This window comes from Mytilus galloprovincialis, chromosome 10, assembly GCF_965363235.1.
Source record: "Mytilus galloprovincialis chromosome 10, xbMytGall1.hap1.1, whole genome shotgun sequence".
In the NCBI taxonomy this organism is placed as follows: domain Eukaryota; kingdom Metazoa; phylum Mollusca; class Bivalvia; order Mytilida; family Mytilidae; genus Mytilus; species Mytilus galloprovincialis.
In genome coordinates, this window is record NC_134847.1 from 17050237 (window position 1) to 17122325 (window position 72089).

Below are 72089 nucleotides of genomic sequence, written 5' to 3' on the forward strand. Positions count from 1 at the left end.
ATTGTATACGAGTTTAAATGCATGCATGTGTATCGCACATGAATAGATCAATGAAGGTTATGAAAGAAGTTTCGGAAACATAATTTATCGAAGTGTAAACCTAGAGAAAAAAATCAAATTGACCAATCAAATTCGAATATATATAGAAATGCAAATCATATAAGAATTATAAAACAAATAAATTTGGGAGTAAAACCAATTGCAATAAGAATAGCACAACATGCTTTTCCATGGTAACCATATCTTGTCTGGTTAACACGCAATCAAAACACGTTTGAATGCAAATTTAGATTTGTTAAATACAATAGATGCGTTATGATTTACTTTATTTACAGTCTTTGATAAAAAGACACATATGTTTGATTTTGCAGGTTATTTTGTACGAACAATGGCTTCCAATATTCTTCTGTGTGATATTTGTAACCTTCGATCTCTTTCGAATCCATCTGTTCACTGGTGCCAAGACTGCGACGAAGCTCTTTGTTCTAATTGTGAAGAATACCATGCTTTATCAAAATCATCAAAGGGACATTCGATCATTCCAATAAATGATTATCAAAACTTACCCCCATTCGGAGCCAATATTAAACACCTTTGTGAAAAGCACAGTGAAAAATATCAAAACTATTGTCAAATACATAAGTGTCCGATATGTTACAAATGTATTCAAGAACATGCCGAATGTGGAAAAAGTATATTTCCACTTGAAGATGTTGTTAAATATCAAAATGCTTCACAGTCCTTCCATACTTTAACCAAGAATGTTGCAGATTTAGAAGTGAAGATTGGGCGAATGGAAAACGATCGTAAAAATAACCTTACTGAAGTAATCAATCGCTGCAAAGCAGGTCGGAAGAAAATTCATGATTTTCGGTTGAAAGTAAATAATCACCTGGATACAATTGAGCAGGGACTGATAAAAGAGCTCCAGGATGGGGAATTCAAATGTAATCAAAAGATAAAAGAAATCCTTAACAGACTGAGTGAATTAGAGCAGGAAGTTTCTAACTGTAAAAGTACACTGCAAAGCATGAAAATGCATGCGTCGGACCTCCAAGTCTTCTTTGCCATGCCACAAATTAAAAAACAATTGTCCGATAAAGAAAACGAATTAAATTATTTACATTCAGATGATTTCCTCGTTACTCTAGGAATAGATACAAAAATCGAAGCAATCCTAGTTGATGTGAAGAGATTTGGAGCCTTTTCGATAAAAGCAATTCCCTCCAGTAAAGAATTCACCGAAACACAATCGAGGCAAGTAAATAGTGAACCATTTTCTGAATTTTGTCAGTGTTTATATTTTTGTAGTGTCAGATGAATTAATGATGTAATAAATGTAGATTGAAGTGACGCAGAATTTTACAGAACAATGCATTTACACTGAATATTACATCAAACATGCATTAAAAGGACCATGAGCCTTAAAGTTCAAAACGAGATCGTTTTTATGTTTCAAACCTGCGAATTGACATAAACAGAAGTATTATTTAAAGCGACATTTAAATGTCGAATATATCATCCTGACAAATCATACAAAGTCGATTTCATGATGTCACATGAATTGCGATATCTATAATCTATTCTGAAGTGCGACAACACTGTTTCCCGTTAATACAATGATGTGTTGCTTTGTATCATATAAGCTGCCAACCTAGTTTTTCTTTCCTATTTGAGGTGTTACTTGAGTATTGAATAACTAATAAGAAGAAGCATTAGTAAGCATATAACTCATGCAAATATATGTATAGTTGATAATTGTAAGCTTTATTTCACAAGTTCATAGTTTTTTATTCCAAAATCAAGGTCACAAAAATATTTAGTTCATACTTTTTAAAATGCTTTACATTTTGTTTGAAACATAAGTTATGATTTTCTTCTACAGTTCAGACTTTGTGGACGAACACATGCCTAAACAAATTGATGAACAGAAACACGAAAGTAAGATGACTTGCATCATGCATAAATTAATTGGTCAACTAATAGCATCTCTCACAAGCCTAATGTATTGTATGTTAAATAATCTATCTTTGTATGCAACTTTCCCATTGAAGACCAATATACTATCAAAATATGTAAGATATTAATTGGTATAACATTTTGGTCTGATGATATCAAACTTATATTTCGAAGGGCAACAGATGACCACCCCAAGGTAAACTGTCATAATTAAAACCATCAAATATTGATTGATTAGAAGTTGCTTAACGTCAACTCGTCCAAGATATCTGACTTATAATATTATACGTCATACGCGCATTTCGTTTAGTTTCTTTATAATGTTATGATGACTGTTTTTGCATTTGTCTGTTCAGCTACCAGTATTTTCTGCTGGTCAATGCTGTTTTCTGATTTTCTACGACTGATTTTGGTTTCCCCTTATTACCTTCTTATATTTATTGTAATTGAAAATTATCGTTATTTTTACGTTTTAAGTTATATAAAGTTTGAAGAATACAGTGATTGGTATGGGTTCAGTAGTTAGAATAGGCTTCCTGCTACATTATTAACAAGTTTGTGATTGTATGTATGGAAATGAATCATAAGAAAACTTACATATATTTGTAGATATTTGTAAAATATCTGAATTTACATTATTTATTAATGTTTACTTATGTTATGTATAATGCCAGATTTTCTTGACAGATTTTACACAGCCTGATAGTTTTCCTGCTCATATGAAACAACATTTACAAAATACGACAGATAAAGAGGAGAATGAAAAAAGAAAACGAGAATTGGAGAAGTCAATATGCAAAGTATGAATAGCTTACAACTCAAAACTAGTTACTGTGGATTCATTATTATTCGTCGAATACCAATTTCCGTAGGTTTTGATGGGTACATGTAAACAACAAATTTAAATGTTCAGCAAAATACAAATTTTTATTTAGTAGTATGCAGTCTTTGGCAGAACGTTTCTTCTATTACAAAATTATAACGATCTCAATTTTGCCTATGCATTAATGGTGCATCTGTTTAATATTTTTAGATATCACTTGACCGTTAATGGAACAGATTTCTTAAACTGTTCTTTTTTTCCAGATTAAGCTTTTTTGTTATCACCCACTGAAGAAAAGACAAATAGAACAGAAGCTAGAAATACACAAAGATAAAACGTTAACAGAAAGTACAGAAATAGCCTATAAAGTAAGGAAAAGGAATGACAATGATAAAGAATAGGAACCTTTTGGGGGGAAATTTGGAAATACTATAAATTATGGAAGTCTTTGGTTGAGGGAGATTTTACCATTGGTAAGTCATATTTTCATGAATATACTATTTTTAACATTAAAACAGAAATATTGATGAAAATATAGGGCTAACTCATGAAAAATTTATAATGAACCACTAAATATTTAATAATTTTGATTCAAACTAGAAAATGAACCAAAACATTGCCGTAATACTTGTGTAATTGGACATTTATGACATTTTCAACATGGAACATACTACAAAGAATTTAGTTAATTTTTAAGCATGAATACGAAAATTGACCAATTAAAAAAGAGGTTTGTATGATTAAACAAATTGTAATATAAGAATCTGTAACTATTCAATGTCTTCTGTAAAAGAAATATATAATAGTAATATATATAATTTTTTAACATTCATGAGACAATTAGTAATAGATTCACACTTTATTAACTTAAAATATAAAATATTTTAGTTATTAGAGGAAGCATTGAAAGACGAAGATGACTTAAAAGACATCATGGTTATATGTATATGAGAAAATAAACCAAAACATTAAAGTTTTTACAAGAAAAGTTAGTAAACTTTTTATAAATGATTATGCATTTTTTTAATACACCCCTTCAATCAATTAGCATACATACACACGAAGACAAAATACTCTGTAAATTATATTGTTTGTTTCAGATGTTTGATTTAGAAGATGTCCTACCTTTGGACTGCTGTAGGATTGTTAAGTACGATGAGTATCATGATTCCTTAGAATGTTCCTACGAGGGTCAAGAGGAACACACCATGGGACAGATTCTAGGAGGGGTCAAACAAGCGTATAATTTTGACTTGTTATTGGAAACTAAACATTCATATCAAGAATTCCAGGAATACCGTCCAGGAGGTAAGTATATTGGACAATAGTTGATTTTTTTAATAATGAAATGTGCAATAGAATAACATTCAATATAGACACTGCTACACATGGGTTGTATTAGTAGTACTTTACATTTTGTATATGGTTTTTTTTAATTTGTTCATTTTCTAGATTTATTTTTTTTCAATTTGAAAGATAACTGTGTGTTTTGTTGGATATTTTCATACTAATATATATTGGTAATAGTTGATCTTTAAGGAATTTCTTATGTATATAATATTTATTAGTCTATTCATTAACACATTATTTATGATTTAAGGATTTTCTACTCTATTAGTGTTTTTGCAATGAGTCATTACTGAGGACAACAATCATTATTTATTTTCATGTTCTATGTTACAGGTGTAACAGTGAAAGTCTATGTTGCAGACATAGAAAATGATATTCTCTATGATCCCATCAGTGTACGAGCCTATCAGACTCAAACTGTTAATGAATTTAAGAAACTAGTCTCAAATGTAAGTCTTATAGTAATGTTTGTTTCAAAAAGATGAATAAACATATGAAGATAATGCACCATGTACAGTACTAACAATAGGAAAGTAGCAGAGTAAAATGATTTTGATATTAATCTATAAACAAGCAGAGCTACTCTGCATTTAAAAAAAATCGGTACCTACTCTACTGGAAGATCTAAATGCAATAAATCCAAGATCATTGGAATGATTGAATTAAAAGATCCTAGTGTTTTAGTAAAAATTATCGTCTGATGTGTTGAATTCATAATGAAATTTAAATAAAAGGAATAATAATAGTTATATTTCAGAAATTTATGTATGATTTATTTTTAGATACTGAAGTGTCCGGTAGACCAAATGAGATGTGTTTTAGAGAGATTCCATAGTGATTTGAGGTTTTTAGCTGTGCCAAATAAAACTCTTAAAGCGGAAGGATTCTTTAAAAGTAATAAGGTATGGAGATGCATATATATATTGTTTCAAAGGAATCTTGACATTAAAAAAGGTGCTACTTATGTCATTGTGAAATGAAAAAACAGGTATACACATAAATCAAATGAAAATTTTAAAAAATAGTTCCAAATAGACAGTTTTCCACAAATAACCTTTGAAGGTAAACATTCACAGATTCCTTCATAAATTTATCAAAATCCAAATTCAACTAGATTTGTATGTAAAATCAGTTATATATTAACAAGTAAAACTGGAAAATTAACCAAAATTTGTGCAAACTTTTAATTCGTGGAGTTTGCTATGGAACCTTTTAAAATTTTAAATCTATTGTGTGGAAATGAAATTTTCTAGACATGAATTAAAGAAAGTTTAAGTTAAATTTATCTGAATTATTTTAATCATTTCTTAAAGGCTTTTACCACTATCCAAATAAAATTGAACTCGTACAAGAAAAGGACACATAATAAGTTTTTTGTTCTTATCAATATAGATGTACCCGTAGAAATTAATACACATATATTTATTCGATATTTACAATTAACATTTTAGGTGTACATAGAATTCTCTGGTTTAGAGAGTGTAGAAAGTGGACAATTTCAGTGTAGCAGATTTTATAAACTTTTAGATCGACATCAAAATACAATACGTATATATGTTAATATACCGTCTGTAGGTAAGTTATCTTCCTGAAAATCGTTTCTTTATCCATCTCAGTGCTCTCCCCATACATTTCATTCAGCATCCTGATAAACAGTGAAATTTGAAATACCATCTTGTTTCTAAAAATTATAACATTACATCCATAAAATAATCCTTAAAAAAAAATAATTCAGATAGCATCACATTCAAGGGCTATAGCATCACATTACTATGATGAAAAAATGCCCTGGGGAGAACACTGTATTTCTTTTGAAACCTTACTAAGTTAATCACTTATATAAATCTTCAAAAAAAGCTTCAGTTTTTTGGTTGCACAAAGAATCTTAATCCTGTTTTTTCAATATTTTTGGTGTGAAAAAGTTTTGCATGTATTATCTGTCTTCTTTGCTAGAAACCCTTGTTGTCATTTCAAACTTTTAGTTTTTCAAGTTTTAGGTTTAGAGAGTTTTTATGATAGATTGTTCATGAAATTGAATGGACAAGATTCATTTACCCATCTGTTATGTTATGCATACCTTATAATACCTCGCCGCGATATAGCCTTTTTGTGCTAATGCGGCGTAAAGCAACCAACAATCAATCAATCAACCTTATAATACCTTACATAACTCATTAGCATATTTAAACACAAGTAAAAAATAGTGTGTGTCTAGTGGAGCCTGAACTGCTAACCCTATGAGAGCACCTAAGTTCACCCATTGTGTTTTAAGGAGTTCCTGTTGTTTAAGCTTTATTTTTTTCTGTGACGTGTTTTGTGGAGTTCTTTGTATTTGCATAATTTTTCCTTTTAACTACCCCACATTTATTCTACAAAAGAATCAGTGATTGAATACCGCTTTTAAAATGGTGCAGCTTTCAAATTTTATTTGTCTAAAACATTGTTTCAGTTAATATACGACTGAATAATTTTAAAGAATGATTAAAGTTTTAAAAAAAATCTCATGCCTTATTTAAGGTGCTCAAAGTTTCTTTTTAATTTGATTAGTTTTGAATTGAATTAACTTGTTTTGTTTTCCAGATAAAGTAAATGAATATATGAAATCTAGTTATCGTCACAATAAACTATTAGAAGATATGTGTTCTAGTGTAAAATCTACACAAGACAATAATTCATTAGACGTTGACGAGGGAATAAGTGATACGGGGAATGATAGTGAGTTAGACTCTAAATTAAAATCTGTCACGTTGAATAATTCACATAGTGATCCGTCTCTAGGACAGTGTACCAGTCCAACGGAGACTGGTTCCGAGGGACGGACAAGTAGCCCTGTTGGGCAAAGTTGTAGTAGTAGTCAGGAAACCAGTACTAGTGCTGAATTTAGTCGTAGTGCTGCTTCTCCTGGTACTAGGGGGATTAATAATATGGATACTCATTCAAGTAAAAAAAGTAGTGAAAATTTGGACACGGATTATAAGAATGAAAGTGAAAATTGGGACAATGACGAAGTAACGATTGTTCATGAAGAACCATTTAAACATTATTTTAACATGGTGGATAGAGATGAGGATATTGTATCAAAACAAAGATGTAAGTTTTATCTGTATTATTAAAAAAATGTATACATTTAGCATATTCCAGCCTTGAGCATATCGGTTGGTTTAATGCTTGCCATAAAAAGAGTAAAAGTTTGTATGAAAGGATGTGAAAAGGATATTTCACTACTTGAGACACTTTAATGTAAAAAAAAATGTGAAAAAAACTCAATACGCCATGAATATTAGGCAGATTAATGTGTTTCTCTATGGACAGTTGTCTCTTGAGCTTGAACAGTAGATATAGAACCACTAATTCGGGTCCTGTAGTATAGAATTTACAAGAAAGCAGTAGATATTAAATAGTTCCTATGCACAGCTGTATCTTTGTTAATCATGAAATATTTGGGTAGTTTTGGTATCAAACGAAAGCTTCGGGACATGACATACCCATAGAACCGTTATTGAAAGTTTATTTTGAATTATAAAAAAAGATATATAAATCTATAATAGAAGGGCACATTTGCCCTGTAGTTTAGATTAGAAGTACCTATGTTTTTACTATCAAACTTCCAGGAACCAGTACACTCTAATAAGAAATAATATAATATTTCGGCACAGTCAGGATAAGGTATAGTTTTGACACTAAACATGTTTGATGACTACCAATTTATTTGAACATAAGACAAAGTAGCAATTAATGCTTGAAATTTGACATTTAACATAGATACATGAGAAAGCAATATGAGCAGTTGGGGCTATGAGTTAGTTATTTTATATGTCAATAAAGATGTTCATGTTTGTCCTGGATGAAGCAATTTGTATGTCATATTTTAAAACATGTCCTGAATTAGCATGCAGTATTTCTATTCAATCTTCAGATTTATATTTTCAGCGTTAACAATATTAATAGATAAGAGGATAACACTTGGGGCTTTCAAGGCAGAGCTGGAGCCTTTTATTGGTACAGACTCTGAAAACTTTAAGGTAATTAATCATCTGAAGAATTAGAAGATTTAGCAATCTTTATTATGGCTGTTCACATTAATGTTTATTTTAATCTGTAACTCCTATAAAACAGCTTGATATAATGCAACCATACTCTTACTAAGGAGTCCTTATATTGAAATTATAAACCTGTTATATAATTATTAGTCTTTATAGAAAATTTGGGATTTCCCATTATACAATAACATGGACTTTGTCAATTGTGTGTATAGCAGTTTGTTTATCTGCTATCACTGGAAAATCTCTCAATGGAACTTAAAAAGATATTCTTATAGTGTGACGTCCATTTTCACTGAATTAGTACACATATTATGTTTAAGGGCCACCTAAAACCCGCCTTGTCGTGTGGGATTTTCTCACTAATGAAAACCCTTTGGTGGCCTTCGGCTGTTTTCTGTCCTTTGGTCAGGTTGTTGTCTCTTTGACAAATTCCTCATTTCCATTCTGCATTTTATTCTTCAGTATATGAATTTGTTCACTTGCTATTTTAATTTTTATATTTTATTGATCTTCAAGGTTCTTAAACCAAAACATGGACTTACTAATCTGTTTCTGCTTCTATTATTGAGAGACACAGCTTCATTTGAAGATACACACATTTTGTTTATGAATAAATAAACGGTGAAATAAATTAATATTTATATACATAGGTGATACCTATTTCAGTGCACTAATTAAGACAAATAGGAAAAGATTTATATTGCAGGTGGTAAATCCCTTTTAATCTTTATATGCATGTTTATTGTAGGTGTATAGAGTTTACACTAAAGATCAAGAATTTGAAAGTATCCGGCTCTCAGAAACCTTGTCTTTCTTTGATGATGGAAAAGTAAGTATATTGTAGTCGTCAAAGACACTTAAAAAATTACACAAGAAAATAACGCAATAAATAAAGCAACTTTCTGACCAACTGGTAGTAAAAGGTCTTCCATAAGATAAAATTAAGAACGGAATTTTGGAACGTGTCAATGACACAACTACCCCAACAAAGAGCAAAAAACAGCCCATTTCCACCAACGGGGCTTCAATTCAGCGAGAGAAAAAAACTGCACTAGGTGGCAGGTTTCATGCTTCCATGCATATCAGTAAAAACTAACACTGTCCCTGACTATTGAAATGACAATAATGGAAGACTATAGCAATAGTCCAGGAAAATTTATTACTGTAAATTTAGAAACTAATACGATGTTTTTATTATTGCAAAACATGCGACAAGTTTATAGTCTCAATAATTTAAACTCGCATTTTGATTTTTTTATATGAATTAAACAGGATATTCTCAATATCGCAAAAATTACAATCGCATATTAGTCTAAATAGACAAAATCGAAAAAATAAATGCAAACTATAATTTCTGAATTTATAGTATCGAAATGACAATAATGGGAGAATAGAGAAAGCAACATTTGATTATAGTCCAGGAAAATTGATCATAATGAATTGTCAAGATAACTGTAGATCCTAACAATTGGTCAGTGAGGGACATCTTACTGTCTGCTGAGACAGGTGGAAATTTTTGATTCTTAAATAAATCCTTGCTTCCATCAATGAGACTGATTGATTACTGCTTGCTTAGCATGTGACTGCAAATATTTCATTCATATTCAGGAAGATAAACATGAAGTAAAGAGTCACATGACAATTTAAAGTGTACATCTGATTGTATACTTATAAGTGCTCTTGAAATTATATGGTCTGAATGATATATTAATGTTTAATGTTAAGTCTCATGATAATTTGAATAACTTGGTAAGAGCATGTTAACGCGATTATATTACAAACCTTGGTTTATAGGATACTGATGCTTATTTTTAACATGCTAGTTCCCAAGGTTTACCAATCGACAAATTACTCTTGCAAGACATATTATGTTGAATTCAAGCCAAAACATAAATAAAAATATATAAATTCTAAAAGCCTCTTGCTTACGGTAGAAGCAATAAATACCAATTTTTGTTTTCTTTGGTTGTACCCAGCTCATGCTTATCCACAACTTCCCACGCTTGAGCGTTGAGGCGACCCCACTACCACAAGTACCTTGAGATCACCAAGGTGGTCTTGAAATGTTAAATACTAATAAATAATTGGTAAGGATGTTAATTATTGTCTAGACAAATAAAACTATAGGGCCTTGTTGAAAGTAGGTACTTCATGTATTTATGAAATACAATTGTTTTAACAAAACTTATATTTGTAAGAATTGAAGTAGTTATATAATTAAGTTTAATTAATGCTTATTGTTTTTAGCTAAATATTAAGTTAGGGAGAGCTTTAAAACAGGGAGAATATAGAGTCAAAGTGTTTCAGCTTGATATCAATGAAGCAGAGGTATGAACAATATTTAGTTATTTAAGTTAAATATTCTTGCCATATATAAATTGATTAATCCCTGCACACGCAGTACTTTTATTTTTGCTCTTTCTATATATCATCAGAACTTTTGTTTTTCAGAATTTTGTAAACAACATCTCAAAAGAGAATTAACCAAGACCACATGAGAACAGTTTAGAACCATTGTGTCATTCTTTTTTATTATTATGAAAATAAAAAAGAAATTCATGGATTTCAAAATAAGCATTGCACAATTTTGAGTTTGAATTATATGTATACCAATGGTTTACCTGACTTTGTACTGGCTTATGTCTTCAAGGTATATTTTAATTTTCAAAATCTCACTTCAAAACTTTATGAAAATCAAAATCAACACATAAAAATAATTTTCAGTTCAAAGCACCAATGGATTATTTAAATATAAAATAAGGAATATTTGATAGGTTACCAAATTTTAAATATTACAACTAACTGATCACTTTTTTCTTTACAGCCTAGCAAGTTTCTTATTGATACAATATTTGCCAAAGGAATGACAGTGTTAGAGTCAAAGAAACTGATAATTCCAGAGATTAAAGAACAATGTGGCCTTGACATTCCTGTACATAGGTATGGAGCATAAGGGAGCAAACTCTCTGAGATAAGAAAACTGACAAATTTTTTTTTATTTTTACAAACTTACGATTTCCGGATTTTGTTCATATCCGTTCAGGTAACCGTCAACATTTCGTTTCAATTTTAACTTTCTGTTTCAAATTTCGGTTTTCATATTTCTTCAAGTAACTTAAAATGATTCTGCAGCTCTATGATGACAAAATCATCTACCGAGAATAGAGATTGATTACGAGAAGGGCATGAAATACTAGGCTTTCAAGTTATACTCTGTGTCCAAGTCTGCAAATCAAGGAATGACACAAATTGTTGTGATAAAAAAACGGTTGATTTTTTCATTAATAAAAATGACTTTGTGTCAGGAATTTTGGACTGTGCACCCAAAGACCAAGAATCGTAGAACACATTTGTATAAAAACATAACTGATTAAACAAATTGACACAAGCAAGACCTTGTTAGATTTATGACAATATTGAGTTCAAAAAGTCGGCAAACATTCACTTAGAAAATTTTACCCTTGCCGATTTTGTTTTGTTGTTGTTGTTGTTGTTGACAAACAGCAAACACTATCAGTTCCAATACACTCAATAGAGTCATTAAGCAACTTCTTTTTTTTTAAGTTCATTTTTTACATTATAATTATATTTGCATCTTGAAGAATAAAAAAAAGCACCAACCCTATTATTTTCAAAACTGTTTCATTTTATTCTGCACTCATAATACTTGTGTTACATATAAATGAATATTTGCTTCATTTTATGGAGACAAAAAAAAAAGTTGCTTAGAAAGGCAAATAACTTCTGTGAAGGTAGTTCAACTGAAGAGAGCATTGCTTTATGTTTTTGCTGTTTACTAAAAATAGGTTTTTAAAGCAGCAATTACATGTGGAACAGTGGTTGCCAACTAGGGATTTGTATTTAAGATTTGAACAATTCTGTACAATTCCTTATACAGGCCGTATATTTACCTATAATAGTTTACTTTTATAAATTGTTATTTGGATAGAGAGTTGTCTCTTTGGCACTCTTACCACATCTTCCTAGTTCTATATATATGATTTAAGCTTATTATTATGCTTCCGCTTTTAAAAAGGGGTTTTACCTCTGTCTTTCCATCCGACAGTCCGTCAGTTGTTTTCAGGAACTACTTGACAAGGATTTCTGAAATTTGGTTTCAGGGTTATATAAGTCAGCATACCCTGTGATGGGTTTTCAGATTCATCACTAAACAACTTCCTGTTTACCAAAATATTGAGACAGAGATATTACTCAGTGAGAAGTAGCTCACAGTTTAACTTATTACACTTGCATGAATGAAGAACACGTCACCAGAGGGTTTCATAAGAAATAAAAATAAAAAAATAAAATCCTCCCACCCACCCCATTTTTTTCAAAATTTTGGATGAAAATCTACTAATTAATTTTACTTGGCCTAATGCGGGGTTCACACATTGCCGATTATTGCTCCCGTTTGAGATCAGACAGCAATACGACACGAAAAGTGAAAAAGTCAGATTAGTATCCTCAATTATCTGGAATGTCCTATCATTGTCTGAACACAGTCGTGTTAGTTCGTAACAGATTCTTACGGGTCGGGAAGGGTCCGAATAGTTCGGCAAAGCACCCCGACAGTTAGGTACGTCCCGTAACATTCGGGACAACTCAGCCGATTTTGTCTAGTCGGATTACAATCGTGGCTATGTCGTGACAGATTCTGCTGTATCGGATCGAATTCCGAACAATGTCTTGTGTATTCTGGACGGTGTCTTGTGGAACGGGAATGATCTGGAGTAATTTTTCATATTTGTTTTTCTGCCGATTGAGTCCAGATTGCATCCAGATCTTGTCGATTGCGAACCGTTTTTTGCCGAAACCGTTCCGAAACAGTCCCGTTATTAATACGAAATTAATCAATGATAGCCACGTCAGAGTCCCGATAATTACAGAACACAATACGACTGAGACCAGACAAAGCCGTTTGCAATGCGATAGAGCGGACCGTGATAGGATTACGTTCCGTCAGTACCTGATCATCCCGAATATGCCGAGAGTTTTCTAACGGATATCTTCCGTCAGCGTCGGTTCACTGTCTGGTCACTGTCTGATCTCTGTCGGATTACGTTCGGTAGAGTCGGGACGAAGTCGTGACATACTCGGTCGAATTTTACCTGGCGAAAAATACAAATCGGGTTAGAAGCGGATTCAGAACGGGATTGTCGGTACTAATTCGCTTAGAAACGGTTGAATATCGTCGCTTCCTGAACACTATCTGATTGTTGTCGCGATCAAATTATTCTTTTTTACAAATTTTGATTTAAGTTTGAATTTCCATCCACGATTCACAGGATCTTGATCAGACTTTTGATAAATTTTAATCGGGAATGGTCCTGTCGAGGACGGTAGTAAAAATCGTGAATGTGTGACCCCAGCTTAAGATAGATTAATTTTTTTTCAAATTTCAAATGTAATTTTGTTTTAACTCATTCGCCCCCAAGACATTTTTGGAAAATCAGGCATTTTCGAAAACTTGCAAACATATGCAAATTATATGCAAATGAGCAAATATTTTCTCGTGGGTTTGAACCCACCCCCAGTGAAAAATGGTGATTTTCCGTCTATTTTCAGATTTCAAAACGACCTTGAGAGGTGAACACTGACACGACTGTGTTTTTTTGTCATTCAAGTATTACCCTATAGTTACAGTAGTCCATTCATGCTAGCTGGGAGTATATTGGACTTCAGTGTCTTGCTTGGGAATTATTATTGTCAAGTCAGGTCTGCCTAAATGTCCGTTTTTATGGATTTTTGACAAAACGGTGACCTAGATTTTACAGACTAGACTCCTATTGGCCATAGTATACCTCGTCGTGTTCCTATACCACCTATGCATGCATATATGATAATAGTTTTTGCCAACAGTCACTTCCAGTTACGTAGTGGCCATCAAAAGATGCCCACCCCCACCGGATTTTGGCTACTTTTCATGTTTTTCCGATTTTGAACTCTTAAACGGCTTTCAAAGTGCCATATTTTCATGAACAGACATCTGAGAAGAGTTGATGGACCATGAACTACTTGGTTGAAGTCCCTGCTATCATGACAGTTCAGCTGGGGCAGTTCAAAAAAAGTATGGAGGGTCATACGGGCCATCAAAGAATGGTTGTCGCCATCACGCCTACAGGCGGGATTGGGGGTTAAAGGGTTAAATTGTGTAAAAAAAAGTTAAGTATGGATGAGGGTTAAATTGAAAACAAGAGGGATGAGGGATATGATTAAAGTTCTGTTCACATACTCAAAGATGTTAAAAAACACAAAAGAGTGGTTGAATTTACATTAAAATTTTCCATATTTTAATGTATTTTGTGCTCAAATTCAGAATAAAAATAGAGTGTATAACAAAGATAGGGAATTAATGTTCCTCCAAGATTAATTAACATGTTATTGTAGTTGATTTTCTGTATTGTGTAGATGCCGATTACGGAAGAAAACATGGAAGAATCCCGGTTCTATTTACCTTGACAACCAAGTGTATGAAGATGATGTACCTATATTTGCCAACTGGGAAATATTTTTACAGAAGCTTGATGGTAAAGAATTTAACAATATTTATTGATTTATATGCATACAAATAATATAATTATACCCCCTCTCTGAAGCTGGACAACATCTGTCTTTCAATCATCCTAAAAAAATTGGTAGTAAGCTTCATGTGAATATGCTTTACTGTGTTTAATCAATTATCATTCTTTCATATGAATACCATGTAAGAAATTTTCATTGTTTGCTTTTGTCAGGAACTACAAATTAGAGCTTTCTGAAATTTATAATAAAGCTTAATGTTATCTTGCCTAACTGTGTTATGCATATTCAGATTCATCACTCATTAACTCCTAATCACTGAATACATATATATATTCTTATACATAAAAGCCACATGTTTAGTTCTATTTGTACATGTTTTAGATGAAGAGCAGATGATATCATCATCCCAGTTAGCCATCTTTGTACGACAATGGCACCCAGCAACTGTAGAACTAGAAAATTTCAAGGAGATATTCTTAACCCAGCAAACAGTCGAGGAACTGAAGTCAAAGGTACATATAATATGATATAATAAATCATAAAAATCTGTTTTGGTGATACAGATTTATTTCATTTAATAGCAAAATGCTGAAGGAATTTTCAGTGTCTTGGGGTATAAAACCTTCCATAATTTTATTTTTATTTATCAAAATAAAATACTGTGAAAGTTCTTTAATTCGTGAGTATCAATTTTCATGGTTTGAGCAATATTTACATGTTCGTGGGGTTTTTTAATTCGTGGATTTTAGTCTTCTAAAAAAAAATTAGAAAAATTAAAGCCTTTAGAAACGAAGGTTACAAATAGTCTGGATTGAAGGAAATTGCAAAGTAAACATTGACCCGTGGAAATCGTAGCGATAACACTAATTAACCCATGATAAAGTGATCAACAGATTAAAGACCATCAAAGGTGTTAATAAGGACATAAACATGTCACCTAAAGAAAACAGTAACATAAACAAATGCTATAAACGTATCTTGAATTGTCAAATAATTCTGATCAAAATCAAGCCCAGCATGAAATTATTATTTCCAATATGTACGAGAACTATGAGGATTTAAAATGAACACTTTATCATACTAGCATATCAATACCAGAAATCTGACTTTCATCGATCAAAAATATTTTTTATGAGAATCAAAAAATCAAAAGTTGTACAGTTTAGGTTATAAAAGATTAAATGGGTATAATCCTGCATGCAGTTGTAGTTCTGTTACTGCTATTAAAGTATTCTCAGATTTGGCGTTATTCAATATATTCTCTAGATCATATCAGTAGTCAAACCTACCGATGGGGATCTTTCCAGGTCTTGATTTGGACAATGGTTGTTTTATTTCGTTGGACACTTAAATTAGTGGATAAAGTCATCCACGAAAACCACGAAAATTGGTACCCCACGAATAAAAGTACTTTCACAGTATTTAATTTAAAGAAAGGACAAAAATGTATGTAATGAATAGTGACTGTATGAATTTGATGAAAAATGAGAAAATTCCTTTTCTCAGGTACAATGATCAATAGGGTAACTATATATATTTGGGGTATGGAATAATTTCAAAGTGTAAATATCATCTATTGCCATTCAACTGACATCATTTTCATAGATTATTAATAATGGTAGTTTTATGTTTTTTACTTGTTGTAAAACGTTAATTTAAGACTTTCAACATACATGTAACTTCAACTATGGTCAGTAAATCAGGGAAGACATTTCAGTATGTGCAGATATTGAAATTGAACAGTCATTAGAATGGTGGCTTATTCAGCATAATAAGATTGCACTTCACTTGTTTTGCTTAAGTACATAATATAGATCCATTTATAAGCAATGAGAAGATTTCATTTTCTGGAGGATCATTTTGAACAATGTCTATAGATATAAATTACCATTTTTTTCTGTTTTAGATTTCAGAAGTTAGTGGAATTCTAGAAGACAATATTGACTATGCCAAGGTATGCTTTTAATATGTTTATCACATTATGATATGCTTATTACAAAACAAATTATTTACACAATTAGTTTAAAAAGAGGGCTGCATGATTACAGCTCTATACACATATTTGAAGATGATAAACATTAGAGGAAGATTTTACAACTTGATTTTGTTTATATTATCTTGGTCTTTAATTTTCTATCACATTTTCATGGAGTCTTACATATATATTATAAGTGTTACTATTAAAAATGTAAATCTAGAAATGTCAGAAAATGGGTCAATTAGCTTTGGATAAATACAAAGCAAGCCCATCTATTTTACAAAATGAATAATCTGTTTCCTGTCATTGTCACACAGAAGTGATCAATAATTTTGTCTATAGCTTAATGTTTTGTGTTTGAGTATTGCAGCAACTTTATCCATTATCTTGTCTAAAGCTTCACCAATTATGCTTTGTTCTTTAGGGTCGCAGCAACATGATTCATAATCTTGTATATAGCTTCACTAATTATGTTTTGTTCTTTAGGGTCGTGGCAACTTTCCCTGTGATGTTTCTCTACTGGAGATGAATACAGACTTAGACTGGAGTCCACATGCCACAACATTAAATACATGGCCTCTATATATCTGTGATGATGGAAGTGTTCTATTTTACAAGTAAGTTTTACCTTATTTTTATAGGTCAATTGGGTCTGGAAGGGGGGTGGAGATTTTAGCTTTTCTTTTTTTTTCAAATAAAATGCTATCATATGTCAATTTATAAGCAAGATGGAGGAGAATTTGTCAAAAAGATTAAATTGAAAAATCAGTTTCATCAAATTCCGACTTCTTGTATGATAGTTCTTTGGGTAACAAATGGAGAAATATACCCATTTTCACCAAATCACCCAAAACAGGCAAATTTATTTCTTATTTAAATCAAAAGTAAAAATGCTGCTATTATTTTTTTTCCTTTGCATTGTAATAGTCGAAATAAAAGGTACTAACTTTAAAAACCAACCCATTTTAACTAAAGTTATCATATTTCAGGGATAAAACAGAAAAGCCAATGGAATTATCAGAAGAACAGAAAAAAGAACTACAACAAAAAGAAAATACAAGGTAAATGTTGTTCAAGTAAAAAATTTTATTATAAAGAACCATATGTAAAAAGTGGCAGAGAAATGCAAATTTTCACTTTAAGGAGGCTCGAGGGTATAAAAATTTCAGAGAAAATTAAACATTTGTTTTTCACTACAAATTTTATTTATTACCTTTTGTAGTTGTTACTTTATCATATGGTACAAAAATCATTCCAAACAATCAATTCGTGTTGGCCCCAGATAACATTAAAAATGTGTACATCATTGAAAAAGTTCCAAATTATCTCCCTTTGGTAGAAAAATGCCCTTTTTTGGCTTTAAAATTGAAATATCTTTTTTAACTCATCGGTGACATATATTTTTTAATATAATTTCCATATAAGCTGTACTTAAACTAAATTATTGTAAAATTTGAGCTATTTCTGTAATAAATTTCTTTTTTTATTTCGATATTACCTATATTTCTCCTATTACTTCAACCACCTTTACAAAAATGTATGCTTCTTTCGAAGGCAGATTGTGAGCGCAAATGAACGGTGACCCCACTTTTTTATTTTAATTTTCTATTAACTATAAGATAAAGTTCATTTATAGAAAAATATAGAGAAATCCTATATAAATGATTTAGACCCGCGAACCCCCTTAAATTGCAATATTTTAAAATATTGTCCACTGAATTTTGTAAAGGAGTGAATATTTTTGTTTTAATGCAAAGAAAATATTAGTTATCAAATTTTTGTTTTAAATAGTAATAAACGAATCTTGATATATATGGGGTGAACAAAATACACATTAGAAAGGGATCTAGTCACCCCTAATATTTTCATTCAATAATCATATTCTGGTTCAAAAACAGGGAAAATTGATCCTCCCTCATTAATTTCTCAATTATAGATGATAGTGTATTTTATAGAAAAACTTGCATTACTAATTGGAGCCATTCTTCTTTGAAGGTTGAACAGAACTACTGCCAGGACGACATACTCACCTAGAAAAGAAAAGGCTTTGAAGATCTACACAGATGACCATCCCCCTAGCACCAATAAAACTTCCCCAGATCTGGACTGAAATGGTTAAAACCAATACATTTTGAACTTAATAAATTGTTTAATACACTTTCAGACTGGTTTAAATGAAAGAGTTTGAAACAGGTTTAATAGTCAGAATTTCAAACTGGTTTTATTAATAAAATTATTCTGATATTGAACAACACAAAATAAATAAGATAAAGTATTTACTGTGGTAAGGTTTCTCTTGGTTGGAAAAAAAATCTGTTTTTAGCTTCACAAACTTTCTTGGAGTTCAACTGTTAACTGTATTAAAATTGTAGTTGATTTTAAATTGTGATGACACAAGATTCCAGAAAACTGGAAAATTCACCAATTAATGTTACCAATAGAACATTTATTTCTATTTTAATAGCTAGATATATTTCATAAATAACAAAATGTTGAAACAAAAAATTGTTCATACAGAGTTAAGTTGAATGTAATGTCCAAGCACATGAATCAGTAGTACTGTAAATCCATAAATTATTGTGATGTTTTTATTATTGCGAAAAATGCAACAGGTTTAAAACGGCAATAATTTAAACTCGTATTTTGAATTTTTTTTATAGGAATTAAACAGGATTTTTCTAAATATCGCAAAAATTTTTAATTAAGTCTAAAATGACAAAATCGCAATTATGAATTCACACAATAATTCTGAATTTACAGTATTTAAAATCTTGATACCACTTATACTTCAAGATAGTTGTTGAACATATGTTTGATCAATTCTTTAAAATGAGTGGTCCATTTGAGGTCAGGTTAATATCTTGAAATTGACAAAAAAAGTAGTTCCACCCAAGAAATCATTCATAACCATGTCCTATGGGTATAAAGATTATTACAACTGTAAAAAGATCATGTATAAAGTTTTTAATTGTCAAAGAATTAAATGTAAAATATTTCTTTTGTTATTTTTATTTCACAGCTTTCCATACATACAATTTATTTATGTGATCAGCTGCAATATCTTTATTTTATCAAGAAGGTTTAAAGAACTATAAATGTTGCATAATTATGATAACAAAAAATGCAATTATGCAAATTATGTATGTCAATTAAAAAAAGTATTAAGTACTCCAAAATCAAGAAAATTTAAGAACTTTTGCAAACCTAAACTAAAAACATTCTGAATATAAAAGATATGCCCATCATCACATGTGCGTTCAACAGAAAAAAAGAATGAATCACTTTAAATTATTTAGTTTGAATTTATTAACACATATTCATGATTCCATTCTGATTTGCATATGAAATGTATCAACCAATAATGTAAAAGACACAGATGAAAGTGATTTTGAAAATTTATTCACCATGTTTAGAAATTTAATTGTCAAAAATAACGTTTCAAAAAAATCCACCTTAATTTGTAGTTAAAAAATAAATAATGTTTACAATTGTTAAAAATACACTACATGTATATACATTGTACAAGTTGCATTAAATATATTTAGGGTTACTGCAATGATGTCTTTATAGAACCTGCATTTTTTGTCCTTAAAAGTTTGTATTGTTTTTCTGCACTTCAATTAACACCATTTAGGCCTACTGGCTCGGAGCTTTCAAAACAAGAGCCTGAATCTCTCTGGCGGTATCAGAAAATATCTGAAATAATTTGTTTATTTCGTTAGTTGAGTTTTAAGTTGAATAATAAAGCTTGCAAATTTGTCATAAATATCTCTTTCTGCACTTAGAAAGATTGTCAATTGATATTATCTTAGTACTCTTGATCATTCTATAAAAATTTAATATCAATACTTTTTCAGATAATACATCTAAATGTCTCATTACTGTCAATTAGAGAATTGTTGTGTTTTTCTTTAGACCTTTTCAAGATATTCAGAAAAATATCAACCAAGATTGTCAATTGTTACATTATTAATTAATCTGTTTTGTTAAAGTAATTTTAATTTATAAGGTGCTGTGAGGAAAAATGTTTAAGAATACTGTTTAAGTATAAATTATTTCAGAATTGTAAAGAAGCCAAATATTACTACATGTTTTTGTTTTTTTCTTGGGATTGTATATATTACTACATGTCTACATCTTCCAGTGTATATCTACATTGGCTGTTCAGATTTCAATGATTTTGAATAAAACATATCTATAAAATGTACAGCGTTGTCATGGTTTCAATGGTAAGTGTAGATAAAGTACAAAGAACTGCAAACTGTAATTAGAAACTTTGATTATGACCAGAACAATATATTCCTTCATTGACACATACATTTTCAAATACACACTTGGTTAAAAAAAAGTGTTTTGGACCAATCTCAGCCCTTTATTTGATTATGTGTCTGTAAGAAAAATACAGATCCAGCAAGTAAAAAAAAACGTAAATGAAACACATATGAATAATTAAGAAACAATGAAATAAGGGGAATATATCTGCAAGTACATCATAAGTTGACAATGATAAGTGAATTGAAATTGAAAAGGACCATGCTTTTGTTTAAATGTATAAAAAAAAGGATACATGGTATGACTGTAAATGAGACTTTATGAAGAAGAAATCAGCAACTATAGGTCACCATTATTCCTTCAACAGTGAGCATAGTGTGTAGAAAGGCGTTAAAAGCCCCCCTTGTGTCAAAATATTAAACAGTTCGAACAAGAAAACCAACAGACTGAGTTATTATAAAACAATATACAAAAGACAAATATGACAAACATCAACTAACTTCTAGTGCTACCACCGCAATAAAGACTCATGATATGGGACAGACACATTTAGAATGTTGCAGGATAAACATATTTATCAAAAGTATAATCACAAAAATACTGAACTCAGAGGAAAAATCAAAAAAGGAAGTCCCTATTAAAATGGCAAAATCAAAAGCTCAAACACATCAAACAAATGGGATAACAACTGTCGTATTTCTGTTATGTGCAGGCAATTTCTTATATTGAAAATGGTGGATTAAACCTGGTTGACAGGAAAGCCCAAAAGTCGTCAAACAAAGACAACGGACATATCTAAGAGTGTGTGCATTTACTGACAGCTACTTCAAAACCAATCACAACTAATAAGTAATAAATGGATCATGTTTTCCACAGACAAAATATCAATTGATACACATCCAACAGGTTTATTTTGAAAACATCATAAAAAGTCCTAATAAGATAAATTATGAGATAAGGATAATTATATTGGGCTCTGTGTAAAATATTACATTGCCGTCAATGGTTCACCTGACCTCGACCTCATTTCGATAAGCGACTTTCCATTTTGAATTTTCCTTGGAGTTAGACGGTTCTTTTGTCATTTTACTTTTCGGTCTGTTTCTCGGATACCTTTAAGCGATTGTGCGTATATTCGGTATATGGAACGATTTCAAAGTGTACATGTCTGTCTGTTATGGTACCTACGACCTTGACCTTATTTTGATGGATCATTGATAAAGTTATATATGTCATACTTGTAGTAACACCTTCATATTAGCACATACCTTCAATTTAAAATCATGATAAGTTAAGCTGGCGAAACATTCCAACATGTGCTCTCTACTGGTAACCAAACTTATACTGATAAAGATAATGTTAAAGGATCTTATATTCAATATAACAATTCATATTGCTACTAATTTGCATCCATGAAGGTGGCACGGTAGTATTTTCATTCCAGAATTTAGGTTGCTCTTTTGTGTACCCTACTTAGGTAAATGTATCTAAACAGTGTGATTGGACAAAAAATACAGTATCAACTGAACATACTTTCCCAAACTGAGAGATGAATCAGGTGTAGAAAAATATGAAATAATTTTACATACAGATGAAAATGAATTTTTGAGAATTTTTTTAAATTTTGTATTCACTGCACCATAAAAGACCTAAAATTACTAGTGGCCTTAGGTTTCTAAAAATAGCAAAAAAAGTAAACGGTCATGATACATATTCAAATTCATTTCTGAATAGTAAAATGAAAGTACTTCAGTTAAGTGTGAATGTAGATTTTTTTGCAGTGTTAGAAAGTGGTGAAAATTCTAAAAAGGCTATCATTATCCCTATGGGCCAGGAAATACTACCGTGCCACCTGAAGGTTGAATCTAAAGATTCAACTTTTTTTTTACTATATACAAGATAGCTTGGGTAAAGTTATGCAAGTTTGTATATTGAATATAGATATATTGCATAATATACTTTGTGACCATACCATGCCTAAAAGCATGACTGCAAATTATTTGAGAGTTATAGCTGTGAAGGTAGTAAAATAGACTTAGCTTCAATTACAGACCATACACATCGCAAGTTATATTCTCTCTCACTACGTTTGTCCGAATATAAAGTAATTATATTCTATGGCCTTAACAAAGAACAAACGACATAATGTAGGTGTGCTACTCGCTATTACCTTTAATTCTATATAATACATCAATGTATGTATCAAATACAAACAGAATAACAATAATATCATAATTCCAATTACAAATTCACATTTAATCATCCGTGAATACTCGTGTCTTCTTTAGGCTATAGCGAGAGTCGATGGTCAGAAAGGTGACCGCACGGGTTTTAAGTGCGGACAAATGGTCACATGTCATGAATATTCATGAACGTACGACGAACTAAATTTTATCAAATCAATCCCTTATATATACTTTTTTGTCGCCTCATTCTTGTAGTTATCTTAATTATTTGTATTCCGTTTGGGAGAATTTATAGACCTTTAAAGTCGAAATATTAGAGTATCTTATCTTTTAAAGCGCTTTGTTTTGTGTCTTCTTTAAACTTTAAGTGTATAGGTATAACCCTTTTTATATTTGTACCTTACTGCTTTTTACGAATGACTACTTAAAGTAAATTAAATATATAGACATTTGACAATTCTATGAGCTAAATGTCTATTTGTATGTTTGTTTGTCCCGCTTAAAGTTGCAGATTGCCAGACATAAGGATTACTATCAGGTCGTAAACTATTTGTATATGAAGCTTTATATTTTAGAAGATAAAAGACCTGGAATGCTCAATACCTTGAACATACTGTATGCAGATACCTCATGTAACTAAGTTTCTGTCTGGCATTTGTATATTGTTCGATAATCCACTGGTATCAATGTAAGAATCTATATATATTACAAATCAGACATTCTAACTGTTTTTAGCTTTGCTACATATTCATGATATTATTATTATTAAATTGATTTCTTGACATTTTCAATTAAGAATAGTAAGATGTGTAGTTGGAATTTTATACAGCCATGACAAGAAACCTAGTCGAACAATGCTCAAAAACATTGAAAAGTATTGAAATGTTTACATCTTAACGGATAATTTGTACAGTAATAGCAAAAATTTAAGAATTATTTATTCAGAGTTAAAAAGTAAAAAGCAATAGATTTTGGGATTGTACTCCAAATAAAAAGTTGGTTTCTTTTAGTTTGATTTTTCGTTTATTTATGCGAACCAAGCCATGTGATCTAGATTTCTATTTTCGGTGAAATTGTGTTGTGTTTAAGTAACAGAACAACGGTTATCGTTACTGATAGCTCACCATACTTAACTTTATCACATGACCATTTTACTTCCTCGTTCTTGTTTACACTTGTTATACACGGGTTGAATTGGCCATAACAAGGTGAGTTGTTAATGTGTATAATCTTTAGATAATATAGGAGCAGTATCCGTGTAGGCAACACTTCTTTTATAAATCAAGTTACGTCTATTTCGGATCATATCACTTTGCGTCCGGCGTCCGTCGTCCGTCGTCCGTCGTCCGTCGTCGTTAACTTTTACAAAAATCTTCTCCTCTGAAACTACTGGGCCAAATTAAACCAAACTTAGCCACAATCATCATTGGGATATTTAGTTTAAAAATTGTGTCCGGTGACCCGGTCAACCAACCAAGATGGCCGCCATGGCTAAAAATAGAACATAGGGGTAAAATGCAGTTTTTGGCTTATAACTCAGAAACCAAAGCATTTAAAGCAAATCTGACATGAGGTTAAATTGTTTGTCAGGTCAAGATATATCTGCCCTGAAAATTTCAGATGAATCGGTCAACCCATTGTTGGGTTGCTGCCCCTGAATTGGTAATTTTAAGGAAATTTTGCTGTTTTTGGTTATTATCTTGAATAATATTATAGATAGAGATAAACTGTAAACAGCAATAATGTTCAGCAAAATAAGATTTACAAATAAGTCTATCTATCGAAATGGTCAGTTGATCCCTTTAGGAGTTATTGCCCTTTATAGTCAATTTTTAACCATTTTTTGTAAATCTGAGTAATCCTTTACAAAAATCGTCTTCTCTGAAACTACTGGGCCAAATTAAACCAAACTTGGCCACAATCATCATTGGGGTATTTAGTTTAAAAATTGTGTCCGGTGATCCGGTCAACCAATAAAGATGGCCGCCATGGCTAAAAATAGATAATAGGGGTAAATTGCAGTTTTTGGCTTATAGAGTTAAAAATTAAAGCATTTAGAGAAAATCTGAAATAGGGTTCGATTGTTTATCAGGTCAAGATCTATCTGCCCTGAAAATTTGAGATGAATCGAACAACCAGTTGTTGGGTTGCTGCCTCTGAATTGGTAATTTTAAGGAAATTTTGCTGTTTTTGGTTATAATCTTGAATAATATTATAGATAGAGATAAACAGTGAACAGCAATAATGTTCAGCAAAGTAAGATTTACAAATAAGTCAACACGACCGATATGGTCAGTTGACCCCTTTAGGAGTTATTGCCCTTTATAGTAAATTTTTTACATTTTTCATAAATTTTTGTAGATTTTTAGAAAATATTTTCCACTGTAATTACGCGGCCAAGTTCATTATAGATAGAGATAATTGTAGCAACAAGAATGTTCGGTAAAGTAAGATCTATAAACACATCACCATCATCAAAACACAATTTTGTGATGAATTTATCTGTGTCCATTGTTTAATATGCACATAGACCAAGGTGAGCGACACAGGATCTTGAGAGCCTCTAGTTTATTTTGTTATTATTATCTAATAAAATATCGTATACTAAGTATAAGTCGAATTGGAGGGTAATCCATGTATACATTCAAAAATTGATGCAGGTTGCAAGTGTGATATTGCATACAATCAAAGTTTTAACTAAACATGCTAAAGTGAATGCTATAAAGTTTTAAAAAAGCTTGTCATCTGTTCTGATACAATTTTGTGTTTTAAGAGAAGCAATAAGATGTTTGAACCTCTACAAATAAAAGGTACGTTTAATACTTTGTCATCTCAAAGGGAAATTTATTTATTTTCATGGCTCAAGTTAAAAACTCACATAATCAGGATAATGATATAAAACATTTATATGTGTCAAACATGACTATACAAATCGCCCCTATTTGTAATAAAATAATATTTGATGTAAGGTTTAATTTTGAATTTCAAAACTGACTTTGCAATGAATTGACACTTCTTGGATAATCAACATCATAAACAAGGTTAGGAGAAAATCGGTTATTATTTAACAGTAAAACTATGGTTCCTAAATCAACTGTACTTTCTGTCTGCTAGAAACGATTTCTATGAATGAACATAAATGCTATGTATTTATTTATTTTTTTTGGGGGGAGAGAGCTGAGTGGTCATAAAACAAAATGAATAATTTGAGAGTAAACGTATTGGTTATATCGAATTAAAATATTTTCACAGGGTATTGCACACAAAAAATGGCTTCCAATATTTCCATTTGTGGCATCTGTGACCTCCGACATCTTTCGAATCCATCCACACACTGGTGCCAAGACTGTGACGAAGCTCTTTGTTCAGAATGCAAAGAACACCACACTTTATTAAAAGCAACACGTGGACATACAACTATTCCAATAAATGATTATCAAAACTTACCTGCCTTCGTAACTAATATTAAACAGTACTGTGACATACATTATGAAAAATATCAAAATTATTGTCAGAAGCATGAATGTCCGATTTGCTACAAGTGTATTCAAGACCATGTCAAATGTACAGAAAGTATTTTACCCCTCGAGACGGTTATAAAGCACGCAAAGACGTCTGAGATTTTCGAGGATTTGAATCAGAGTGTTTCAGATTTACATTCAAACATCACGCAGATGACGAAAGCCCGCGAAAATAATTTGGCTAAACTAGCAGATCAATGCAAATCAGCAGTCAAGAAAATTCGAGAGTTTAGAGTTAAAGTGAACCAACATCTGGATGCTGTTGAGAATGATCTGATTACAAAGCTTCAGGAGGCTGAAAACAAATGCAGTCAACAAATTAAAGAAGTCATTAAAAGCCTTAATGAAGTAGAATCAGATATTACAAATTGTGATGATATATTACAAGGTATAAAGCAACATGCTTTAGAACTCCAAGTTTATCTAGCTACCAGGGAAATCGAAAAGCAAGTCTCAGAAAAAGAAAAACGATTGACCTCAATGATGGAAAACAAACATTTTGATGATTTTACAGTCAGTTTAGAGATAGACACAAAGATAAGAAATATTTTATCCGATGTGAAGGTGTTTGGAACAGTATCTATGGAAACAGTACCAACCAATGAAAAACTAATTAACAGGAAATCAAGACAAGCTCAAATAGTGACAAACGTTCAATCTACCGACACCATAAATTTGATGCAGATTAGAAAGTTTGATTCTGGTAGTAAAAACCTAACTGGATGTACCATTCTCCCTGACGGACGAACGGCATTCACTGAATACAATCAAAAGCGGTTGTTCATCAGGAAGGCAGACGGAACTCCTGATTTCCAGATTCCATTAAAAAAAAGCACCGTATTTGATCTAACGTTAGTCAAGGATGCGACTGTTGCTGTCAGTTGTGGGTATTGTTCAGGCGATAAAACATGCATTCAGATAATTGACCTAAATTCACGAGAAATAACCAAATTCCTAAATACAGCTAACAGGTCCTATGGGATAGTGTGTCTTGATGGATTGTTGGTATTCTGTGGGTATAATCCGAACGGAATTTATGCTTTTGATGTGAAGACTGAACAACAGAGCAAGATAAGCAGCACCATTAATGTAGGTATGTGGTCATATATAACTTACTTTAAAAACAAGTTCTACACGACGAATGAAAATAATCACACTGTTACTAGCTTTGATAACAAAGGCAACGTTATTTGGGCTTACAAGGACAATGTAAATATGAAGTACCCAAGAGGTATTACTGTTGATAACAGTGGAAATGTGTTTGTTGCATCTACAGGATCCAACAATGTGACCATCATTTCACCTGACGGAAGCCGCGCAAAGCAAATACTCGACAATAACAATGGATTAGATGAACCTTGTGCACTGCATTATGATCGTTCTACAAATCAACTCCTCGTAGCGAATCTCCATGGTATGGTAAAGTTGTTTAACGTAGAGTAGGGTGCACCTGTTTTGTGAATAAGTACTGTAATACTAGATTTTCCATTTCATTCATATTTTTATTGTAAGTTAGAGGAGGCATATATGAATCTTATCTTGTAAATTCATAAAATAGAAGACTGTTTATTCTAAACTCAAAAGACCTTTCGGTCTAGTGTGAATTTTGTTTTTTTCGATTTATCATTAAAAGATTTATTATATGCAAATGTAGAAAAATGTTCTACAACAAAATATGCTTATAATAAAAACTGTGTAAAGTAATATTGTAGGATAAGTGAAAATTGTCGTTCCTTACATGGAACAATATTAGACATACTTTTTCTGGTGTGTCAGTTACTTCCGTATCAGTTGCAGTTTCAAAACTTCTTATGTGTGGCTGATTTGTCACTGTTTTGAACATGCAATCAAAAAAATGCAAATCAGTGCAAAATTGCATTTTAGTATCTCTACGATTTTCAAGTATATTTCTGCATGAAGCATTGTTTTATTCAAAATTATTACAAGTTTCTGTTACCTGTCTGTTATAACATATATGTTTTCTCTCAGTTATATATGGATTGATAGCTATCCTTTCAGCCAACATTTTAATAAAAATATCAAACTTTACAGTTGTTGTCAACATCAAAACAAAGAAAGGAATAATAAGATCTGTTCCTTCAAAATAGTTTGATTTTAAATTTAATATGCTTATTTTCCCTGTTTTTTTCTTCTTCTCAAACATGAATAAAATGTGGAGGATTTTGTATCTCCTCACAACGCCAAAAAAATATTAGAGTGATATAATGTGATTATTTGTGCGCAGCATATACACTATATGTGTAAACCAATGTTTCTATCAATTATATATTTAGAGATATAAAAAATTAGACATATAAAAAATTATGCAATGTTGATATCAAACTTTTTCAGTTAAACCTACGGTAAATTCATTTATTTAAGCTGCCTTTTTTGGTATTTTGATCTTGAAAAAAAAAAAAATAAGTCTCATGAAAAAAGGCAAATACAGGAATGTGTATCATGTTAAATAAAAATAATTGTTCATCTATTAATCATTTAGTGAATAAATAATGAGAAAAAGTGGTATGATTGCCAACAACATTAAGCATAATTCAATCTATATTTAAGTAAGCTTTACAAGACATCTGGAAACAAAAAGGGTTAGTCAATGCAATATCAAAATTGAGCTGGCTGGTTTGTCCCATTTCAATTCAAAACAATTATGACTGACAACCAACGACATCCACAAGAAGTATAACACATAATGATAACAATGAATGAGAGTATAGTAGTTCTATAGATTCAATAAAACACAACCATTCACCTTGGTTTAGATTATGACAGTAGTTATAGAATCATGGGTAAAGATGGACAATGGAGAATGAAACACAATACCATTATTTTTTAATCATCTAAATTCACTTCTTTACATATAAATATTTGTTGAAGATTTGTGCTTCAACAGTTTAATTTTATCAACTTTTATAAATGAATCTTAAATATGAGTTAATCTGAAAAACACATACCCCTCAAACTATTTTCTCCAAAACACATACACTAAAACTAATGCATTCATATGTGTTTAAGATGATTAGATGTTTTCCACTCCGTCGTTATAAGACTAATCCTCACTGTGAACCTTTTCATCCAAGCTTTATTTTTTAAATTAAAAAATCTGCGCTTTTCACTGCATATATACTTCTAGGACAATCGACATCGAAAGCTTTTTAAGGAGAACATCAGTTAATATGACACAGTAAAACAATAATCCTTTTTTGAAATCTAGATTCTGCTAGAAAAGATTGCTAGAAATGAACACAAATTCTTTTTTTATTGAGGATTTACGTATTGGTTAAGTTAAATAAAAAAATATTTTACAGATCTCTTTGTAAAATTAATGGCTTCTAATATTTCAATTGGTGGCATCTGTGACCTCTAGCATATTTCAAAGCCACCTAAACACTGGTACCAAGAATGTGACGAAGCTCTTTGTCCAGACTGCAAAGAACATCATATTGTAAAACGCCAAAAAATTTTAGAGTGATATAATGTGATTATTTTTGCGCAGCATATACACTATATGTTTAAACCAATGTTTCTATCAATTATATATTTAGAGATATAAAAAATTAGACATATAAAAAATTTTGCAATGTTGATATCAAACTTTTTCAGTTAAAGCTACGGTAAACTCATTTATTTAAGCTGCCTCAAACTTCTATTCTTTAATATTTGATCATTTTTGCAAGTAATTTTATCTTGATTTTTTTTTTAAATAAGTATCACCAAAATAGGCAAATGACGGAATGTGTATCATTTTAACAATAAGAATTGTTTATCTGTTGATCAGTAAACAAATAAATAATGAGAAAATGTGGTATGATTGCCAACAACATTTTTCATAATTTAATCTATAGAGTAAGTTATACAAGACATCCAGAAACAAAAAAAGGTTTAATCAATGCAATATTAAAAACTTACTGGCTTTTTTTTTATACCATAGCAATCGTGACAGACAGCCCATGACAACTACTTGACGTATATCTTATAATGATAACAATGAATGAATGTATGGAAGTTCCACCGATTAAATAGATATGTTACGAAAAGGTATATACTCGTCGCTGATGTTGACAATTAGCCTTTAAATGTAGGGACTGTGTCAAAACACTAATGATCGATTTAAACAGGTGAACATCAACTAGAGTAATGTTTACCAGGTACTTTACATAGTTCTTGGTTCATTAAACAAATATTTCTCTTAGAGAAATCATTTTCTGATATCATTGCTATAATTATAGGTCCACTGTCCATCTTTATTCATGATTCTTCTATGTTGTGTCATGTGTACTATTGTTGTCCGTTTGTCCTTTTCATTTTTAGCGATGGCATTGTCAGTTTACTTCCGATTTATGATTTTGACTGTCCCTCTGGCATCTTTCGTCCCTCTTTTATTGAAAGCAACACGTGGGCATTCAACAAATCAAGTTGATGATTAAAAATGTATTGCTGATATTAAAGAATAAGGTGACGTACACAATAAAAAATATCAAAATTATTGTCAAAATCGAGAATGTATTATTTGCTATAAGTGTATCCAAGACCACTTCAAATGTACAGAAAATATTCTATTCCTCGAGACAGTTATACTGCACTTAAAGACGTCTCAGAGTTTTCCGGATTTGAATCAGAGTGATTCAAATTAACAATCAACTATTTCGCAGATGACGACAGCTCGTGAAGATAATTTGGCTACACTAGCTGATCAATTCAAATCAGCAATTTTGAAAATTGGAGAGTTCAAAATAAAGGTGAACCATCATCTCGGTGTTTTTGGAAAGAACCCGATATACAAAGATTCAGGACGCCAAAAATATAGACAGTTAACAAATTAAATACTATAAATTTAGAAGTTATTGCGTGCATTTATGACTGCGACTTTGTCATTTGAGAGTTAAACATGTTAAATGCGATTTTGATTTTTAACGATTTTGAGAAAAATCTTGTTTAATTCATATACAATATTTCAAAATGCGAGTTTAAATTATTGCGTTTACAAATTAAATACTTGTAGTCATTACAAGCATTAATGAAAAACGGAAATTTCTACCACTTTTTCTCATTATTTTATGGTATAATCATAAAATTTTGATTAAATATTAAGGTGTAAAGCAACATGCTTCAGAACTTTAAGTTTTTCTGGTAAAGCAAGTCTCGAATAAGGACAAACGATTGATCTCCATGACGGAAAACAAACATTTCGATGATTTTACAGTCAGTTTAAAGATAGAAAAAATATTGAAAATAGTAAAGATACGATGTGAAGATGTTTGGGACAGTTACTGTAGATACAGATCCAACCAATACAAAATTAATCAACATGAAATCAAAACAAGCTCAAATAATTACAACCGTTGCCAAGTTAAAGCAAGTAAACAAGTTTGATTATGATGGTAAATAACTAACAGGATGTATCATACCCCAAAACGGATGAATCCCGTTTGTACGACTTTGCCCCCCGCAGAGCTATAGAAAAACAGTACATTAACGGGTGTTACACGGACTCTTTTTAGACGATACACGGAATCTTTTTAGTTGTTACACGGACACATTTTATGAATAGAATCACTCGTACATGAGCAATGAGTTCATGGGCACTTCAACTTTCAATTAGATTTGAACTTTTTGGTTCACCGACATATTTCCTGTCTTTTTTTAAATAAAATATTTACGTTATCATCAATATTTAAAAAAAAAACATTTCCAGTGAAATACTATTCATATCAGTATACTAAGAGATTCGTACATTTAACTTCAAAAGGGGGATGGGATGGGGGGGGGGGGGGGGTATGTTTTTCTCCTAATAAAAAAAGATATTTTGATCCCAAATTTTATGAGAAAATAATTACTATGGTCAATCAGATAACAAATTAATGATCTGCATGATTCCTGATTTTTTCGAATACCGTATATATAATAGTGCTGTCCCAGGTTAGGGGGAGGGTTGGGATCCCGCTAACATGTTTAACCCCGCCACATTATTTATGTCTGTGCCTGTCCCAAGTCAGGAACCTGTAATTCAGTGGTTGTCGTTTGGTTATGTGTTACATATTTGTTTTTCGATCATTTTTTTACATAAATAAGGCCGTTAGTTTTCTCGTTTGAATTGTTTTACATTGTCTTATCGGGCCTATTATAGCTGACTATGCGGTATGGGCTTTGCTCATTGTTGAAGGCCGTACGTTGACCTATAGTTGTTAATGTCTGTGTCATTTTGGTCTTTTGTGGATAGCTGTCTCATTGGCAATCATACCACATCTTCTTTTTTATACTAATTTAAAAAAACCAACATATACATTATTTATTGGATGATGGTGTTGTAAAGGTAACTAGTTAATATATTCAGAAAAGTACATAACCCTCCCCCTTTTTATGGAGCATGGACATGAATAGTAATTTTGGATAATGCTGAAAGTGAAGAAATGATGATACCGACGTTTATATTTCAATTAAAAAAATCCAGGAAATATGTAAATAAAAATCAAATCTCATTAAAAGATAAAATCCCTAACAACTCACCAATGCACGATTGATGCTATAAATAAAAAGTGTTCGTGTAATACATGTCCAAATAAGTAGCAACACCTGAAGAAAATCATTCAACTTATGTCAGGCCTCAATTTTTGACGGTTGGCTGCGATTGGTCATACAGTAACACGTGCTTAATTAATCGCGATCAACACTTGCAGAGACTGAGCATGATTTTTTTTTTTAAGTATTTGTCTTAATATATACAATAAAGGAACACAATCCTTTTTTTCATAACATTTCACTCGCTAATGAAGTAGAAAATTCATTCTTTTGATACCTTTATATTTTTATTAAATTTAATTATAAGTTGAATTCAAATATATCAGGGGCGGATCCAGTCATTTTAAGAAAGGGGCTCCCAGGAAAAAAGGGAGTTTCAACTATTTGTCCACATTCAAATGCATTGATCGTCCAAAACTGAATATTAAATTCATGTATTTGACAGCAAACGTGCGATTTTCGCGAAATGTTGAAAGGGGGAATGGGGAAATGAAATGGCACATCCTGAATTTTTTCATCAAAGTAAAGATCACAGTCTGTTTATTTCAAATAAATTAAGACCCACTCCCGCTTTCCGTTTCACCCATAAAATTAAACGTTAGCTTACCTACCACTAAAATATTTCTTTAATATATTACATTTCAACGAAGTTGCATTTTAAAAAAGTCTCAAATTTAATAACATTAATCTTATACTTGAAATGGTTCTTTTCTTTTTATCAAATTATTAGATTCCATATTTTTTTCTAGAAAAAAAAACTCCGTTGAAGGAAAATGAAAAAAAAACCAGTGTTTATTCTATAACTTACATTTATTGATTTGAGGCCATTTAAGTTTCTCAAATGTTCAGTCTTGCAAAATGTAATACTTCTTTCTTGAAACGTCGTACAAGTCAGATACAAAGCAAAAGTAACAAAAAAACAGGCCTGAAACAACCTTCCGTATAGTTTTTCTGCACTTGTAATGTAGTCAGGTCAATGTCCTTGGCTAGCGCCTCGGACCTTGACCCGACTACTCGTGCAGAAAAACTATCCGGCAACGGTTGTTACCGGTCTGTTTCTTTGTTACCTTTGTATTGTATCTAATACACATTAAATATGGTGACAAGCGATTGTTTTACAGAAAGGTGGACAGAAGTCCTGATTTCAAAATTGATATATAAAAAGCAATGTAATTGATTTAACTATAGTCGACATTCGGACTGTTGCTGTAAATTCTGGTTTGCAAAGTATTGTTACGGTTTAGGGAGTAAGCTGTAGGTTTGTACATATACAAATCTTTCGGGCTACTCAGTAAACACTTTATTCTATTTTCGCGATCGTCGTTTACTGTTAGCCAACGCGTATACATACATTAAATGAGCATTGTGTATACTTATATAATTATTGTTATTGTATGTACATATTGTTAGTAAGGTCTCTGGAATAATGATGTAGAGTTCGTCTTCAATGTTTGATCATGAGGGTCCCGTGACTGAACGATTGTTCCCACTTCTGTTTACCCTTATTTTACATGTTCCCGCTTTTTTACCTTGTTATTTCATAGGCGTAAGGCATGAATATTGTAACCGGGGCCCATACATGCTAAGAGTAAGCTTAGATAAGTCCCGTTTGTCAATTTCCAGACTAAACAGAATGTCAACATTCCGATCGCCGCCATTTGTATCGCTATGTTTATTGACGTGAGTGACCTAATGACCTGAGATCAGCATCAAATCAGCATAACGTAATTTGCCATACATCTCCATAGGGACACGAGATGTGGGTGGGACATATGTATAAAAGCGAATGCACAACAGTCTTCAAGGAGACTGCGGCCCGCTACCAGGGCAGTTACTCCTGATACCAAGGAAATTACCAGAGCAGACCAAATGCGCAGCAGTCGATGCAATACATGTACTTTTGCTATTGTATGCATCCCCGTTTAATAAATCGACCAAACCATGATTGACCTAGATTTTTTATTACGCTAACTTTTTGTTTTCAAACGATTAATGTATCAAAAAGAGGGGAGTCTGAATATTTTATACAAGTTCTCTGGGTTTTTTTAATGTGATTTATACTTTTTTCTTCTTTCTTTTGTTTTCCTCTTATACATGTTATAATTAATGTGCTTTCCTCGGTTTTGGTTTGTTACCTGATTTGTTTTTTCTCAATCGATTTATGACTTTTGAAATCCAGTATACTACTGTTGCATTTACAAATATTTTCCAAACATCGAACCAGAAGAACATTGTGTGTCAAATACAATTTCATTTAATTTGGTCGTAGCAATCAATTGTTCCAAAATTCTACAAACAAATGCTTTGTTACTATAATTGGTTTTGAATTAAACAGTCATAAGAAAATTGATGAACACACAATGTTTGTCCTCTATGATAAAGAGCTCTTTTGGTTGTAGGAACAGAAAGATACTAGCAAATTCAAACTTAACACACTCTAGTTTTCCGGATTTAGCTTTACTTGATATCCAGATTTGGGTATACTTTATATCCTTTTTAGTTTGATCAGCTCTTCACTGTTTGAATTCGTTTTGGAGTTTTTAAGTGTTCCGGTCGCGATCACCACGGAGAATCATAAATTGTCGAAATGAATATCTGGTGCATTATAATATGTACTGGATATTATAATAAGATAAATATCATATTAAAAATATTAAACGTTTAGCGGAAATGAATAAAATGTATAATTTTAGGTTTTTATTTTTTTATATTCGCAGCTTTACAAACTATTAATTCAAAATAGACAAAGGCTGTATCTGATACGAACCAAACTCAATTATGCAAATTTAACATTACAAACATTTCTAAAGGTACATCAAATCAACAGAATTACTTATTAAATTTTGCAAGTCCAAACTAAGTGTTTGCAGGAAAATCCACAGGCACAGTCTTCGTATCTTTAGAAGAATTTGTAAAGGTTTCGATTAATGTTTTACTGACTTAATAATTTACTGGTAATACATAGATTACGCTTATTGATATCCAAAACGTTACTGCAGACACGGGCATAGCAAAAACGTTGTGATATATAAACACCTTAAGACGGTGCAATAGGAACATGACCGTCTAAAAAAGAAAATAAACAATACTGAAAGAAAATTCATCCCTTTATTCGTTATTTTTTGTGTAGAGATTTTTTTTTGTAAAGTGGAATATCTAAATCTAGAAAAGGACAGTTATTACTATTAATATATATATATAAAGTTAGTTCCTTTGATAAATTTCTGATGTATATTTAGAGAAATTTGGATTATCAAACGAAACATACCATCAAGTGTAATTGTATTTGACAATTAAATAGAATTCAAGAGGGTCTTTGCTAAGATTTGTCATACAATTGGATTGATAAAAGTATAAGAACAAATCTACTGTGCTATTGAAGGGTGACCATAGGAATACATTCAACCTGTCGATAAACTTTATTGTCAAAATGTACATGAACGTCAACGAAATAATTACGGTTTTAATTTTCCAGAGGTATGTCAAAGATCGTCTTGTCCTTTTTCTAAAAAAATTCATCGGGAGGTACCAAGACCTTGTTGATAAATATTACGTATCAACTTCAAAAATAATCCATCATGGTCTTGATGTATAGATACTTCGTATTGACATTGTTTATCATCTTAATAACGTGTTATATAGTTTTTTTTTTTGTCTTTGTTTTATTTTTATTATCACTTTTACTGGTTGGTTTGTTTTTGGTGATATACATTTGACGTGGCTCGGTACTTATGCATGCCGTCAATGTGTTTTTTGTATTATTTTTCATTGTTGCTGGTGTGACTTTTTGTGTTTCTTTGTTACATATGACGTGGTTCTGTACTAAAGATCCCGCCATTATGTTATTGTTTTATTATAATGCCATTATGTTATTGTTCTATTATAATTTTGAAAATACTTTGAACGACAAAATTATTTTATATCTCTACCTGTGTGACGTTTACATGCTGACGTCAAACACGCGCAACTCTACACCAGAGATGATGTGAACCTAGCCATTCAGTCACATGACTTCAAATAATGCAATCCTTTAACGGTTGATTTAAGATAAGTAAGAAATGCACGTGGTTGTTAAATTTGATATATGCTTTTTTGTTTATCTTTGTTAAATATTGTTTGTTTTTGTTTCTGATTGAGATTGTGACTCGGTGATGACTGCTATACCCCTATTTAGAAAATTTTACCTGTTATGTCTGTTTTGTTCACGCATCATTGTAAATGTAATGGACTTTGATGCGACTCTCATACAAGTGAGAGGTTAAGCGCTATAAAACCAGATTTAATCCACCATTTTCTACATTTGAAAACGCCTGTACTAAGTTAAGAATGTGACAGTTGTTCTCCACTCGTTTGATGTGTTTTATCATTTGATTTTGTCATTTGATCAATGACTTCCTGTTTTAAATTTTCCTCGGAGTTCAGTATTTTTGTGTTTTACTTTTTTCTCATCATACTGGTCCCAAATTGTCATTTAATAATTTTACAAAGGGACTATGCAGAATGCTTTCACCCCGTATTACAAGAGCAATTCAAAAGTTAATGCACACTTACAAAATTCTGCATTAGATTACGGTGTATATGGGTTATGTTAATCAAAAAGACCGTTATCGTTATTGACAGTTCATCATACTTTAACTTTATCACATAACTAATTCTTGTTTACTCTTATTCTACATTGATTGTAACGATCATGCTTCTCAGATTAAGGTGAGTGTATTTGTCTTCAACTTTAATAGAAAATCGTGAATAAAATAAGTAGCAATATGCTTGTTTGAAGCATTCTTTTATAAATCGAGTAATTTAATTCTAATTTCAACTTTGATTTTTCATGAACGATACCATCATTCTTTTGGTTTTATTCTGTTCGAATTTCATTTTGGTTATTCGTATTATTACCTTATCTTTGATTATGTTCGTACACACACGGGTCAATATGAGCAAATAAGTTTAAGTCAAAATGTATGTAGATAAATAACATTATTTGAATTGAAACTATGATGAGATGTAGTTACAACAAATAAATGTAAGCTGGTAATCTGTCCTCGTGCAATTTGTGATCGCGTGATTTTTTTCTTCTAAAATCAAAGTTAAGTTATACTGTCATCTCAAAGAGAAATATATATATTTGTGTGTCCCAAGTTAAAATACATCTAACAAAAACACAGAGTAGACGTGACCGTGTACTCGTATACCCCAACAACACAATACACTTAGAACAGAGCTAAGAGTACTCACAGTTACTGACATCTAGTTCAAACCCACTTACAACTAATAAATAAAATCACATATCTAAAACAAAATTATCAATCCGTACACATCCTACATCTAATGGATTTAGTGTAAAGACGTCATAAACAGTCAAAGAAAAACATGACCTTGTGAAATGCCAAGATACAGGTATCGGCAGATTGTAAATCCATGGATGTGTATATGCATATAATATTAATATTTAGTTTGCTTTTAATTTACTGATAACAAAATCAATATTAATACCAATAAAAAATTGTTCATTTACACATTTTGAAATCATAAGAAACTAAAGTTTTCACTCCCTTAGGCAAAGTTGACCCTAGATGGATTTGGCTATTTTTTATGGACCTCCTTGGTCATATTGCCGTTCAAATATTTCGGTTCTGATACATCCTTGGGTTTCAAATATTTTGCTTTAAGCGTTCCTTGTGAAGGAAATACGTCTCAATGAACCATGACTAAACAATCTCAATGCTAATACAACTGCATACCAAATACCATTGACTAATCATTATTCGTTCCCTTTAAACAACCTAAACACAAACTTATATAAGTAAACTAAGCATAACTGAGGGGGCGGATTCAAAGAATCTCCATTGTAATGAGATATGCAAATGCTAATACAACTGCATAACAAATATTATGACCTACCACTTGTAATTCGCCAGAAACTGACCTCATCACAAACTATGACATGAAAAATACCATGACTGAGGGGAAGGGGCCAAATAATCTCCATGGCAATGAAATGTGTCAAGGCTTATTCAACAACATAGCAATTACTAATAACTTACCACTAGTGGTTTCCTTTAAACTGACCTAATCACAAATTAATACATGAAAACAAAGCATAGTTTTAGTCAGTAGACCATGACCGAGGAGGTGGGGCAAAATGATCTTCATAGAAACAATATATGCCAATGCTTATATATACAACTTCAAACTAGTTATCTTTAACTTGCCACTAGTGGTTCCCCATAAACTGACATAATCACAAACTAATACAAGAAAACTAAACAAAAGTTTCAAAGTCAATTGATCATAACTGAGGGGGCGGGGCCAAATAATCTCCATAGTAATGAGATGTGCCTATAAATATATACAACTGCATACGAAATATCTTTGACCTACCACTAGTGGTTCATCATTAACTAGCTAATACATTGTTGACGCCGCCTGACAACGTGAGGAACTGAGCAGTTATATGAAACTTAAATAAAATTATTGTTCCTGTTGAAGAGAATTGTTTGATATCTAAAATTATATTGTTGAAAAACCTCGTGTCATCGACTCAGGTTAAAAAGGACCAATATGTCAAACAATAAATTAAAATTTCATTTTGTATATAGGCCCGTTGTCATTATCATGTTTTTCATCTTACAGTTTTTCTTGGTCATACTTTTTAATGAATTATTTTTAAGTGACGAGCGTCAAAAATCTTGGATAAAAAATACCGACAGACTTGATTGGCATAAAATCTCGTCCTATTTTTCTTGTAACCAAATTTAGGACGGGATTTATCCAATCACAGTGCAGTTGTTTCTTCGACCAAGTTAAAGATGAACAGCACTGATAGTGGCATCAGATAATTTGCTCAAAGAATTTTGAACAAGTAAACTTTGATAGTGAAAACCGGGCTTAATGTGAGTTTATTGAAAAATGGTTGTTTTCTTTTATTAAAGTACTCGATTAACAGAATTAAAGATAAAGATAAGAATTTGTGTATTGGTTATATATTTTAACAGGGATTTTTGAACAAGACTTGGCTTCAAATATTTCACGGTGTGGCATCTGTGATCTCCGACATCTTTCAAATCCATCTACACACTGGTGCCAAGACTGTGACGAAACTCTCTGTTCTGAATGCAAAGAACATCATACTTTATTAAAAGCAACACGTGGACATACAACTATTCCAAATGATGATTATAAAAAATTATATGCCTTTGTAACCGATATTAAACAGCACTGTGACATACATAATGAAAAATATCAAAATCATTGTCAGAAACATGAATGTCCAATTTGCTGCAAGTGAATTCAAGACCATGCCAAATGTACAGAAAACATTGTACACATCGAGACAGTTATAAAGCAAGAAAAGACGTCCAAAACTTTCCAGGATTTGAACCAGTGTGTTTCAGATTTACAATCAAACATCACACGTATGAAGACAGCCCGTGAAGATAACTTGGCTAAAGTAGCAGATCAATGCAAATTAGCAGTCAAGAGAATTCGAGAGTTTAGAATAAAATAAAACCATCATCTCGATGTTGTTGAGAAGTATCTGATTATAAAGCTTCAAGACGCCGAGAGTAAATGCAGTCAACAAATTAAAAAAGTCATTAAAAGCCTTAATGAAGTAGAATCGAAAATTTCAAATTTTGATGATATATTACAAAGTATAAAGCAACATGCTTCAGAACTCCAAGTTTATCTGGCAACCAGAGAAATCGAAAAGACAGTCTCAGAAAAAGAAACCCAGTTGATTTCCATTATGGAAAACAAACATTTTGATGATTTTACTGTCAGTTTAGAGATAGAAACAAAAATAAGAAATATTCTATCTGATGTAAAGGTGTTTGGAACAGTATCTATAGAAACAGTACCAAACAATGAAAAACTAATCAACAGGAAATCAAGACAAGCTCAAATAATTACAACCGTTGTCAAGTCCTTCGACGATATCATTTTGAAGCAGGTAAACAAGTTTGATTCTAATAGTAGACAAGTAACTGGGTGTATCATACTCCCAGACGGACGAATGGCATTTACTGAATACGGTCACAAGCGGTTGTTCATCAGAAAGGCAGACGGAAGTCCTGATTTCCATATTTCATTCAAAGAAAGTCATTTGATTGCACTTTAGTCAAGGATGCGACTGTTGCTGTTAGCTGTGGGTATTATCGAAACGATAGAACATGTATTCAGATACTTGACCTGAATTCGCGTATTTTACAACTTATTTTATATCGTTAGTAATAATTGCAAGTTAGAGTTAGGATATCTTATAGTAGTCTCTTCAGAAATTATCTTATGAAAGGAATCTAAGACAGCAATTTCTTAACTAAAGAATTTTGAAATACCTCCAATTAAACAGTTAAAACGATTAAGTACATTCTATAGTATGTTTATCTTTTTATAGATGTTTTGTGGGAAGTAAACGTGTGTGTCCAAGGTTGAAAAACTATTATAGAATTATGTACCTTTTCTGCTAACTACTCTTTGCTGATATAACAATATCATGGCATAATATGAGTAAATAAGGATTGTTACACCATTTTCTTGAATTATATGAATATTTATCCAAATTATAGAATAAACATAATATTGTTCCTTTGTTTTCCTGTTGTACTTGATGTGTTCCCCTCGGTTTTGGTTTGTAACCTGGTTTGTTTTTTCTCAATCGATTTATGACATTTGATAACTAGTATACTACAGTTGCCTTTATCAATATTTTCTCAAACATCGAACCAGAAGAACATTGTGTGTCAAATACAATTTCTTATAATTTAATCGCAGCTGTCCATCGTTCCAAAATTCTACAAACAAATATTTCGTTACTATAATTGGTTTTTATCTAAACAGTCCTAAGAATATTGGTGAACACACAAAGTGTTTGTTCTCTATGATAAAGAGATATTTTGGCTGTCGGAAAAGAATGATACTAGAAAATTCATACTTAACACACTCTAGTTTTCCGGATTTAGCTGTACTTGATGCCTAGATTTTGGTATACTTTGTGTCCTTTTTTGATTGTTCAGGTTTTTTAAGTGTTCCGGCCTCGATCATCACGGGGAATCATAAATTGTCGTAATGAATATCTGGTGCAGTATAATATGTACTGTATATTATAATAAGATAAATGTCATGTTAAAAACATTAAATGTAAGCTGAAATGAATAGAATGTTTACATTTAGGTTTTAATTCTTGATATTCGCAGCTTAACAAACTATTAATTCAAAATAGACAAAGGCTGTATCTGATAAGAAACACACTCAACTATGCAAATTCAACATTACAAACATTTCTAAATGTACATCAAATCAACATAATTGCTTATGAAATTATGCAAGTTCAAACTCAATGTTTGCAAGAAAATCCTCTTGGTCAATAAGGTTAACTACAGATATCAACGTAAATTTCTGGGCTCGGTTAACAACATCCCTGTAAAATTTAGGACGTGCTTGTCAATTGATATAAGTTTTCTTCAGACACAGTCTTCGTATCTTTGGAAAAATTTTGTAAAGGTTTCAATTAATGTTTTACTGACTTAATAATTTACCGGTAAATAAACTCATCATAGATACCAGGACTAAATTTTGTATATACGCCAGACGCGCGTTTCGTCTACAAAAGACTCATCAGTGACGCTCGAATCCAAAAATGTAAAAAAAGCCAAATAAAGTACGAAGTTGAAGAGCATTGAGGACCAAAATTCCCAAAAGTTTTGCCAAATCCAGCTAAGGTAATCTATGCCTGAGGTAGAAAAGCCTTAGTATTTCATAAATTCTAAATTTTGTAAACATATAATTTATAAATATAACCATATCAATGATAATTCATGTCAGCACAAAAAGTACTGACTACTGGGCTGGTGATACCCTCGGGGAAATAAATCTCCACCAGCAGTGGCATCGACCCAGTGGTAGTAAATAAACTCATCATAGATACCAGGACTAAAATTTGTATATACGCCAGACGCGCGTTTCGTCTTCAAAAGACTCATCAGTGACGCTCCAATCCAAAAATGACAAAAAAGCCAAATAAAGTACGAAGTTGAAGAGCATTAAGGACCAAAATTCCCAAAAGTTTTGCCAAATCCAGCTAAGGTAATCTATGTCTGAGGTAGAAAAGCCTTAGTATTTCAAAAATTCTAAATTTTGTAAACATATGATTTATAAATATAACCATATCAATGATAATTCATGTCAGCACAAAAAGTGCTGATACATAGATTACGCTCATTGATATCCAAAACGTTACTACAGACCCGGGCATAGCAAAAGCGTTGTGATATATAAACACCTTAAAACGGTGCCAAAGGAACAATACCGTCCAAAAAAGAAAATACACAATACTAAACGAAAATTCATCTATTTTGTCGTAATTTTTTGTGTAGAGATTTTTTGTTGTAAAAGTGGAATATCGAAATCTAGGAAAGGACAGTTGTTACTGTTACAAACGAAACATACCATCAAGTGTTATTGTATTTGTCAATTATATAGAATTCAAGAGGGTCTTTACGAAGATTGGTCATACAGTGGGATTCATAAAATTATAAGATTAAATCTGCTGTCATATTGAAGGGTGACCATAGGAATACATTCAACCTATCGATAAACTTTATTTTGTGAACGTCGACGAAAAAAATACGGCTTTAATCTTCCAGGGGATGTCAAAGATCGTCTTGTCCTTTTTCTAAAAAAGTTCATCGGAAGGTACCAAGCCCTTGTTGATAAATATTACGTATCAACATTACAATTAATACATGATGATCTTGATGTATAGATTCTTCGTATTGACGTTGTTTATCATCTTAATAGCGTATTATATTGTTCTTTTATTTGTCTTTGTTCTATTATTGTTATCACTTTTACTGTATGTTTTTGGTGTATCCATTTGACGAGGCTCGGTACTTATGCATGCCGTCAATGTGTTGTATTATCTTTCATTGTTGCTGGTGTGCTTTGTACGTGGGACTGTTTGTGTTTCCTTGGTACACATGACGTGGCTCTGTACTAAAGATCCCGCCATTAAGTTATTGTTCTGTTATAATGCCATAATGTTATTATTCTATTATAATTTTGAAAATACTTTGAACGACAAAATTATTTTATATGTCTACCTAGCCATTCAGTCACATGAACTCAAACATTTCAATCCTTTATGGGTTGATTTAAGATAAGAAAGCAATGAACGTGGTTGTTAAATTTGATATATGCTTTTTTGTTAATCTTTGTTAAATATTGTTTGTTTTTGTTCTGATTGAGATTGTGACATGGTGATGACTACTATACCCCTATTTACAAAATTATACCTATTATGTCTGTTTTGTTTACGCATCATTGTAAATGTAATGGAATTTGATGAGACTGTCATACAAGTGAGAGGTTTAGCGCTATAAAACCAGATTTAATCCACCATTTTCTACATTTGAAAATGCCTGTACTAAGTAAAGAATATGACAGTTGTTGTCCATTCGTTTGATGTGTTTTATCATTTGATTAGGCCATTTGATCAATGACTTTCCGTTTTAAATTTTCCTCGTAGTTCAGTATTTTTGTGTTTTACTTTTTCTCATCATACTAGTTCCATATTGTCGTTTAATTATTTTAGACCAAGGCCTATACATAATACTTTCACCCCGTATTAAAATAGCAATTCAAAAGTTAATGCACATGGGAATTGAATATATTTACAGGTCAATACATTGTAATAGATCACTAACTCTTTTTAAATGGATACACTTGTCTCATAAGAATACTCCCTGCTCCATCTCGCCTTAAATACATACATTTTCTTTCTTTGAACAGTGAACACTTCATTTATTCAAGTTACGTAATTAATACAGTGTACTGACTCCGATGTCAAATTTTCACGGATCCTTTTACACATACAAATTGTCTGCTGATAAGGTTTTTTTTCATAAAAGAGAAGAGAAGCCATCGATTTGACAGGTCTGCAGGTCAGAATAAAGTTTAAATAAAGAAAAAATAAATAGGTTATTGTCATAAACTTATCATAGATTCCATGATATTCGCGTTTTGTTAACAAAGGGACAACGACATATTTCACATCATGCACATGTAAAACGTACTCACTGTTAAGTTTGTATTTATAAAATTACTTTGGCATTAATGAATTTATATGGCTCGATGTCAGATTAGCGTAAATTCTTATGAAGTACATCCATAGTCTGGTGTATTTCATACTTGAATACGAAACATAGTTGAACATGTACATGTTATTCAATGAAATTAAAAAGATTACCTTTACATTTATTCCCATGAATGTTTTAAAGTTTTATACAAGAAAGCAAGAATTAGAACTATTTATTTAGTTTAAAATTCATTTTTATTGAGTTATCCCTTTTAACGTAACTCATGCACTTTCAAGTAAAAACATATTTTCAAGTTATTTAAATCATTAGATCTAGGTTGAGGTGCAACTTTTTACGAGAAAGGCTTTGTTGAGCTATGACCTCTTTAAATAGCAGGGGGAAGGTTGGAAGCAGATTTCTCTTTTGGTTTTCCAGAGGGTTGACATCAGCAGATCCCTTATTATATCCTTTATGGTCACTAGGGAGGCTTGTTTGTTAGCTGACTCGGTTTATATAAACCATTTATTTTGTGTGCCTTCTCAGTACTATATTGACACTTCTTTTTTTTGGCTGACATTCGGTTTGGCGGGTTAATTGTATGCAATTACATTTTTAGAATTTATACCTTGATAATTCTTGTAAGTTAATAACTTTAACCGACAGGTTAATTGTATGTATTCCTATGAACACCAATTGCGCCTCTCGAATATCAGACTTGTTCCTGTATTGTTAAATAGTGTATATTCAAACTCATTTAGTATCCCTCTAAATTACATTTATTTAATTAATCTAAAAACACTTAACGCTAATTTTATTTCTGAAATTAACACAAAGGAGCTTATTTGAAATCAATCTCATATAGACTGCAATAATTGTTCTTTTCTAGATTTGGTTATAACACACTGAAAACTTGACACAACAAGAATGTGTCCAAAGTACACGGATGCCCCACTCGCACTATCCTTTACCATGTTCCATGGACCGTGAAATGGGGTAATAATCTAATTTGGCATTAAAATTAGAAAGATTATACTATAGGGAATATATGTACTAAGTTTAAAGTTGATTGGACTTCAATTTTATCAAAAACTACCTTGACCAAAAACTTTAACCTGAAACTCCCACTTTCATTTTCTATGTTCAGTGGACCGTGAAATTGGGGTCAAAAGTCTAATTTGGCTTTAAAATTAAAATGATCATATCATAAGCAACAAGTTTACTAAGTTTCAAGTTGATTGGACTTCAGCTTCATCAAAAACTACCTTGACCAAAAACTTTAACCTGAAACTCCCACTTTCATTTTCTATGTTCAGTGGACCGTGAAATTGGGGTCAAAGTCTAATTTGGCTTAAAATTAGAAAGATCATATCATAAGCAACAGGTGTACTAAGTTTCAAGTTGATTGGACTTCAGCTTCATCAAAAACTACCTTGACCAAAAACTTTAACCTGAACTCCCACTTTCATTTTCTATGTTCAGTGGACCGTGAAATTGGGGTCAAAAGTCTAATTTGGCTTTAAAATTAGAAAGATCATATCATAAGCAACAAGTGTACTAAGTTTCAAGTTGATTGGACTTCAGCTTCATCAAAAACTACCTTGACCAAAAACTTTAACCTGAAACTCCCACTTTCATTTTCTATATTCAGTGGACCGTGAAATTGGGGTCAAAAGTCTAATTTGGCTTTAAAATTAAAAAGATCATATCATAAGCAACAAGTGTACTAAGTTTCAAGTTGATTGGACTTCAGCTTCATCGAACACTACCTGGACCAAAAAGTTTAACCTGAACGGACGAACGGACAAACGGACGCACAGACGGAAGGAGCCACAGACCAGGAAACATAATGCCCCTCTACTATCGTAGTTGGGGCATAAAAAGAGACGATTGTTCATTTTCCATTTTTGGACGCTGACGTTCCTTTGTTCCCTTTTAACGTGTTGTATATTTCAAAACTTGTTCGCTACGCAAGAACCTGAAGCCAGTGTTAAGATGTCAATTATCGTTATCTATATAGATTGATTAATAATTAAGTCAGGGATTTTGTTAATATAAATTAATTAAAACTTATACCAATTTATTTCTTAGATACAGTGATATAGTTAGAAAGTTTTGGCTGTACCCATATCTATCTAAAGCGGGATTCCAGATCCTAATTTTTAAGGTGATGTTCTATAAAAAGATGTACATTTCGAAAAGATCCATGTAAACTGATTGATCATTTGAATTGACTTAGTTTTAAAGTCTTCATATTCAACACAATAGTAAAATCTGAAAATATTTTTTTTCTTATCGGAATGAAAATTGATTTTGTTTCTGAAAAATTAAAACAAAACTAAACTAATTGTATATCGTACTATGTATATACAACCATGGGAACTCTTGATCCTACATCAAATAAATACTGTAAACTTATGTCTTGATTTTATCACGTATCTAAACTACTAAAGGATACATTGAGCTGCAACTTCTCTGAACCCATACAAAGTCGGAAATATTTGTGATATGACGTATAAATGTAGTGTTTTATACTTCCTAAATTTGTCTTTGAAACAATATTTTTTTCCACAGAAAACGCCATTTTTTTTAGGAAGTTTTCAAATTCGGAGTCCGTTATGGGTCTGTGTCTTATACGCTTTCGCGCATGTTCAGTCGACAAACTGCCCGCGAACACATGAACATCAAAACACTTAGGCCAATGTGAAGTTTTACTCAATTGTACCGCGATTTCTCGGGCATCTTCTAGTTTATACTTAATCTGATGGATGTGAAATGATTGGTACTTTATTCCGTGTGAACACGATTTATTTTTAAGTTGTAGTTGGCTAGCTTTCAGTAATTGCGAGAGCCCTTAGTTTGATTATACATAAACAGGATAGCAGAAATCTTCTTAAATAGTGTACAAAACAGAAAAGCAACACATTTGTTTAAAAAAATGTTTGAAACATGATACAAATGTCTGATCACATTTCTTTTCAGAACTGAAATTATATACAGCAGTATACAAAATGTGCTTTCTCCCTTGTTCTGAAATGATGATATATGGAACTGTTAATACATGTACTTCAAAATGGTCGTTTTTACGTGAGTTGATCTCTGATGGATAGTTGATTCTTTGGCTATCATACCACATGTTCTTATTTCTATCTTTTTTCAGAATTTAATTTGAAACAAACTTCCCGAATTACCCATTTATAATTATAAATAAATTTTTACATCTCAGATCAAACTTTTTAATGTTTTTCCTTTATTATGCTTTGTGTTTTTTATTCTCAATTATACTTTTAAAAATTTCATGTACATTGTCTTGAAAGTTAGTGGAAAGAGAAACTATAAGCATTAATTTGAATTTTATTGTTTCAATATTCTTATGTATATACAATTATAATACGAACATAAAATTACTGGATAAAACATTACTTTTATATAAAAAAAAGAAAAATACAATGCATGCAGTGTAGTTACAAGTAATAAAAAAACATCCAATTAAGACATAAAGTATATATTCATTCATATAGTCGTCTATGTACAAGCTCATTCATGAATCTTCATTCTAGCTTTAATGTGAAATATTGTATTTTATTATTCTCACCTAGATAAGAAGCGAAGTATAATTCATCAAGTTTGTGTTAATGGTTCTTTATTTTACCATTTATGCCAATTTTGCTTAAAGTGGCAAATAAGAAGCAACAGTAGTTCAAATCTAACAAATCTATTTAGATGATACAAATCAAGTTTAAAAAATAAAAAACCCCGAGAGAATCGTTTAAAATTTAAAATATTGTTTCAGATGTTTGTTTGAAAGTTTTATAAAAAAATTATATATTATAAGATAATATTTTATTTATGCATCAACAGAATAAATGCGTATTTATACTAAACCCTTCATCACATTAAACATACGTACATTATATCATTTCCTTCATTGCTTTTTGCTCCTCTCTCTCTCTCTCTCTCTCTCTCTCTCTCTCTCTCTCTCTCTCTCTCTCTCTCTCTCTCTGAAGCACCTTTTTTTAAAGATTATATCACAATCTCACAGTACTACATACGTGATATGTACATGAAACAAAATTTCTATGCAGCGTTTTATTTTAAAAAAACAAACAACAAAGGATCAGCTGTTTTGCATTTAGCTCTATGGAGCAGTCAATTACATTTCTGCAACTTGCATAATAATATAGATAATTATAATACACAGGCAAATTTCACTCACATCAATTTCACGTGAATTTAAATTCATGTAAATCTCACGTGAAATACACATCAATTTTTCAAATGAACTTATATGTGAAACTCACGTGAATCAGTTTTTGTGAGTTTCATGTGAATCTCATGTGAAACTCATGTGAATTTCACATGAAAATTACGTAAATTTTCTTTATTAGAAATACACATGAATTTTTAAAATAGAGAATTTCAAATTACATCTAAATTTTCAAATTTAATTAAAATCATGAAAAATATCATTTTTTGTTGTTGTAAATTTTACGCGAAATTCATGTGAAAAACTTTATATCAGATTCATGTGAATCTCAATTCACGTGAAATTCATATGAACAATTTCACGTGAGTTTCATGTATAAGCTCGATTGAGGTGAATCTCACGTGAAATTTTCATGTGAATTTCATGCGAGGTTCATGTGAAATTCATGTGAGCAAGTTTTGCCTGTGTAACAGTTTCCATCATTGTTTCCATTAGATTTTAAAAAATCTCATAGGTTTTGATACTGCCCTTAAATATGGATGTGTAAAATTACCTTTACACAATATACTGTAAGTTCAGGTTTTTGGTAACAAACGTTTCCACTCCCATGTAAAAGGTTGATATTGTTCTATGGTAAACTTCCCTTTACATGTACTTATACTTATGGCAAAGTTTTCCACTAGGAACTCTAAAAAAAACAACAACAATCACAAATAGAATAGAAGTAGACAGCACACAGTATGGTTGCATACCACTTTTTATTATTGTTAAAAATTTGTTTCATCAATCTTCACTGAAAAAGATAGTAAAAATGGCTCCACTAATTCTTATGGTAAATTCATGTGCCACAACTTACACCAAAAAAATCTGAAAAATACCTAAATAACTGACAAAAAAAGATTTACCTGTGTAAGGAATTTTGACTTACAAACGGTTTTTGAAGGTATTGTTATACGGTTTTATTTTACTCTCGGTTTGATTTGTGTTGGCTTGAAATGTGAAATTCATAATCATAGGGGAGGGTTGAGATCTCACAAAGCATATTGAACCCCAGCGCATTTATGCGCCTGTTCTAGGTCAGGAGCTTCTGGACTTTATTAGTCTTGTATGTTTTTTAATTTTATTTCATTTATATGTTTTTGAGTTTAGTATGTCGACCATTTTCACTGAACTAGTACATATCTTTAATTAGGGGTCAGCTGAGGACCGCCAGAAGTTGCAGGATTTTCTCGCTTAGTTAAAGACCCATTGGTGGCCCTCGGTTGTTATCTGCTCTTTGGTCGGGTTGTTGTTCCTTTGACATATTCCCCATTTTTATTCTCAATTTTATAATTATACATTCTGAATTTTTGGCGATGTTTTTATTATTATAGTGAAATTGCAAAGCGATAGGTGTCGTAAATTTTGGTAGCATTGTTTGATTTTTAGCATTTTCTGAAATTGCGAAAAATAATCTCGTATTTGTGTCGCATGGTAAGCTCATTAGTCAGTATTTCGGTACTGTCATGATTTAACAAACTTTACTAAAATTGTCCGTTTATAAATTTTGAAATTATTAAGAAACTAAGGTTTCAACTCCCTCAGGCAAAGTTGGCCTTAGATGAATTTGGCTATTTATTTTAGGTATTTTTGACATATAGCTCTTCAACGGTTTCGATACTTGTACATCTTCGGGTTTTAAATGTTTGGCTTTAAGCGTTCCGTATGAAGGTACATCCAGAAAAGCGCTTCGGACGCATGCAATTGTTAAACGTGTTGTTTTCAATTTTTTAAACAATATATGAAAACAACTCATCAAAGATACTACGGTTATAATTGTATACATCATACACCCTTTTTGTCAACAAAGAACTCATCAGTTTAAAAGCTATATAAAGTAAGAAGTAAGAGAGCATAGAGGACACAAAATTCCGAAAGGTTTTGCCAAATACAGCTAAGGTATATCTATTCATTGGGTCGAAAATCAAAGTTTTTCGAAAACATGTTTTGTAAACTGTTAATTAATTAATTGACCATATCAGTGATATTTCAGGGCAACACAGAAATGCTGACTGTAAGATATAATTCCGATTTTTGTTTACTGTTATCTGATTTGTATATGGTGCCATTTAAAAAAAAGAGCTACAAATTATGAAGCTTCACAAAATGTATGAGTTTAGCATACCTTGCAAAAGTTAATTCAGTAGTCGGTGTGATGTTCACTCCAGAACTATATTTCTTTTTTTTATTATATTTCATATTGTATTCATGTTTTGGGATCCCCTAAACCAATTTTAACAGATTCACATAAATAATGGGAAGAAGTTTAAAGTGATAAATTTAACCCCTTTCTCCACAATATTTCAACAAAAATTAAAAATCAAGTCGACACATGTGTTGAACTAAATATCGCTGTTCATTCGATTAACGTGTTAATGAAGGACTTAGCACTAACCCGCTGTTTATGACAGATAGAGAAACTCAGTTAGTATCGTAATCTTTTATATTTGTTTTAGGGGTATCAATCATATAACTTATTCAAATGAGACGAAATAAAAAAATTATTCACTTTTCAGGTAAAAATATATATTTCAAACCGAGAGCCAAAAAAAAACCTATTCATAATACCTTTAGTAGAAGTTTGTGAGTCAAACAAGGTTCACTTCACAAGTGAATATTTTTTTCTCAGTTATTTAGGTATTTCTCATATTTTTTCAGTGTAAGTTGTGGCACATGAACTTATCATAAGACGTAGAAAGTGAAGCAATTTTTGTGTTTTTTTTTCATTGAAGATTGAGCAAAAAATAATGAAAAGTTGTATGTACCGGTATTCAAAAGATCTTTTGCAATGTTAATAAGTAGATATGAAATATCATAACGAGCATGAAAGCAAGAACTAGGTTAACTTTAATATGTTCTATGTAAATGGTTGAACATGAAATTTATCAAACAATTAAAATTGCAGTATGTCCATGTTTATGGTAGCAAATGAACTAAAAGCGAGTTTTTAAGTGTTATATATATTAGTATATAAAGTAATATATTTTCTACATATATAGAGGTCATTTTTTTCCTATTTTACAGAATACTCTTAATCCCCTTCATATGTTTTCTTCACGAAAGCTAGTCCTTCAGCCGCTTCTACACGCTTTAACGCTACCATAAGCCGGTAAATAGTTGGTTTCACGATTCCCCTTTTATTCCATTTGATAAGAAGATCATGAATTTGACCATCCAAATCCCTTGGAAACTTGTACATTGTCTTCCTGATATCCACAATGCTAAGACCCAACTCAATACCAAAGTGGACAACACAATCACCTATCAGGTTTTGTTCTGTCAAAGCATTAATTACGTCATCGGACGGAACCTCTTGTAGTCGAATGTGAGCTTTTTCTATTTTCAATAAAACAAATGATCAAAATGAAATATCAATTATATTAAACAAAAATCAATACTTTCTTGCTAACAAATTTTGAAAAAACAAGAAGTATAACAGATCCTATACTACAATACACGTTAAGTTTAATAATTGTTTGATCCAACCTTTTCTACATAAGAAAATGCCTGTACCAAGTCAGGAATATGACAGTTGTTATCCATTCGTTTGATGTGTTTGAGCTTTTTATTTTGCTATTTGATTAGGGACTTTCCGTTTTGAATTTTCTTCGGAGTTCAGTATTTGTGTGACTTTACTTTTGAATACAAAGAAAGGACATAATACAACATATGGCACTATTATCGCCCTTTGAAAAAATAGTCTCTTGTAGGGACAATGTACATATTTTCATACCCCTTCGCAATTTATTTCTATATCTCGTTTCCACAAATAGTAAGTAGAGATTAGAATTACACTGTAAACAAATTAGGGTGATGACTTTTATGAAAAAGTAGTGATATTGTCCAGTTGAAAAGGTAACAAAACAGTATACATGAAGTTGTCAAACTGAATTCAAGACCCATCCTTTACATAAAATTGAAACATTTTTAGTTAAAACAAATGAAGTTTTCTATAATGCTGATACGATTTGTCCCAAAAGTAATTCACCACACAGTACATATCTTATCGCAGAATTATTTTTCTAAAATGTGTTTGTTTTTGTTTTAAAAAAAGCACTACAAGTTGTATGTGTTGTCGTGTCATTATTGAAGCAACATAGAAACAATAAGAAAAGACATACCAACTAAACTATGGTCCTCTCTGTGTATCTGAAATATATCAAATATAAACATGGAACGGATACATAATAAGCCAGTCAGTATATTGTAGCTTCAAAGATCTAATATTAACAAAATAAATATAATACATAAAAACCCATTTGTGTTGAAATTGTAAAGTTAATCTAAGTAGCATATTGTTCTTATTTTGGTCGTTAGTACGGAAATTGATAACAGAAATTTGGAAGAAATTTCAAATGTCATATACTGCAACTAATTTTCCAATATATTTCCAGCATTAGAGCAAAGAGATATAAATTGTTGAGGAATAATCGCGTATTGAACTGTTTACGCATGTTATTTTTACATACTTTATTCTAATACTTAAGTTATTGATGAGGAAGATGCAAGATTTTGTATCATTTTATCTTTTGTTGTTAAGAATTTATCCATAGAATAGAACAAAGCCATTGGAATATTTTCATACCTTTACCGTTTGTTTTATGCTTTTGGATAAGCGGTCTTCAAAATGTAGTCTTTATGTGCCAAGGAATGAAAGGTTAATTTCACATTCATTGATTTATGGTGAACCCATCTAACTTTCTAGGATCTTCACAGGTGGTATGCCCTTTTGTTTCGAATTAGTTTCTCATACCACCTCAGCGGTTTGGCAAAGGGTAATTAATAGCGCTGTATTGGAATGTGACCGCTGTATAGACCCCGAAAACAATCATAATATACTAGATTATACTGCAATCAGCTATTTTGCTATACAGATAAAGCTATACGTATAAACGTTAGCTTTATACATCAATGACCTCAACTAATCTATAAGCCCCGCCTACTTACCAGAACTACTGTATTTCATCAACAACATCACGTCACAACCACGACAACGTGTAGTAACAATGATCAAACTTGTATGAATTTAAACTTGTTATGTCTTCAAATTGGTAATTTATATACCATGTTTATTAAATATTATTAATTAAGTTCATTTTCCCTTTCTAATTCCTTAAATTGTCAATGTCTTACCGCCTAGACTACGCTTAAAGGGAAATACCTCAAAATGGTACCCCAAGAGGGAAATTCCACACTTTTTTCAACAATATTTGTTACATATTTTTTTTTATTTTTTTATATTTTTATCGATTTCAGTATAAAATCAATATACGTATAGTGTCTTGAAATATGAAATTTATTTGTATTCGGCACGAAACAGGGGAAATGCTCGGTATAACCTCGCATTTCCCCCGTTTCTAAGCCTCCTACAAATAAATTTCATATTTCAAGACACTATACGTATATTGTCTAAATGTCCTAATTTCAATATTAATAATATTCTTGTCATAAAAGATACTAATTTTAAATGCATGATTAGCAGGGATATTTAGTTTCAATATAATACATATCATATAAACATTTAGAATTTTACAATTGTTTGATTTTAAACCATTTGTTTTTGTACAAAAAGTTAAAATAAAAGGAGCAATTCATAAAACTAACCTGACAAAGATAATGCTGTCTGTCAATAGCTGACAAGGCCTTCTGCAATTTCCCAAATGTAGCGGGGTCTTGACCGCTGTTTGTTTTATCCCTCCACTGAAACATCCCCATCAACATCATATCCATTGGATTTGAAAAATAACGAAAATTTAAGTTGTCGTAATCAGCTTTTGCCATACCAAGATGAATGAAGAAATCGTAGAAGTCACCTATTCCAAGTTTTTTGGCGAGATGCACATAATGCTGATCAATCGGTTTCAAGAGAAGCATTTTTGTTTCTTTCTCAAGACCTTGAATGGTAAATAAAAATTTGGATTAAAAAATAATTAGAGTAGAAATTTGAATCTCACTGGAAGCAAAATTAAAGATGATATAATCTTTCTAGTCAGCTATCTGTAATAACAAATATTGGAAATTCTATGAAAGAATCATTTCTTGATGAGCAATAAAACCAACATATACAAAAATAATCAGGTCAAAAAATGAAAAGTGAAGAAAAACTAGTACATTAAATGAATAATGAATTTTGATTAATGGATTATTTGCACCTTATTTTAAAAATGTAAAACTATTGAAGTTTTTACCATTCAAATACATCAAATCGCATCATATAACATTCTAGACCGCTCGTTTTTAAAACATGTACAACGCATACTGAAATTGTTGCAAGTATACAATGGATAATTAATAAAACGCGAGATAGAATGGCCTTGTAGGAAACCCTTAAATGTGTATAAATATTGGCTTAAATGTCCCTTAACTGTAAAATATGCTTAAAATACAGATTCTGTGTGCATGCCTTATCCACAAGGATCTGAGACACTACATTTTTCTTTCTGTTTCGCAATCCATTTTACTTTTTGTTAAGACTTCTACGGATCATCTGATTTTGTCGAAAAAAGTAAAATAACATATATTCCGAACTCCAAGATTGATTCAAAACCGAATGTGGCAAAATGAAAACCTAAAATACATCAAACGAATGGAAAACAACTGTCAAATTCCCGATTTGTGACAGCCATTTATTTATGTAGAAAATGATTGATCGAAACTGGTTTCATAGCTAGCTAAACCTTTCACTAGAATGGCAGTCGCATAGAATTTCATTATATTTACAACAATGTAGGAGCAAAACAAACTGATTTAATAGGTACAAATATCAAAAGCTGGGATACAGCAGTCAACAATAATCTTAATCGCTATAAACAAAATAAAAATGTTTCAACAAAGAAAAACAAAAAGGCATATATACACTCTGTAGATACATATTATGCAAAAAAAAAACACCAAACATAACGATGAACACATTTACAATTTTAAAAAAGCTGAGATGTTATAGTACCAGTAAGTTGATCTGTGTGCTTTCCGAGTCTTGTAAGCTAAGCGTGGATCTACAGAAAGCTGTGTTGACACGAATTGTCATTAATATGGTCATAATTACAAATTAACTGTTTTTAACTTTTTTTATTCGAGCGTCACTGCTGAGTCTCTTGTAGACAAAACGCGTCTGGCGAAAATATTAAATTTGAATCCTGGTACATGTATCTATGATTAGCTTATTTGATCCTTACCTACTGTGTGCGATATATGAACAATTTGCATTAAAATAAGACAGCTAAAGTAAGGTTACACTAGAATACCAAAAAAATCGAAACCATCAAGTAGCATTCTTTAATCTATTAGAACATTTCATACAGGTTTCATGATTCATGTTGTCATATCAAATTATTCTACATATTTTTGTTCGACAAATTAAAACAGACAAACAGACAACGTTCTACCACATTATTCGATCAAACCATAAACAAATTTGACCAATGGCTTTTAGACTCTATCAAATAAGTATTGTACTGAGATTATATAAAATAGTTTGGATGACAATAAGTGAGACTCCTTAATAATTTGTCAAGAAAGTTAAAGACGAGTAATCACAGTTTTCTTTAATGAATATTAAACGAATTTAATATTCAATTATCAAATATCACAAACCTTTTTATGAATAAGGCAACAGAATAGCCATGACTAAAAAGTAATTTATAAAAAGACTTACATACGACAAAACATTTCTCATGATATCAACATCCCTGAAAATTTACGAAAGAACTAAATACTATAAAAAAATTTAGATCTTGCATTTTTATTATAACATATGATCTACTGGTAGTTTCATTTAAATTGTCACGAACAAGTTTTGGAAATAAAAATGTGAAACACAAAAACGACAGTTATCATATTACAGCAACAGACATTAGCAGTAAAGACGCTAACACCAAATCACATGATCAGAGAGCACACTGTTCTCTGTTTACACAGTGAAACTATAGAATTCAGTTAAAAGCTACATAGTGGTGTGTATTACAGACGGAACTAAGATTGAAAACACTCATTTAAGCTATGTTATTACCTTCACAGTTAGGATCACACTGGTCTTTATTCTGAAAAAATGATAAAATTGAAGTATTACAGCTGTAATACCTTTAGTTTGGTATTTTGTTGGTAACTGAATCATTGAATTTTAACTGTGTGTCCGTATGTATTTCCTTTCTTTCGTTTTGCTGTTGATTTTCTTAATTGTTTTGTTTTTATTTAGGGTTTTGTTTACTTTAATTTTTTTAATTTTATATAATATGATTTGATCATGTCTGACATCAGTTCTAATATTGAAGATTGGGGTCATTGAATAATTTCTTTTTATTGATTTTAGTAATTACTTATTAAGTAAATTATAAAAGACAAGAAATAGTAGGTAATTTTCATTTAGACAGCCCCTAATATTATTAGAAAATTTGAAAACTAATTAATTTTACTGATTTGATAAGTTTCATCTTATCACCAGAGTACTGTTTACATACTTCATAAGTAATACTCATTACTGACAAAAAGTTAAATAAAAAACAAATACTTAGAGGTTTAGCGCTACAAAACAATGTTCAATCCACCATTTTCTACATTTGAAAATGCCTGTACCAAGTCAGGAATATGACAGTTCTTGAGTTTTGTTATTTGATTTTGCCATGTGATTATGGACTTTCCGATTCGATTTTCCTCTAAGTTCAGTATTTTTTTGCTTTTACTTTATACTGAAAACGGAAAGTTCCAAATGGCAAAATCAAAAGCTCCAACACATCATACGATTGGAAACAACTGTCATATTCCTAACTTGGTACAGGCATTTTCTTATGTAGAAAATGGTGGATTAAACTTGGTTTTATAGCTACCTAAATCTCTGTCTTGTATGACAGTCGCATCATATTCCATTATATTGTCAAGTTTTTGTGAACAAAACAAACAGACATAAAAGATAAAATTGCAAAATTAGGGGTACAGCAGTAAATATTGTGTAATAATCTTAATCACCATAAAAACAAACAAAAATACCGCACCTTCACCTATAATGGTTTACTTTTATAAATTGTTACTTGGATGGAGAGTTGTCTCATTGGCACTCATACCATATCTTTCTATATAAGTAGACAAAGCACAGTAGCAATGACGAAAGACAAGAATATAAGAGTTATCTTAAATACTGCTCTTATATTTCAAACATAGATGTTTGAGATTGAACAATACTTATGGTGTTTTTTTTTTTATGTATTTCTGTATTATCATGTGTTAATGTTTTTTCAGTACAATTCATATTGCAGTCTAGTACATGCCTGCTAATTATGTACAGCGTGACAGAGATGCGTATAATAATTACTGAAGTACATTGTATGAATTAAAACTTGACTGCACTTTTTTTGTAGAACTATTATAAACTTTAATCAATTTATAATTTTAAGCATGCTAAAGAAGTATGTGTTTTTCTTCTTCAGAATATGAAAGTTCTCATGAGTCTTCCATTTACCATCAATTACTTTAATGTTTATGCTGTCAGAAAGATATAATTCATAAAGAAATGGAACTAACCTTATCAAAAAACCAATTGAGTGGAGATTTTGTATCATGTGTTTTTCCATTTTTGCATTTCCAATGCGTTTGCTTTTTGGCGTCCGATAAGGGAATCAAACAGGTTTTACCGCTGCATACCTCTCCAACTTCTATTTCAAACAGATCTGACATAATTTGATGACTTTGCTTACCAAAACAACGACTGTAAAACTGAAGAATTCGTCCAAGTGCTAAAGTCAGGCATTCCTGAATTGTTGTCGCTAGATCTGGTGAGATGTGCTGCTTTGACTCCTCATTTGTGAGATTAACAATAATTCTCTGTCCTTCCACGTGAATTTGAAGTTCATTTTTGTAATCAAGATCCATAACTGCAGCTTGAAAATATAGACAAAAACGTTTGTCCACTATTTTCAATGGCCAGATGCTGATTGAAGCGGCTATAAGCTTAAAAGCCAAAGCAGACGGAACCACTGTATCCTTCAAATGATAAGCTATGCATATCGTTCTTTTATCTGTTGCGTTTTTCAACATTTGTTGTGGAATTTTAGATTTCACGATGCAAGGTACCAGAAATAAAGCTGCAGCAGTATTCTCAGTCTGAGTGTCTAATACGGCAGCAGTATCCTTCCTTGTGTATAAGTACTCAGCAGTATCCTTCCCAATGTAGCGTTTAGGTTCTACAAGGATATCTAGGTGGACTAGGACATGCATTACATAATCTTTTATTCTATCATTCACCATAATGTCTTCGAAAGCTGGTTGTGACCAAAGAGTTAACACGTCTTTTCTCGGTAGTACTCCAGTAGAGGATAAATTCTCAAGTATGTCTCGAATAGTTACATTCTCTGGCCAAAACATTCTGTCAGTAATGAAGGCTCTCAGAATATTAACCATGGCTGTAGGTTGAATGACAATGAAATCTCTTAAAGCAGGTTCATCGAAATACAGAAGCTTTCCTATTGAGTGTTGAACAAGTAAGAAATCCTCTACTCTTCTTTCATTTAGAGCAAATTCCTTATTTGATTTGTTTATCTCCAAAAGCTTTTCTTTTGTAATCAATTTAACCCCATCTGCTCTCATATCTGATATCTGCAAATCAAGAGGCACCCAAACAATCGGCATCTGTTGTCCCCATGTAGACTGCTGAAAGGCGATATCAACTAATGTATCCTTTAAACGATCAATATCTAGGTCTTCTTTGTCTGTTGCATTGATGAAAAATACTTTTTTATACATAATATGCTGATGAAACTTGTGTGAGGAAAACATTTCTGTCAGTTCCTCTTGGAATGATATAGCTAGCTTTTCTTTTTCATCCTGTCAATTATACCAAATGAAATGACATCAAACAATTATTTAGTTTGAATGAACAAAGAATGTCTGAATGAGATAATATCAAAATTCATCTTATTTCGGGTTTTTCGTTGTTTCCTAATCAAGGTCCAGGACATCAAAAGTTATTCAAAAACTGAATTAATTACTGTTTTTTTATTTTCAATTTTGAATTACATACACGTATCTGATAAAATTTGAATTCAATCGATAATGATTTGAATATTATCTGTAACCATTCGTTTTTTATGTGTTTTGTCATTTGATTTTGCCATGTGATTATGGACTTTCCGATTGGATATTCCTCTGAGTTCAGTATTTTTGTGATTTTACTTTTTTTTTTAAATCACATTAACCGTTACTCCCCGAGGTTTCTTAAAGGCCCAATATACAGTGAAAAATTGCTGAGCTGTTTAACAAAACATCTTCTTAGATTCTGAATCTTTAAAATATTGTACTAACATTCAAAATATCATATTATTTGGTATTTTTAAAATTAAAGCTTTAACATGGGTCTTATGGATAAATTGAAAATATGAAACAAAAGATTGGACATATAGCAATAAGGCAGAAACCCAACAAGGCTGTTTATTGTTATTTCGGTTGTGTCATTTATCACGATTTGAAAGAAATATAGCTGTAAAATGGGCAATTAAGTATACGATTTAGGACCTTTTTAAAACTATCAATTTAAACAAAAAATAGTATCATATGGAAGTTTTTATATAGCAAAGAGTCTAGGATAACTGTTGACGAACATATCTGCAAAATGAGATTCTATACATTACATGCGTCCGAAAAGCATTTCTGGATTTTCCTTTATCAGGAACGTTCAAACAAAATATATAAACTGTTATCACAGAGATATGTCTCACTTTTTTTGTAATTTCAATAATGCAAATGTTGAAATTAAAATAGCAACACTTTAGAATGCAAGTTTTGCAAATATTCAAAGTCAATAAACCTTCAGTTATGTAAATTTTCGAACCTTAACCATTTCGTTTCCAAAATTACTATTTGGTATGATTAACTTGTCATTTCGTACCCATAATCAAACCAAATTCGTTTCAATTAGGTTAACCGCATATGCCATTTCGTACATTTAGACTAAATACATGTTTAGTATTATGTATCATATATTTCCAAATCGTTGAACTTTTTACAAACATATGGGTTAATCTTTAAAACACAGATTTTATAATTGAAAAAAAGGGATGACCATATGCTTAGTTTTTTTTATATATGTATATCTAATGTGTCACTGGCTCATTAAACGAGGTGAACAATGCTTTTAAACATTTTAAGTTGATTCAAATTCAATTTTTACATCTTATAACATATAACATGAAAAAGCCGAAGACTACATTTTCAGGAGTAGAAGTTTTCTAAAACAAACTATGATTGATTCAAGCAGTAAAAGGCTTCTTATTAAAATAGATTTGGTTAAGATTTGTTTGTAGGCAGGGTTTATACTTAATTCAAACTAGATTAGTTATCCTTGTAAGTATTAGGGGGTTAATTACCCGACAATTGAATGATAATATGCAATGGATTGTATAATCATTAACTATTGTTTTTGCTAGAAAATGCAGTGCAAAAGGACACAAGCTGATATATACTCAGGAAAGAAATTATAAATTTGTATGTTTGCATAATAGTTTGAGCCTTCCTTATGTGATAAACAAAAGAACAGTAAAACAAATAGATTAAAAAACTGCTTGCTTCTTTGTGCATGATTTAATACAATTATAAAATATGATACGAAATAACACATAACTCTTTCATATGGAATGAAATGCCATACATACCAATTTTAAATTACTAATAATGTTGGTTAGCTAATATTTTTTTAAGGGATTAAGAAAAGATCTGCTCTTTGAATGTATGCTAACACTCTTCTTTCTTTTCAAATTTTTACCACGTAGGACTAACCTCAGAGAACTTATCACTATGGGTGGCAGCAAACGTTATTCTAGGCATTTTATCTTCACTTTTGGTACAGTATGTCAACACAGAGTTAATCCAATGTTCCAGAATAGCTAACAAAAAGAATTGAAAGATACACAATCATATGAAATGAAATGATGCAGTGTGATTAATGCATTAAAAATCTTTTCATTTGCGAAGTAAAATTGTAAGGATCGCTGCACACAACGATTATTATGTGACCTTGAACACTGTCTTTTACATTGTACTCTTACTTAAAATATTCAATTTTCCAATCTTTTGAAAACATCATCTAGAAAGAATGATTTCTTAAATGCACTTACAGTAATGAAATCATAGAAATAAAAAATCATACCTTACAGTGATATTATTTGTCTCCCATTACCTCTGAAATTCGGCTCTTTCCCCTAGAGAGAATTCCTCACAATACAAAATATAACGTGAAGAAAACGTCCATAAAAGACAGCAAAGGTCGGCAAAAAATCGGAGATGTATCAAACTTCGAAAAGGAATAGGATGACACAACATAACTTGGATGCAATTTTCAAGCATCATTTGACTGACGACAACTTGAATGAGCTTGTCATGTTCAAGGGACAGAAAAACTGTTATGACTAAGTAATAAATTCAATAAGACACGAACAGAAATTTGTCACCATCCTTACATTCAAAAACATTCAAAATGGACAAATTTAATTGAAAAAAAACCATCAATATTGTGTCTTTCATAAAGAAGTGTCATTTCAACCTGTAGCTGGATGATATTTGTTTTGTAATGATCAATATATCCTTTTTTATGACAGTCATTTTTTCTAAGAAAAGAAACATGATACAAAAATAATAAGTTATCTCAAATTCTTGCAAATTATGTAAAAACGTAGGATGTTCTTAATGGGAACATATTTATCAACCTTTAATATTTTATTTGAATAGAGACGTGAACATATTGTCATTTGTATATATAACAACAATTTCAAATTTCTATATATAATGTATGAATTAGTATGATTAATTATAATACAGATGGTATTGATAATGTAATGACATATTTGCGAAAACTTACAAGCTGCTGTAACATCTCCTTGTGGATATTCTTCTAATTCTGTATGAAGGCCTTTACGTCCATCAAACATCAGAATGAATGTCCCCTTGTGCTGGACAAGTAATTGATGTGTCATATCAAAGGATTTTTGCCCACCAAAATCAACTAAATCAGATGGTGCTATATTCATCATATATGATCCCTTCCTGATTTTCTCTAATAAGTCATCTTGAATTGAATGGGCAGTGTGTATTGGTTGTTTCAGACCTCTTGATATATCCAGATCAGATTTAAGTTGCATTTGTGGATGTTGAACAGAAGGGGTCTGGCTAGATGTTACATTCTTTTTTGGCTGTTGCTGGCTTGAATGAAATTGATCCGTATTTGATTGATTTAACTGATTTTCATTTTTTGTAAGATTTGATTTTGGACTACTTAGGATGTCGCCTTTCCTTTCATCGTCATTCTGTTTTTTCTGGAATTCATCTAGCAATCTTTGTTGTTCATTTAATTCCGGGTTTCCAAGTATAAGCTTCGTTAAAACATCACCACTACCTGACAATTGTAAAACACTCACTTAGTAAAATAATATACAACAGTAATACAAGAAACAGAGCATACTATATTAAAATTACCATATAGATTTACAATCAGAAATATTGAAAAGTCTGGAAAACAAAAAGAGTAGTTTGTATGTGAAGTATAGTACAACACTAAATAATAAAAATATTAAAGAAATGCCTAATCAGTTGGAAAGCAGGTCACGCTTTGACCCCAAGTCTATCAGCAACACTAGAGTCACGTGACCGTGAAAATTCAGTAAAACTACGGATGAGACATATCACATTCTTACTCACTAAAATACCACTGTCATGATAATTACTTTTGGTCAAAATAATCTTTAATATACATTGTTTTAAATTGTCAAAACTTTCACATCAACTCAAAGTCCTTGTTTGCTCATTGTATCTTCAAACTTGAAGTTTGTGTTATTATTGTCAAGTCTCCTGATCGAATAATCAAAAAAATTCCAAGAAAACTAAAAATAGTAGGCTGAATTTAAATTTAATAAAGCAGCTCATTTAGACAACCACTCGATGTGAATATAAAGGCAATACTGTTTTTGATTCGCAAACGTCCATTTTTTTTCAACACGAAGCGGTGTTTTTTTTTGCCGATTTGTGCAAGTGGTTATCTCGCTTTCTTATCGCTTTCTTATCACCAGTCAAAAAATTGAAACTCAGCAAAATGAATAAAAAGGAGTTTATTTTACAAAAATCTAGAAAGAAAATAAATGAAATTCGATGTACATCTATGTTATTATAATAAAGAGAACAGAAACTTTCTACTTTTCAGAGAAGTATAAGAGGTAAAATTTAAAAGACAAAAAATTGGTAAAATTAAGAAACCTAGCCAAATTGATATATAAATTAGCTCTGGCTGATGAAACTTACTTTGTAATTTTGATAATGGGATAGTAGAAATTTTTTAAATACTTCTTATAATGTGTAATGCAATATAACATACTTTATACAGTTCAATAATCTTTCTGAAATAAAAATGATAAATCAAATAGAACTGATCATTTTACATTTCATATCATAAAAAGTGTAACCAACAGTTTCTTAACAGCAAAAAAGCTTTAAAAGCTTTTAGCTCAATCCTGTGTGTCTTAGTTGAACAGAACAGTACTGCCTAGAAAATACTCTACAGAAAAAAAAATTAAAAACTAGATGTGTCAAAGCGACACGAATGGCCCCGTCGCAAAAAGTTGAAAAATCTGCTATTTCAATAACACATGTGGACACAAACATGATGGTAGTCTCACATATAAAAAATCAGCTCAAAATCTGGAGGCGTATAGAAAAAAAGTCTGTATAACTGTGATTTTCAACAATTTTCAAAGTTGTAAACCCTTACTTTTTGGCAAAAATTAGCGGAGCGGAACGAAACTTTAACTTGATCTGTAACTCATCATGAGTAACTCACACACCAAAAAACAGCCAAATATCTGAAAGCGTTTAGAAAAAAGTCTGCATAACTGTGATTTTCAACAATTTATCAAAGTCCATAGCCCATAATTTCGGCAAAAATTAGCCAAACGGAACAAAACTTAAACTTCATCTGTAACTCATCCTGGTTAACTCAGATGCCAAAAATCATCCTAATATCTGAAAGAGTTTAGAAAAAAAGTCCGTATAACTGTGATTTTCAACAATTTATCAAAGTCCAAAGCCCGTAATTTCACCAAAAGTTAGCGGAGCGGAAGGAAACTTAAACTTGATCTGTAACTTATCACGGTTAACTCACATACTAAAAATCAGCCCAATATCTGAAAGAAGAGTTTAGAAAAAAAGACCGTATAACTGTGATTTTCAACAATTTATCAAAGTCCAAAGCCCGTAATTTCACCAAAAATTAGCGGAGCGGATCGAAACTTAAACTTGATCTGTAACTCATCATGGTTAATTCACATACCAAAAAATCAGCCCAATATCTGAAGGCATTTAGAAAAAAACTCCGTATAATGGTTTGTTGCAGAAAGACGGAATAACGGAATTTCGGACAAGGGTAAAACTATATGGCACCGACAACTTCGTTGCGGGGCCATACAAATATTGACAGAATTTAAACCCCCAAAAAAACTTTAAATCTGGTATTGTAAAATTTAATTATTAGATTAGCAATCACAGCTAGTAGCCCTTGCTAATCTTCTCAGGGTATTTCATAGATTATGAAAGTAAACTTTTTGAAGAAAAATAAATGGGGCTTCTACTCTTCAGGTTGCTGTATCAGTTGGAATACATATTCACATATACATAGTATTGTATATTTTACCTCAATAATTGAATATTTATATTACAAATGAAAGTTGGTGGGACAAATATTGTCTTTTAGTTAATGATCAATTGATTGTGAAATTTGACAAGAATTTGCCATTTGAATAAATTCAAATTGTTCATGAATTGAATTGCTTCTTTGACTTGATAAGCTAGTTTTTGCACTTATCACTGTAGCTTATTTAGTAAAGATATAATCAAATAAGCAAGGTTTTTAACTTATAAAAATAATTAATTGACTTTCTTATCCCTTTTTATATGTTTTTCCACCAGAAATTTTCATTACAAGGAATTTTCTCTTGCTACTTTTTTGTGTTTTTGTCTATCCATAGGCTATCATTAATTTGTCATATTTGTTTCCAGTATGAATGAAGTTTTCTAAGACATACAGTTTTAAACGTAATAAAGATGATCATTCTTTTGAACAATTTTCACCATGCACATGACCCTGACACAAAGATTTTTACCATTCTTTTCCGTATTTGGATACGCAGACATCAAGTTATTTAAAATCGATATTTTAGCAAACAAAAAAAACTGACTGATATTTTTTTAAACGGACAGGATAACATAATAACAAAAAAAAGTTATTTACGACATTGTTTCTATGTTGTATTGAAACTATGTTAGTCGCAAAATCTACAAACTTTAAAAATCAATTATAATAAAAGCATGACAAGTTGGGAAAAAATAGTTTAAACGTCGATTTTTTAACGATTGATTTCGGGGTATTTTTAACGTCACCGACGACTGAAGCGCCACCTAATTATTCTCCTGATATTGTTGTTGATAGAGCTTGACAACAACGGACGTTTACATAGATTTGTTTTCCAACTGTAATGAAATGTTTGAAGTTAATTCAACATTGCGAATATGCATGGTACCCGCCAAAAAGATGGAGGTATCCGACAGACACAAAAGCTCGTCCCTTACAACTCACTTATGTAAAGCTGCTCATCAAATATGAAGTATTTGTATTTACTATTTTGTGAGAATTAGTATAGCCTACAAACCTACAAATGGGTAGAAGGAAAACATAGCCATTTGAACCATAAAGAAGTATTTAAGCAATATAGTAAGAAATAAACGGGTTACAAACAGTTTAATAAATTCAAATGAAAAGAAAATAATCAACAGCCTGACTTATATTCAATATGGAAAGAATCAAAGTGCTTTAATGGATTGCATTGTACGAAGTATTTAGTAATTGTAGTTTGTTGATGTGGTTCATATGTGTTTCTCATTTCTCATTTTTTTTATATAGATTTGACCGTTCGTTTCCCTGTTTGAATGGGTTTACATTAGTCATTTGTTGGGCCCTTTATAGCTTGCTGTTCGTTGTGAGACAAGGCTCCGCGTTGAAGCCCTTACTTATAGCTATAATGGTTTACTTTGACAAATTGTGACTTGGATGGAGAGTTGTCTCATGGGCACTCATACCACATCTTCTTATATCTATTGGAAGGCAATACTACGAATTGATATTGCAATATTCCAACTGAAGAACAAAATATAAATAGAGTCGAAAAGGGCTTGACTCATCAGATTAGTTCTGACATGTAGCACCCAAAAATGAGATCAGAAACAACGGACAGGGTCTTTACAGTTGATATTATCTTATTCCAAATAAAAAAATAAACCAGGCATCCCGGACTTGAATATGATATCTTAAAAACAAATGAGTTTTTTAAAGACCGGGTCGTATTTAGGAACAACATGAAAGTATCTGACAGTTTTGATGTTTAAACAATAAAATATGATTTTGATATGCAAATAAGGTTACATTGATTTGTACTTTTTAGAGATACCAAATGGACATTGTAGAATGATAACTCTAATAAACTGTCACTTTGTCAATCTAGCAAGTAAAGGCAATATAAAACATATATATCTAGAAAACGTAGGCAAAACAAGGCACTAGCTAGCAAATATATGTAACAGCTAGCAATTATTTTTAAAGACAACAGCATAATAAAAGAATTTAGAGCAATATTTAAACTGAAAACAATATATTTGTCAATGAACTATCTGGCTATAAAGGACCGGAAATAAAGCATGTAAAATTCAAAAGTCCCTAATCAAATGGCAAAATCAAAAGCTCAAACACATCAAACGAATGGACAACAACTGTCATATTTCAGATTTGGTACAGGCATTTTCTGAAGTAAAAAATGATATCTTAAACATGGTTTTATAGCTAGCTAAACCTCTCACTTGTATGACAGTCGCATATTAATCCATTATATTGACAACGATGTGTGAATAGGTAACAATATCAAAAATAGGGGTACAGCAGCCAACACTGTGTTATTATCTTTATCACTATAAAAACAAACAAATATGTAAACAAACATTTACCATGGCACAATAACTTAATGACAGAATGTATAAGACCTATGTTTATGTAATAAATAAACACAAAAAGGCATATAGACACATGGAATACATACCTTTTTTCAATGGAATCATCTTTCGATGTTGTAAGTCGATGCCATTTCTACCAAAATGAATAATTAATCCATCAGTCGAATCCCATGTCTTTGGAATTGCTTCACCAATAAGAATACTTGCAAGCGAAGATTTTCCAATGTTACAAGGTCCAGCCAAATACACCCTGTTTTCGTAGGAAGCGAATGTTCCCTGAGCTACAAGATCCGGGAAATCATTTCTATCTAACTGCTTGAGTTTAGTAAAAATGGATTCTGAAACTTCCTATTAGATTAAAATATTTAATAAACTGTAAAGTCTATAAAATTATGTTTAAAAGGGTCTTGAGTAACTATAACAAGTCAATAAGAAAAAAAAGTTTCTTGCAATGTTTTTTTAAAATAGAATAGAATTACATCATAAAATACGAAATAAAATAAATACACTAGTAACAAACTATCTTGTTCCCAATGCGATTAATCTATTCTAGCTTGTTTCTTACTTTTATTAATAAGCTATGAAGTATATACATAATACAACGTGTTACATCGGATAGAGAAAAGTCATGAGTTATAAAACAAAGGTTCAGTCAAACCTGCCTGACGGTCCCCTCAAATCAGCGGTCATTTTCGTTAAATTGTTTCAAAACCCACCCAAACGTTTGACCTATATTTCTTAACACATTTAAGCAGTCACCTTTGTAACGAGGTAAACAGTCACACTTCTGTTACATCAAAATAGATGCCTAAAGAAATTATGTGATGCCTTTTTCACATGATGTGATGAGATTTTTTTCAATGTTCTAGATACAATTCAATATTCAGCTTTAAATATCGAAAGAAACTGAAATGAAAGAATGCTGTGTTTGAGTTGGGGTACGCATATGTATCATGGGCGAATGGTTTTCTGACTTCAAGTGCACTACTGCATTCGATGAAAATTTCTTATACATTCCTGTTTATATAAATCGAAGTTAAAATATATCAGCATTAAAAAAACACGCTCATGATTTTCCGTTTCATTCATATTCTAACTAAATGTAGTTTAACGATAAAGAAGTTAAAAGTCATTATGTACACAACGTAACATGTTGCAAAATCTTAAGAAAATAATTATTTTCCAGCATATGTTTTATACATGTAATCAAGTTGTCAAAAGGGGCAAACATTTATCAATAAACTCATCACAGATACCAGGATTGAAATTTTATATTTACGCCAGACGCATGTTTCGTCACCGAAAGAGGGGCGAAATATACCAGAGAGACAGTCAGACTCATGGATCGAAAATGGTAAGTCTTTTTTTCAAAACAAGCTACTTCAATATTAATCTTTTATAAACTGTTTGGTTGTAAAACAACTTGATTGATATTTATGTGTTACAATAGAAAAAAAAGTCATTACAAGAAACAAGATAACATCAGAATGTTGTGATGGCATATTTGGATTTTTAAACTTGTTTTGTCAGGGCTTCATTACATATTGAAAGATTGACGTGTGTATTAAGTAAAACTCAACAGTATATAAATTTAGTTTTTTTTCATTCCAAAAGGCTTTGGCACAAAATATGCTCAAAGTATGTTCATTGTGAAAAGGGATCAGATTTGTCAGGTCAAACTATTTTGGAGTACTTTATTCTGCCTAAGGAAACATGTTGAAAAGTCAAAGTACAGCTGTTATATCTGAACATACAAAGACAACTTCATATTTTTTTTATACATCTCAAGGTAAGGATTTTTATCATACTATGTTTGATTTATAAGATTACGCATAGTGCGTAATTTTATTATGCTTTTTTTTTGTATACTGTCCTAAATTATTTTAGGTATTCGTTGTTATTATGTCGTTAATATGTCGAAATTTAAATTTATATTATTTATTGATGTTTTTCTCAGTCCTGAGTGTTCTTGCATTTATTTTTACTGTATTCCTGTAAATTATTGTTGTCATTTTATCGGTATTTTAACACTGCCATAAAGCCCGGGTTTGGCTAGCCACAAAACCTGGTTCGGCCAATGATTTTATCTTTAAATGTCCTGTACCAAGTCAGGAATATGGCTGTTGATATCTTATAATTCGTTTCTGTTCTTTCGATGTTTTCCCCTCATAGCTGATGTGTTTCCCTCGGTTTTAGTTTGTAACAAGAATGTGTGTTCTCTCAATGGATTTATGACATTTGAACAGCAGTATACTACTGTTGCCTTTATTTACCCTGAATTTAAATTTCATTGAATAATCCAAATGAAATATGAATAATATAATTAGTTTATAGGATTGAAAAATCTACTTTTCTAAAATTATTGAGATTTGAAGTGAAAAGGATTAACACGCTCTTGTCTTTTTAATCAAAAAGAAAATAGTGAATTTATTTTTTGTTCTGATTATATATACATTTTTCTTCAAGGAAGAACTCTTTTATTGAACATAGGATTTTCGAAAATAAGTTATGCCACTTTTAAACTTTTAGACTTAATTGATCTATTCACCTCTGTAAAAATAAAATGTTACAGTATTGAAAGTCTTCATTAGCCTAATTAAAACATATTGTACAGGTATTCACATTTAAAAGATGTATATTTGAAATTGACTATCATATTCAAATAATACATGTCTTTAACCCTGACTTAAAGTGCTTTGTTAATATTTTGATTATTGTCACCGTTGAATTAACAGGTATGATACCATTAAGGTATGTTAATAAATTGCCAATTGTGGGTAACTGTACCTATGGACAATATGATAAAAGATGAATCATGCAATGAATAAAATTATCTTATTAGCACAAACAAAAATGTAACAAATGTATTGTTTAATATAACAAAATGTTAGTTTAAATAAAGCCATTTAAAATGGTAAAAATTTTCAATACTTTTATTAGGCTTAGGGTTTTTTAATCAATACTAATCATAATTTTTGGTATGCACTGGTAATTTTTTTTTATCTATAGTTCATTTTCCAGAGAGTGCACCCTGAAATACATATTAAGTCTGGAAGACAACAGAAAAACAGCAACCAAGCCTCTTAACAAACCGTTATCCAATCGAAGTCGAAACATTTTAGGGATTTATGATTATGATAATAAAGTGTGATAAGCATTATCCAGTGACAAAAAGTTCATGTTTTGGATCTTTGTGGTTCATTAAAGTGATGAAGCTTAAATTTCTTAGATATGTTCCTTACGTCGTAACTTCAATCCCCTTCCCTTTCCTGAATGTGACCTACCGAATTAGACTTTTTACCGGATTTGTTATCACATAAGCAACACGACGGGTGCCGCATGTGGAGCAGGATCTGCTTACCCTTCCGGAGCACCTGAGATCACCCCTAGTTTTTTGTTGGGGTTCGTGTTGTTTATTCTTTAGTTTTCTATGTTGTGTCGTGTGTGCTGTTGTTTGTTTGTCTTTTTCATTTTTAGCCATGGCGTTGTCAGTTTGTTTTAGATTTATGAGTTTGACTGTCCCTTTGGTATCTTTCGTCCCTCTTTTTTAAAGTTATTACTAAT

The 72089-nt window shown here is 31.3% G+C and overlaps 1 protein-coding gene across 1 annotated transcript; it reads left to right on the forward strand.

The window, feature by feature from the left end:
- Positions 1–1892: 1892 nt before the first annotated feature.
- On the forward strand, positions 1893–20881 carry LOC143049938 (ubiquitin carboxyl-terminal hydrolase 47-like). Its single transcript, XM_076223715.1, has 18 exons — positions 1893–1941; positions 2647–2759; positions 3046–3150; positions 3883–4090; positions 4466–4581; positions 4915–5034; positions 5584–5707; positions 6713–7222; positions 8063–8154; positions 8924–9004; positions 10423–10503; positions 11000–11115; positions 14587–14705; positions 15082–15212; positions 16607–16654; positions 17165–17295; positions 17668–17739; positions 18674–20881. The coding sequence occupies exons 1-18, from the start codon at positions 1908–1910 to the stop codon at positions 18786–18788; spliced, it is 2316 nt and encodes a 771-aa protein (XP_076079830.1). The 5' UTR covers positions 1893–1907; the 3' UTR covers positions 18789–20881.
- Positions 20882–72089: the final 51208 nt, after the last annotated feature.

What these genes read in the sequence shown, in the direction of transcription:
- LOC143049938 (XM_076223715.1), top strand. Translation starts at nt 1,908, where the DNA reads ATGCCTAAACAAATTGATGAACAGAAACACGAAA. An exon ending in GATTCTTTAAAAGTAATAAG is followed by an intron (nt 5,035 to 5,583) that starts GTATGGAGATGC and finishes TTAACATTTTAG; the next exon opens with GTGTACATAGAATTCTCTGG. An exon ending in CTTTCTTTGATGATGGAAAA is followed by an intron (nt 9,005 to 10,422) that starts GTAAGTATATTG and finishes TATTGTTTTTAG; the next exon opens with CTAAATATTAAGTTAGGGAG.